The sequence below is a fragment of the Camellia sinensis genome, chromosome 10 (assembly GCF_055761805.1).
Source record: "Camellia sinensis isolate YWXY chromosome 10, ASM5576180v1, whole genome shotgun sequence".
Taxonomy (NCBI): domain Eukaryota; kingdom Viridiplantae; phylum Streptophyta; class Magnoliopsida; order Ericales; family Theaceae; genus Camellia; species Camellia sinensis.
Window position 1 is genome coordinate 155510867 of NC_138970.1, and position 72089 is coordinate 155582955.

General features: G+C 34.6%; 2 protein-coding genes and 1 pseudogene across 4 annotated transcripts; 2 read left to right on the forward strand and 1 right to left on the reverse strand.

The window, feature by feature from the left end:
* Positions 1 to 14894: 14894 nt before the first annotated feature.
* Positions 14895 to 28872, reverse strand: LOC114270100 (uncharacterized). Of its 2 annotated transcripts, none has more exons than XM_082892647.1 (5): positions 28432 to 28872; positions 24159 to 24228; positions 23545 to 23622; positions 16124 to 16181; positions 14895 to 15325 (listed from the first exon to the last, which is right to left on the reverse strand). In XM_082892647.1, the coding sequence occupies exons 1-3, from the start codon at positions 28807 to 28809 to the stop codon at positions 23588 to 23590; spliced, it is 483 nt and encodes a 160-aa protein (XP_082748773.1). In that variant the 5' UTR covers positions 28810 to 28872; the 3' UTR covers positions 14895 to 15325; positions 16124 to 16181; positions 23545 to 23587. The 2 variants fall into 2 exon arrangements, with proteins under 2 accessions (XP_082748773.1, XP_082748772.1); XM_082892646.1 differs by having other exon boundaries at positions 15869 to 16181; positions 24140 to 24228.
* LOC114273475 (large ribosomal subunit protein eL32z-like) lies at positions 18091 to 21409 on the forward strand (annotated as a pseudogene). The gene is made up of 5 exons (XR_014342782.1): positions 18091 to 18261; positions 18452 to 18604; positions 19677 to 19771; positions 20693 to 20875; positions 21045 to 21409. The product of XR_014342782.1 is annotated as a large ribosomal subunit protein eL32z-like (transcript).
* Positions 28873 to 62488: 33616 nt separating the features above from the next.
* On the forward strand, positions 62489 to 64264 carry LOC114309581 (putative acetyltransferase At3g50280). The gene is made up of 2 exons (XM_082892648.1): positions 62489 to 63677; positions 63883 to 64264. The coding sequence occupies exons 1-2, from the start codon at positions 62571 to 62573 to the stop codon at positions 64135 to 64137; spliced, it is 1362 nt and encodes a 453-aa protein (XP_082748774.1). The 5' UTR covers positions 62489 to 62570; the 3' UTR covers positions 64138 to 64264.
* Positions 64265 to 72089: the final 7825 nt, after the last annotated feature.

A 72089-nucleotide genomic window follows, 5' to 3' on the forward strand; every position in this document is an offset into this window, starting at 1 on the left:
AGCCAGAACTCTCATGTGTTTTCGAAATTTCACTTTGTGGTCTACAATGTGAGTTTTCCAAACTCTATTGAGTTCTGTATAAATTTCTCTGGATATACCAGGGTTGAAAAAATCTTTTATCTCAGATTCATCTGGTTTAGATGTCTGAATATTAGTTGGAACTGGGTTAGTTCTCATTTGATTCCTTTGATAAATAGGCATAGCTGGTGCACTGTAAAAAGCTTTTTTAGCTTTGGTCATGCTATCATATGCTTCAAAGCTTGCTCCTGAGTATCCACAAACTTGTGTTTTGCAATCATTCCATTCTGTGTAAATTCCAGGTTGTCTTCCTGCAAACACAACATAAACTTTTTCTTCTCTGGGGATTGTTTTTTTAGCAATTGTCACTCAATCTCCTTGAGCGGGTTGTTTACCCTTATCTATTGTTTCCTCTTGGTCTAGAGGTCTTCTGCAAAAATTAAATTTACTTGTTTAGCAATTTAATTTTCTGAAACAATTTCTGCTAAGAAAATCTGTAAGAAAATTGTTAGTACCTTTAAAATGTTCTACTTCAAAAGTATATTTAGAGATTTTATTATACCAGGCTAATCCTCTTCCTTACTCAATAGGTTTTCTATTGATTAAAAAATCTCTTACTGCCTTATTATCAGTGCGCACAATAAAATTTTCTGGGGCTAAATAAATATGAAAACTCTTTATTGCTAATTTTATTGCAAGTAATTCTTTTTCGAAAATAATATATTTCTGTTCATTTGGTTTAAATGTTCCAGAATTATATCTGCAAATTAACTCTTCTTTTTGAAATTTTATGGGTATTGGATTTTTTCTTGGTCTAATCCCATTTTCTGATAAAGGTATCTCTTTATCATACCATAAATTACTTGGTATTGCTTTAAGAACACATCCCCAACATGCTTTTTGAGGCATCTATTTCTAAAATTAATATATCACCTGTTTTAGGGAGATAAACTTCTGGTGAAGTTTTAACATATTCTTTAATTTGTTTAATTAAAGCAACATCTTCTGTTGTCCATTCAAAAATAACATTTTTCCTTAATTTGGTTAACCAAGGAATTTCTATTTTTGAAAGATTTTTGAAAAAATTTCATCCATAATTTAAAATGCCTAATAAACTCTGTAATTGTGTTATATTTTCGAGAGTATCTGGAAAATCTCGTACTTTGGACAAAATATGTTCTTGTAATTTTAAACCTTTCTGATCTAAAATTATTCCCAAAAATTCAATTGATTCTTTTTCTAGTTCAATCTTTTTTGGAGACAAAATAATTCCATGTTTTTGGAATTTTTCACAAAGTAATTTTAAATATTTCTTATGTTCCTCCTCGGTTTTAGAGAAGATAAGTATATCATCAATATAAACTACACAACAATCTTTAAGATCTTTAAAAATTGTATCCATCCACCGTTGAAATACCTGTGGTGCAATATTTAACCCGAAAGGCATAACATTCCAGTGGTAATGTCCTCTAGGTGTACTGAAAGCTGTCAATTTTTTTGACTCTTCAGTCAATTAAATTTGCCGAAATCCACTTTTACAATCAAATTTGCTAAAGATTTTTGATCCTTTGGTTAAGTTAATCAAAACATTTTTTGTGGAATAAAATATCCATCAAATTCTAAATTTTCATTTAGCCGTTTATAGTTGACTACCATTCGGGCTTTTCCTCTTTTAATTTTAGCATGGTTTCTTACCATAAAAGCTGGACTAGAGTGAGGGCTTTAGTTTATTCAATTAACTTTCTGTCTAAAAGTTTCTGGAGTTGAATATCAAATTCATCTATATCTTGTCTAGTATAGATCATTGGTCTTACTCTAATGATAACATTAGGGTCTTTCAATTTTAAACTACAATAACGTGGACTACATTGCCATAGTTTTAATGGATGTTCACTAAAATTTTCTTCTAAAATTTTATAAATCCAATGTGATTCATCAATAGTTTTGATGATGAGAGTTAAATCACCACGCGGCACGGGCGCAAACTCTTTATCACAAATATATTTATGTTGTTCTAACAAGGGAATATGAATTAAGACATTATTTATGCTTAATGAAATATCTTTTCCTGTATTTGCATTGGAAGGTAATTTATATATAAAATTATTGCCAAGAAGGAAATCTCCATGCATATACGGAAAACATAAAATTTTTGGTATAATGAACTTGCTATCATTTAATCAAATAGCTATATTTTTAGCCTTGAATTGTATGGAAGTATGGTTACCATCAATTCCAGTAACCAAAATGGGATGCTTCATTAGTGTTCATTTTTCTTTTGGTATAGCATTCCATTTACATGAGCTGACTGTAGCTCCTGTATCTATGAGAACACTGAGGCTATAGGGTTTATAACCGGCAAAATTAAATGTTCCCAATACATACGTGTACCTTCTTTTTCCTTGGCTAGGAGAAAAAATAATATCATCATTTTTTGTTTGAAAATGATACATATATGCAGACTTAATATGTTCAAGTTTTCTTGTTCCTGAAAAAATAGGAATCTGAACATTGTTTGAAGTGATAGATTCTTGATTAGAATTATTACTTGATTCTCCAATGCTTAGCTTTGAAAATGATTTGTTAGGAAAATCTTTTTCGAATACAGAAGTTGATCTTTTAATTTTTGGAACTGTATTTTCAATATATAAATTTTTTTCTGATGCCTGCATTTGTAATTGTGCAGGTTTTTTTGTTTTAGAAGATTCTCCTTGTCCCACTAGGTCTTGGATTAACCATTATCGAGGGACTTCTAAATCGCTCCAATTCATTAGACGAGGTTGTATTACCGTGTCAAATGGTCTTGGTTCAAAGATTTCAACGATTTTATTATCGTTTGATCTTGTTTTTGTTTCAGGAAATTTGGTTAATTCATGAATTGTTTTCCAACGAATAGCCAAATCATGAGAATTTGATTTCATTCCTAATCCTTGTGTTTTAATTCTTATTCTGACTGTATCTTCAAGATTAGGATCATTATGGAAATAAAGAAATTTGGTCTGACATTAAACCAAACTACTCCATTAGCCAAATTAGACTGAATTCCTCCAATGATTGCTTTCATTGGGTCGGAAAATCTTTTATCAAAAATTACTGCCAAAATAGGAGTATCTATCCTTTGGCGAAATAAGGCTGTTATGGTTACTTGGATTAATCCAATATGAATATATTGAAGTTCAGGATATTTCTTTTTCCATCTTGCAACCTTTTTCTTATCAAAAAAGGAATATCAATATTTCATTCTTCTGACCATTTTGCTTGAGTGTTACCACTGTATTGTTCAAACACTCTTGCTGAAAAGAAGTTGAATTTTGAAAGTTTGTAAATTTCTAGAACAGTAACTTCTTGCATATTTTCGAATTTTGCTAATTCTTCGTCAGTATAAGTTTTTTCTTCTCCGATTACATCTCCGAGTCGAATTGCCTGTAATTCTTCTTGAGATATATTATCTACTTCTTGAGATATTTCTTGACTATTATTAGTCATCATGAAGATTAGTTCTTCATCTAAACTTTCTTCATCACTAGAAATTTCATATAAGATTTCTTCTTCATCAAGAATTTCTTCTCCATATATTATTTCAAAATCTTATTCTTCAAGGACTTTGATCATTTTCTTTGCACTTTTTCCCCTTTTTGGGCATTCGGGTGCATAGTGACCTTCTTCGTTACAAATGTAACATTTACAAGTGTTCTTTTTTGAAACACTTGTTGGTTTCTTTTTTCGAATATACTTTTTCTTTTTTGAAAAAGTTTTGTTCTTTTTCCAAGGTTTCCATTTATATTTTCTACGTTTTTTGGAAAATCCTTTTCTTTTAGGAAATGTATTACAACCAATTTTTCAATTTTCTTTTAAAATTTTATCACAACATTTTTTACCGTATTTTGAGTTGGAAATTTGATTTTTTATTTGTTTTTTTGCCTTTGCTTCTAGACACCGATCTACTATCATTCTTAGAACATAATTAATGTGAAAACCAAGATTAATAAAATTAATCATCAATTAATAAAGAGTTTGTCAACCCTGTTGGTTGGCGAGAACGAGAACATTTTTTTCCAACCATACCAAATTTGGTATCTTAAAGAAACTGAAGATTTTGAATTTGAAGATGATTATTTAGATGAAGATCACTGGAGAGAGCGATTGGAAAATATCCAAAAACTTTCTTTGACAGAATATTGGATAGACAGTCTAATATCTGTTTCACAAGCAGCGTCCAACATCCATGGCTCAGCAAAATTGCCATTCATGGTTACATATGGTAGAATATTATTTGTAACCCATTTTTCCATAACATATCAAAAGTCTCCTACACAAATTAATGAGACTCTTGACATGTTAATAAATCTCAAAAAGAGAAATAATTTGGATCTTCCGTTGGAACTAGCCATGACCGTGGATGATGTAGAACATTTCCGGAATGAGCAATACAGCCAAGATTCGGATTCCCTTCCATCAGAGACTGATGAAGAATATCACAATCTCATCAATAGGATGGAAACATAGTGGACCCCACTATCAAATGCAGTTGTCTCCTGATCGACTCCAACCTTATCCAGGACACGTGGAGCAACCTGCATTATTAGGCAGAAAGTGATCAGCCAAATCTTTTCAGCCGACACTACACGACAAATCAGCTCAACCAAAGCTTATCTACAATAGTCTATCTCCACTACAACAAAAACATACTTTAGTGGCACTACACTAGTGGCATATTTTTAGAAAATGCCACAAAAAATAATATTTAGTGGCACGTTTTTTAAAAATGCCACAAAATGACAAATATAAAAGGCTCTAGTGACATTTCAATGAACAAGTGTCACAAAACTACAACAAAAACATACTTTAGTGACACTACACTAGTAGCATATTTTTAGAAAATGCCACAAAAATGATATTTAGTGGCACATTTTTTAAAAATGCCACAAAACGACAAACATAAAAGGCTCTAGTGACATTTTAATGAACAAGTGTCACAACACTACAACAAAAACATATTTTAGTGACACCATACTAATGGCATGTTCTTAAAAAATGTTACAAAAATAATATTTGGTGGCACTTTTTAGAAAAATGTCATAGAGCCACAAACATACAAGGCTCTAGTGGCATTTCAATTAAAAAAAGTGTCACTTCACTACAACAAAAATCTCACTACAACAAATTTACGCTTTAGTGACACTACACTAGTAGCATGTTTTTAGAAAATGCCACAAAAATAAAAATTGGCATTAAATGTTTTAGAAAAATACCATAGAACCACAAAACATATAAGGCTCTAGTGACATTTCAATAAAGAAATGTCACATCAATTTTATGACATTTTATAAAATAATGACACAAAATTATGTTCGTGACATTTATCAACAGATGCCACTAAACTTTAGTTGCAATGGCATTTTTAAAAAAATGTTAGGACACTAGGTAGGTGCAAATTACTTTTTATGGCACTTAGGTGAAAAGTGTCATAAACAAATATTTTATAGCATTTTGAGAAATGCCACTAAGCCAAAGACTTTCCAAGCTTATAATGACATTTTTGAAAAAACAAAAAATGCCAATAAATTTTCTAAATTTTTAAAATGCAGTAAATGATTTAAAATAAATGAATTAAACTTAATATACACTACAGGAAAAAGCATATTCGGCGACTAAATTTCCTGACCAAAAAAATTTGGTCGCTGAAAGTATAGCTTTCAGCGACCAAAACAGCATTAGTTGCCAAAAATAAAGCTTTTTGGCGACTAAACAATTTTAGTAGCCAAAAGTCTACAATTGGTGACTAAAACTAAGTTTGGTCGCTGATTATATGGGTTTTAGTGACTAAAAAATTTTTAGTAGCCCAAAGTAAAGCTTTTTGGCGACTAAAAAAATTTAGTAGCCAAAAGTCTACAATTGGCGACTAAAAATAAGTTTGGTCGTTGATTATATGGGTTTTACCGACTAAAAAAATTTTAGTAGCCAAAAGTAAAGCTTTTTGGTGCCAAAAAAAATTTTAGTAGCCAAAAATCTACAATTGGCGACTAAAAAATAAGTTTAGTCGCCAAAAGTGGTCATTTTTAGCGCGGGAGAACTAAAATCCTAAGGCGGGAATAAAATTTTTGGTGACCAAAATTTGGGTAGCTGAAAGTGCATCTTCGGCGACCAAATCCGATTTTGGTTGACAAAAGTTAAGTTTTTTAGCAACTAAAAAATAATTAGTAGCCAAAAGTATAGAATTGGCGGCTAAAAAATATTTTTAGTTGCCAAAAGTGGTCTTTTTTTTATTTTGGTAGTAAATAGTTTATTTTACATAAATTATGTTCAATAAAATAATTTGTTAGGTTTTATTTCTTGGCAATCCCGTTTGACAAAACTCCTTTCAGTTGTATTTCTTTTCGCACTTTTATTTCAGTGAGGCTATGAGTGTTTAGATGCGAATCCAACCCGTATTGTGCTTTTCAGAGAAGTTTGTGATGCTAATGCTTTCAAGATTGCCACTTCGCTGATTATGACGGGGATCGAGCTGCCCGGTCAGCTCGCGGGGGTCCAGGGGGCAGCGCCCCTTGGCGGGTCCGGGGTAGCGCCACGGCGGGGTTGAGGGGCAGCGCCCCCGAAGCAAAATGCAAAAATGCATTCAAAATTGCCTGTCCGATCATGTTATATTTTTCCAGTTTTTCCATTTTTTGGCCTTCCCGCTCGAGCGGGGAAACGGGCGCTCGAGCGGAGATTGGAAGCTCTCAGCATCTCTGCAGTCGCCTGTAAAAATACTGGAAGGTGTGATTTTACGCTCGAGCGGATGCTCCTACGCTCGAGCGCATCTCAGTTTGTTCGCACGCAGTTTTTGGTCAGTCCGCTCGAGCGGGCTGTGTTGAGCTCGAGCGGAGATCGCGGGACAGATTCTATAAATTCGCGTATTGGGTCAGATTTTGATTGAAACTTCTCCAGATCTTCTTTTTGGTTTCTAGGGTTTATATCTGGGGATACTTTGGGAGTTTTCTTTGATGTTTTTATTGAGTATTCAACTCATGATCTAAAGAGAGTACATCAAAGGTTTGTTTGTTATACACAAAAGAGAGAGTTATTCTTCAGTTGTGGATTCTGAAGAATTCGAGCCTGAAGCTTTGGTGGAATCCGGAGTGGCTCATCAGAAAGACAATTCCGTGGTGAAGATGGGGTTGGAAGAGGCACATAAAGGTTGGTTCAATTAGGCGTTGTGGATTCGCTAGGTAATTGAGAGTATACCTGTGTAATTCCTTTAATTCTTCTTAGTGGATTGTCTTGTGGCTGTTGCCCGTGGTTTTTTTATCACAGTTGGAGGTGTCCAATTGTGGTTTTTTCCACGTTAAATCGCTGTGTCTCTTTGTCTTGATTGTTTGATTGTTTGATTGGGATTGTTATATTCTGCTTAAAAATTGATACATAATCACAAATCAACATCTAGGGGATTTCTAGATTTTTCAATTATGTTTATACATATACTTTTATATTAATATGGATATATGTACTATATAAATAATATATGTTGAATATATAATCATGTGGTGGTATAGAGGTGTAGTGGGAAGAGTGTGGTGTATAAGGTTTATGGTGCGGAAGGTTGGCGGTTCGAGTCTCCGCAAGAGCGGATCAAATTGTTCTACAACGAATTATCGTCATGAATGGCACTTGATAGCGTCACGAATAGTGCCTACCATGACATTAAAGTATCACTGAAAGGTTTTAGTCTTGATGGTGTAATGACACTTACAAGTGTCACTAACTCTTTTTTTAATGGTGCTTGATAGTGCCACAAAGAATATCTACCATGACATTAAAATGTCATTGAAAGTTTTCAGCCATGATGGTGCAGTGGCACTTGCAAGTATCTACCGTGGCACTTGTATCTACCGTGGCACCGATAGAAGTGGCACTTGTTCAAAATGCCACAAGACCAAAAAATGTCATTAGAAGAATAGTTTTGTGGCACTTTCAAATGTCACTAAACAAAGAAAATGTTGTAGTGCTCTTTGAAAACTGGGGAGGGTAGACAGTGTGTATCAGTGTGTATATAATTGTAAAAACTATAGCACAGAGTAAATAATTGTATCAGTGTGTATATAATTGTAAAAACTGTAGCACAGAGCAAATAATTGTAGTTTTTCCTTTAACTATTTTGTCTCTTTGTATTTACTTTTTTGAAGACTTTTCATAAAGCCTATGACTAGGCTTGCCTAAGGTGTTAGAAATTTTACAACTTTTGGCCGTAAAGTCTTGCCAAGTTAGATATGTTAGATATGCATTAAGTTATATTTTTGTTTGTATTCACCCTCTTGTAGTCTATATATTGGCCTTTATGCCAACATAATGAAGCATGTAAATTCTCTCCATATTCTCTCCATCTTTGTGCTTCCTCTTTTGTCTCTAATTTCTCTATCATAATTCAATAACTCCACCATAATTCCATAATAAAAATAGTAAAAGCTCCTTTCCATTTTTGTTTTGTAATTGTTATCAGAGCTTGGTGAAGAGCTTTTGAAAGCAAGATCAAGCTATGTAAGTATTTCTATCTATGTATAAATTTTTGATATATATATATATATATATATATATATATATATATAAGTTTGTATGGTGTGTTTTATGTTATAAAAAAAAAATTCCGTCTAAGTTTTTTGTTTATCTTTTGTATTTTATATCTTCATAATTATTTGTTTCATTTATAGTTGTTGTAAAGCCTATATGCTTAGTGTATGTCAAAGCCCATATACTCGTTAAGATCTTTTGACTATTGGCCATAATTAAGTCTTTAAGATCATAAAGAGAGGTTTTAGGCACCAGATAATACACTAGGAGGGTCTTAGGTACCAACAACAATCTAAAATGGCAATTAATTCTAACGATATAATATGCTTTGGAAATACAAAAAATAATGTTAATAATAAATATGATCATAGTTTGCATATTACTAAAGAGTCTGCAAATATAAATAGTGTGTGTTCTAGTTTAAATAATATTACTGATATTATGTGTTCTTGGTTTTCCAAATTAGATAAAAATCAAAAAATAAATCAAAATTATCTAGAGACTAAAGTTGAGTCTATAGAATCTAAAATAGACAATTTGGGTTCTATAATAAATATTGACTTAAATAAAGAAGCAAAAAATCAAATAAACAATTTGGTGACAAAATTAGAAACTATATCCTTCATAAACAATGATGGAATGAATAGTCCAGGAGATAGTGACATCCCTAGGCTATTTTATGGTACAGAAGATATTATGGTACTTCAAACCAATACCTATAATAGAACTGAATATGAAAATGTTGTTGAAATATTGGATTATTGGAGAAAATTATATAAAGACCCAGATTTAAGTATTGATAAAAGAAATAGGCTACTAGATCAGATAAGAGAAACTTATCTAAAAATTGAAACGCTTTTACAATACTTTAATTATGATATTAATATGTCAACTAATGATGATGACAGCCAATCATCCTCATCTGAAGAAACAATATATCAAGATATTTCATCAGAAATAAATAAAGGGAAAAGAAAGGCAGAAGAGCCAATTGATCCCGAATTATTTGACACATGGGGAGATGAAGAAAATTTTGACTTTATTCAAACAAATGAAGTTAAAAATGATACTAACATTGAAAGTACCTCCAATCCTACACCTGAGCCAGTAATATCCAGAAAAGATAATAATCATAAGTATCCAATAGCTCAAAATGGTACTTATTTAGACTTGTCTCATGTTCCATTTAAGGATTAACCACAACCAATAGATGATTGGGCACAATCCTTGTCCATCATTATTACCAATTATAAAAATAGTTGGTCAAAGGGAAAATTCCTTGATTATATTGCAACAACTCTCTAGGGAGATGTGTTGCAATGATTAAGACAGTGGGAAAAGTCTGAAATTGGAAAAAGTCAAAAAACGGCTTTCTTAACAAATTTTCTCACACTTGACACAATTTTAGCTGAATTTGCAAAAATCATAAAAGAAAATTTATGTGGTTTTGCAAGAGATACTAATTTGCAAACAGATGCAAATTATATTTTGACTAAATTAGAATTATGTAATATTTGTCTTTTTGAAGACTATGTTCAAACTTCTAAAAAATATTATTATCTTATTGATCCACCAGCAAATCAACCCTGGTTAGATCAATTTTTTCATAAACTTCTTAATCCATGGGATGAGTTATGTATTAAAACATATCCTGATTTTCTCAAAAAAATGGGTAAGGAAGAATATGATAATCTTGGTTTTCGCATTAATTATGTTCTAAGACTGATAACAGATCGGTGTCTAGAAGCAAAGGCAAAAAAATAAATAAAAAATGAAATTTTCAACTCAAAATACAATAAAAAATGTTGTGATAAAATTTTAAAAGAAAATTGAAAAATTGGTTGTAATACATTTCCTAAAAGAAAAGGATTTTCCAAAAAACGTAGAAAATATAAATGGAAACCTTGGAAAAAGAACAAAACTTTTTCAAAAAAAAAAAAAGTATATTCGAAAAAAGAAACCAACAAGTGTTTCAAAAAAGAAAACTTGTAAATGTTACATTTGTAACGAAGAAGGTCACTATGCACCCGAATGTCCAAAAAGGGGAAAAAGTGCAAAGAAAATGATTAAAGTCCTTGAAGAATAAGATTTTGAAATAATATATGGAGAAGAAATTTCTGATGAAGAAGAAATCTTATATGAAATTTCTAGTGATGAAGAAAGTTCAGATGAAGAACTAATCTTCATGATGACTAATAATAGTCAAGAAATATCTCAAGAAGTAGATAATATATCTCAAGAAGAATTACAGGCAATTCGACTCGGAGATGTAATCGGAGAAGAAAAAACTTTTACCAGCGAAGAATTAGCAAAATTCGAAAAAATGCAAGAAGTTGCTGTTTCAGAAATTTACAAACTTTCAAAATTCAACTTCTTTTCAGCAAGAGTGTTTGAACAATACAGTGGTAACACTCAAGCAAAATGGTCAGAAGAATGAAATATTGATATTCCTTTTTTTGATAAGAAAAAGGTTGCAAGATGGAAAAAGAAAATATCCTGAAATTCAATATATTCATATTGGATTAATCCAAGTAACCATAACAGCCTTATTTCGCCAAAGGGATAGATACTCCTATTTTGGCAGTAATTTTTGATAAAAGATTTTTCGACCCAATGAACGCAATCATTGGAGGAATTCAGTCTAATTTAACTAATGGAGTAGTTTGGTTTAATGTCAGACCAAATTTCTTTATTTCCATAAATGATCCTAATCTTGAAGATACAATCAGAATAAGAATTAAAACACAAGGATTAGGAATGAAATCAAATTCTCATGATTTGGCTATTCGTTGGAAAACAATTCATGAATTAACCAAATTTTCTGAAACAAAAACAAGATCAAACGATAATAAAATCGTTGAAATCTTTGAACCAAGACCATTTGACACGGTAATACAATCTCGTCTAATGAATTGGAGCAATTTAGAAGTCCCTCGACAATGGTTAATCCAAGACCTAGTGGGACAAGGAGAATCTTCTAAAACAAAAAACCTTGCACAATTACAAATGCAGGCATCGGGAAAAAAATTATATATTGAAAATACAGTTCCAAAAATTAAAAGATCAACTTCTGTATTCGAAAAAGATTTTCCTAGCAAATCATTTTCAAAGTTAAGCATTGGAGAATCAAGTAATAATTCTAATCAAGAATCTATTACTTCAAACAATGTTCAGATTCCTATTTTTCCAGGAACAAGAAAACTTGAACATATTAAGTCTACATATATGTATCATTTTCAAACAAAAAATGATGATATTATTTTTTCTCCTAGCCAAGGAAAAAGAAGGTACACGTATGTATTGGGAACATTTAATTTTGCAGGTTATAAACCCTATAGCCTCAGTGTTCTCATAGATACAGGAGCTACAGTCAGCTCATGTAAATGGAATGCTATATCAAAAGAAAAATGGACACTAATGAAGCATCCAATTTTGGTTACTGGAATTGATGGCAACTATACTTCCATACAATTCAAAGCTAAAAATATAGCTATTTGGTTAAATGATAGCAAGTTCATTATACCAAAAAATTTATGTTTTCCGTATATGCATGGAGATTTCCTTCTTGGCAATAATTTTATATATAAATAACTTCCAATGCAAATACAGGAAAAAGCTATTTCATTAAGCATAAATAATGTCTTAATTCATTTTCCCTTGTTAGAACAACATAAATATATTTGTGATAAAAAGTTTGCGCCCGTGCCGCGTGGTGATTTAACTCCCATCATCAAAACTATTGATGAATCACATTCGATTTATAAAATTTTAGAAGAAAATTTTATTGAACATCCATTAAAACTATGGCAACGTAGTCCACATTATTGTAGTTTAAAATTGAAAGACCCTAATGTTATCATCAGAGTAAGACCAATGATCTATACTAGACAAGATATAGATGAATTTGATATTCAACTCCAGGAACTTTTAAACAAAAAGTTAATTAAAGAAACTAAAAGCCCTCACTCTAGTCCAGCTTTTATGGTAAGAAACCATGCTGAAATTAAAAGAGGAAAAGCCCGAATGGTAGTCAACTATAAACGGCTAAATGAAAATTTAGAATTTGATGGATATTTTATTCCACGAAAACATGTTTTGATTAACTTAACCAAATGATCAAAAATCTTTAGCAAATTTGATTGTAAAAGTGGATTTTGGCAAATTCAATTCGCTGAAGAGTCAAAAAAAATTGACAGCTTTCAGTACACCTAGAGGACATTACCACTGGAATGTTATGCCTTTTGGGTTAAATATTGCACCACAGGTATTTCAACGGTGGATGGACACAATTTTTAATGATCTTAAAGATTGTTGTGTAGTTTATATTGATGATATACTTATCTTCTCTAAAACTAAGGAGAAACATAAGAAACATTTAAAATTACTTTGTGAAAAATTTCAAAAACATGGAATTATTTTGTCTCCAAAAAAGATTAAACTAGAAAAAGAATCAATTGAATTTTTGGGAATAATTTTAGATCAGAAATGTTTAAAATTACAAGAACATATTTTGTCCAAAGTACGAGATTTTCTAGATACTCTCGAAAATATAACACAATTACAGAGTTTATTAGGCATTTTAAATTATGGACGAAATTTTATCAAAATTTTTTCAAAAATAGAAATTCCTTGGTTAACCAAATTAAGGAAAAATGTTATTTTTGAATGGACAACAGAATATGTTGCTTTAATTAAACAAATTAAAAAAAATGTTAAAACTTTACCAGATGTTTATCTTCCTAAAACAGGTGATAAATTAATTTTAGAAACAGATGCCTCAGAAGCATGCTGGGGATGTGTTCTTAAAGCAATACCAAGTAATTTATGGTATGATAAAGAGATACCTTTATCAGAAAATGGGATTAGACCAAGAAAAAATCCAATACCCATAAAATTACAAAAAGAAGAGTTAATTTGCGGATATAATTCTGGAACATTTAAACCAAATGAACAGAAATATATTATTTTCGAAAAAGAATTACTTGCAATAAAATTAGCAATAAAGAGTTTTCATATTTATTTAGCCCCAGAAAATTTTATTGTGCGCACTGATAATAAGGCAGTAAGAGATTTTTTAATCAATAAAAAACCTATTGAGCAAAGAAGAAGATTAGCCTGGTATAATAAAATTTCTAAATATACTTTTGAAGTAGAACATCTTAAAGGTACTAACAATTTTCTTGCAGATTTTTTTAGCAGAAATTGTTTCAGAAAATTAAATTGCTAAACAAGTAAATTTAATTTTTGCAGAAGACCTCTAGACCAAGAGAAAACAATGGATAAGGGTAAACAACCCGCTCAAGGAGATTGGGTGACAATTGCTAAAAAAGCAATCCCCAGAGAAGAAAAAGTTTATGTTGTGTTTGCAGGAAGACAATCTGGAATTTATACAGAATGGAATGATTGCAAAACACAAGTTTGTGGATACTCAGGAGCAAGCTTTAAAGCATATGATAGCATGACCAAAGCTAAAAAAGCTTTTTACAGTGCACCAGCTATGCCTATTTATCAAAGGAATCAAATGAGAACTAATCCAGTTCCAACTAATATTCAGACATCTAAACCAGATGAATCTGAGATAAAAGATTTTTTCAACCCTAGTATATCCAAAGAAATTTATACAGAACTCAATGGAGTTTGGAAAACTGACATTGTAGACCACAAAGTGAAATTTCAAAAACACATGGGAGTTCTGGCTAACAAATTAGCTGAGCAAACAGTTAAATTAAAAGATTTGAAAAATCTTTGTTTCAATATTCTTAAACAAATGAATTGGAAAGAAGATTTTAATTTTGAAAAAATAAACAATTTTCTTCAACTATCAGACCTCATATCAGATGAGTTTTTCTGATCCAGTTTTTGAACAAATAAAAAGAATTTGTCTTTTTGAAAAAGCAAGAACTTTGCTTCCCAAAGAAATTTTTATGTTAATCAAAAATCAGGTTGAAGATCATCATGATAAGATTAGACAAATCTTAGAATGATCTTATGATCAATTAAACTTGAAAGATGGAATTCCCAAAATAACCATTATGACAAACCATGACATGTGGTTTTTTGAGGATATAGATTGGGGAATAACTAATCAAGTTATTTTCCAAATTTTAGATCTAATCCAATGGATAGATTATCCAATGATTATCAAAGCAATGCTCTCATGGATAGTAAAAGGCTTTCGATGGAGCAAATATTTTACTTTCTGGATCTCCAGCACTGTTGGTTGGCGAGAACAAGAACATTTTTTCCAACCATACCAGATTTGGTATCTTAAAGAAACTGAAGATTTTGAATTTGAAGATGATTATTTAGATGAAGATCACCGGAGAGAGCGATTGGAAAATATCCAAAAACTTTCTTTGACAGAATATTGGATAGACAGTCTAATATCTGTTTCACAAGCAACGTCCAACATCCATGGCTCAGCAAAATTGCCATTTATGGTTACAGATGGTAGAATATTATTTGTAACCCATTTTCCCATAACATATCAAAGGTCTCCTACACAAATTAATGAGGCTCTTGACATGTTAATAAATCTCAAAAAGAGAAATAATTTGGATCTTCCGTTGGAACTAGCCATGACCGCGGATGATGTAGAACATTTCCGGAATGAGCAATACAGCCAAGATCCGGATTCCCCTCCATCAGAGACTGATGAAGAATATCACAATCTCATCAACAGGATAGAAGTATAGTGGACCCCACTATCAAATGCAGTTGTCTCCTGATCGACTCCAACCTTATCCAGGACACGTGGAGCAACCTGCATTATTAGGCGGAAAGTGATCAGCCAAATCTTTTCAGCCGACACTACACGACAAATCAGCTCAACCAAAGTTTTTCTACAACAGTCTATCTCTTTGAAAATCGGGGAGGGTAGACAGTGTGTATCAGTGTGTATATAATTGTAAAATTGTATAAGTGCTCTAGAATTCATTCATCAAACAATCTCTAATTGTTTAGAACTTCTACATTAATACAATCTCATCTCACGATGAATTCTACTCAATGTATAATATTGTTGTAGTGTTTAACTAGGTCTGGACCATCGTCTTACGTATTACAATCCACAATTGTGTCACGTGGCAATGTATGAACTCACATAATTATTGTGGTAATTTTTATTTCCTCTCATATCATATTGAAGTTCAATGAATTATAATTATAATAATAAAAATAATATACAATGCATAATTAGTGTAAAAAAATTTCAATGTAGGAGAGAAAAACATCAATAAATACATGAATATTGTATATATAAATTTTTGAAATAAAAATCTTATATGTGAATAACATAAATGATAACCTTAGGGTGTTTGGCAACTTGGTAAAGGTCTGGGGGTTAAGATCCCAAGTCTCAAGTTTGAAACCCTTTAGGCCAATCTCCTGAGTGTAGCGTAATTGGTTAGGAGGTTAGTCTCAAGTTGTTGCTACCACAACACTTGGTGTAAGTCCAATGTTCCCTCGCTACGTGAGTCCTGATTTTAATGGAGGTTGTCTTGGGAGATTAGGGCAAATTCTCAAGTTATAGTCTCCTAACTCAGAACGGACTACAGCACACCTTGGTGATCTCTGTAAGGGGCGCTGCTCTAGACCTGTGGGAAAGTGGGAGGATTTTCCTGTAACAAAAAAACAAAAAACAAAAAAAAAATAACATAAATGATATGTATTGAAATTTCTTGTAACGTGCAAATAAAATTACCTAAATTTCATTGGCGGATGATTGCCTTCAGTTCAAAATTTGGACTAGAAGGGGCTATTTGAGCCCATAGGACCTACCATAAGCCCCTCTTCGATGATCCGAATCATTTATTTTATTGACCACTTCATATATTTCATTTATAAAAAAAAAAAAATTGGATTGATCCAATTAATGTAACTTTTTCAATTATTTGCATTAAAAAAATAAATGATAATTGTGTTTTTAAAAAATGAACCATACAATTTTTTAATAACAAAGATAATAAATTGAATAAGTTACAATTATCGGATAGACGTAATTTTTTTTATGAATGAAATATACAAAATATCTAACAAAATAAACGATTTGAATCATCAAAACAAAACTCGTAGTAATCCACACGGGCCCAAACAACCCCCAGTCCAAAGACTGGAGGGAATCGCACTACAACAAAACTAACTATTTACGGCATTATGTTTACAGCATGCGTTAAATGCATGTTGTAGTTAGTACATTCTACGACATTTTTTTTTTTGCAAGCCATTAATGTTTTGTCAATAACAACATATATACCATGTAAGTTGTTAATTCATATATTTATGACATGCAAAAGTATGTCATAAAAAATGCATATTTTTACGACTTACAAAAATATGTCGTACAATATTCGCACTTAAGACGACATACATTTCATGTTATAAAATATTATAACTTTACATGACATGCTAATGAATGTCGTGAAAACCTCTACAAAAAAAAAAAAAAAAAAAAAAAAAAAAAATTCAATCCGATTTTTTTATGACATGCAAAAGTATGCCATAAAAATTATATATTTTCACGACATACAAAAATATGTTATAAAATAGTTGCACTTAAGACAACATAAATGTCGTAAAATATTAAATTTTATATTTTTTTGAATTTAGTGATTTTTTAAAAAATTAAAAAAATATTTTCCATTTAAGTATATGTAAATTATTTGAATTTAAAAAGTTCAAAAAAAAATTATTTAAAAACTTACACTCACTCTCAATCTAGATCCATACATGTGTTGGTCCCAAACCCTCTCATTCTCTAGATAAATTATATTTTAATTATAAATAATAATAAAAAATTCTAGATGATCTTAAATATTTATAAATTTCTAGTAGATATGAGAAATTTTTAATTTTTTTCCCAATAAACTAGATATTCTATTTATAATCTAGATTTTTTTAATACAAAATAATTTATAACCTTATACTTGAATCTTTTTGTCTAAAATTTTCTACTACTATTTTTTTAATTATTAATATTATTAAAATTATACATTCTTTGCATTCCAAAATTTTTATTTATTAATATTGTCATTTGTTTGCATCCCACAGGACATATGCTAATTCTCATTTGAGGTATACGAAATAAAGTTAATCACTGTTTAACATTAAATAAAAAAATAAAAAATACTTATTATATGATAAAAATATATTATTACATTAAAATTTATGTTCATATTAGAGAGGTTAGTTAAACAATATTAATAATTTTAATTATTAAATATACTGCATAATTTAAGATCTATGTATGAGTTTCACTCCCATACTATTTGGTATAATATTTAATAATTTATTTAGAGTTTTTGACATTTTTTATATAAGTTATATATAATAAAATATTTTTATATTATGTGATTAATGTATCATTTTTGTCTAATTTTAAATATAAATTAATTTTAAAAATAAATTATGAAAAACTTAAAATTTGATACACCCTTCCATGTTTTTACCTATTGTTTCCTGATTTAATTTCAATTATACCCAAAAACACAAATTAATTATTTATTATTATCTTTATAGTCATCTCTATCTCTCTCCTAAATTCTCCAAAATTCAGCGAAAGCTCCAAAGCTTCTGCTTACTAAAACCAGACTCACACTTTCACAACCAAATTCGCAAACATTTTCAGAGGGACAAAGCTCATCGACGATCGTCTTTTCATCTCAGACTCTCTCTGTCACTGCTATTTCACCTCTCTATTCGGTAATTTCACTCTTGATTCTGTGTTTTTTTCGTTGTTTTGATCTCAATCTCTACTTATTCTCACAAGTATAAATTGATTAGGTCGTTTTTTTCAATATCAGCATTGTCTTCAATTCTTGATTCCTTCAATTCCATCTCCAATTTTTATTTCAATGTTCTTAATTCTCTCTCTCTCTCTCTCTCTCTCTAGAGGCACACAGAAACACGCACTCTCTCTCGCTCCCTCATAATCGAGAATTGATTCCAAGCCACAGTGATGTTGGTTACACGAGCACCAATCGATTGATTCCGAGCTTGGCGTTTGATTCTGATTCTGAGCCCCTTCCATGCATTTGATTTCTTTGTGAGTTTCTAACTTATTCAGTTTCCTTTCATTCTAGAAGCGTTCGTATTTGATGCAATTGGTGTGTTAGGTTAAATGATGGTGAAATGATTGTCAATGATGGATTGGAATTAATTATGTGATTTTTTTGTGATGTTTCTCTGTCATTTGATTAGATTAATTTTGAAAGCAAGTGTCTTCATTCAATGTTTGTTAACCATTTCTGATCTGAGGTTTGTCTTCATTTTGGTTCTCCAGAGAAATTTAGAGTATGAATTGTGACTTATTGATTTCCTCATGAAAATCAAACTTGCATTCATCTTTGTAATTTCAGATGGTACTCTTTCCTTATCATTTGACAATCATTTGTCGACATTGTGAAAAACTTCCATTCATTTTGAAAGTAAATGTTGCTCTATTTCGGCTTCAAATGGCAAGCATATTACTTAAAAAAGGCTAAGCAAAATGTGGCTTATTGTTTCCTGCATCGCATAACTAGTTCAGTCTAGGTTCACCCAAGGTTGGAGCACAAAATGTTGGTACATATCATTGAGTTAGCTTGAAAACCTTGTCTTTTGTTTAGTGATATGGATAGTCTGCAGGGGATAAAACAATTTCTGGATATAAGAGAAGCTGGGATTTTGGTTCTCAATTGGACTTTTTGTATGTGGATTTTGGTTCTCAATTGTATGTGGATTCTCTGGAAATGCTAGTTAGGCTTTTTTTTTTTTTTTTTTTTTTTTTTTTTGGAATTATTCAATCTGTTTCTCAGAGAATATATATATGCTTTGTAATTCCTAACCATGAAATAGCTTAGATTTAGAAAACATGTTCATTCTCTTCTAGGGTTATATTTTGTATGCTGCTATGGAACACTGTTCCATATGTGATGGATTTAACTGATTTTGAAGTTAGTTTTCATTGAGATAAACATTCTTTATTACGTCAATTATTTCCTTTGAAGTTAGGTTTTCTGTGATATTCTACATTTCTTTCTTTGTTTTTTGTTTTGTTGTTGCTTTTACATTCTTATTATTGTGTCAATTATTTCGTATTCAGCATATAATGTTTGTTTTTGCTATATATGGTATAGAAACAATGGCAGTTCCTTTGATTACCAAGAAGATTGTGAAGAAGCATGTGATGCAGTTCAAGAGGACCCTAAATGACTGGAAGATCTTTGTGAAGGTATACGTTTTGTTTGCACTGTTTTATTATTGGCAGATAAAGAACTGCTACTCTGTTTGCATTGAATGTAACTGCTGGTTGAGTTTCATTAGAATGCAGAATATTCCTGTATATGCATGCACACATTTGATTGCTTCATTCTTCATATCTATTGTGCAGCTAATATTATATTCTGAAGTTTTGTTGGATGTCTTGAGAATGAGAATTGCTTATAGCATGCTTATTTTTGTGTAGGACTATGTGTTTCGCGTTGTATTGATTGTACCAAATGTAGTCCTTTCAGAGATAATTTGGCAAGTTCAAGGGTTGAACTATTTCTGCTATAATTATTATTGATGTTTATTGGTTGGTTTAAGTTTTCAGAATATTGTTCATTCCTTGTTGAGTGCCTGATCAACCAAGAGTATGCTATACATATACATTTACAATGTCTATCTGAATGCATGAGAAAAGGTAGAATTGATTTTATTTTTGAGTGGGGGGAGAATCTTTGCGGTTAGTGATTGTTGTTTGAGTGTTGGAGCATTTGGGGTCAAGTGGATGAAGTATATTTTTCGTTCTGGTGTAAATAAATTTCATCTTCACACAAATTGGAATTTGGAAGCATATTTTATTTCCTTCCTGGAAAGACATTTGCAATTAAGAATGTGGCGAGTTTCAATTTACTCAGGGTTTCTTGTTTAAGGATGTTGCATATATATTTTTATTTATGCCAATATTTTATTTGGTTTCATGGATGTTTGCATATGCTCATGTGCATTTCAACCTTGGACCGTTTTGTTGGCTCTGCTATTCGAGTTCTGTTAACTGGTTGAAGAAAATGCTTGCGTTTCTTTGGTTTGTCTTTTTTAATGGTTAATGTTTTGTTCGCTAACGCATGATTTTTTGGTTTTGTTTGATGCGTGTAATTATGTATGACAGCCAAGCTGGCGCAGGCCTAAGGGTATTGATTTCCCGGGTGAGGAGGAAGTTCAAAGTATGCGTTCTCATGCCTAACATCAGTTATGGTTCAGACAAGAAGACTCGCCATTATCTTCCTAATGGGTACAAGAAATTCCTTGTCCACAATGTCAAGGAGCTGGAAATTTTGATGATGCACAACAGGTGACGTGTTTTTTCTTGAAAAAATTGCATCATAATAAATAATATTCGTCTTTCTACCATGCCCGCCCAATCCTGTAGAGCCCTGACTCCTAAAATATATTTTATTTCAATATAATAATGACCTGAATTTGTCACTCATCATCACACCTTATGATAGTTGTAATTTCAGGACTTACTGTGCTGAAAATAGCACACAATGTGTCAACTCAGAAAAGGAAGGAGATTGTTGAGCGTACAGCACAGCTGGATATTGTTGTTACCAGCAAATTGGCCAGGTTGCGCAGCTAGGATGATGAATGATCATTGGCGGGATATTAGATATGTATTTGCCTTGGATTACTCACTTTGCATTAGGTGTATCACAACTTTGGATCATTCAGCTTTTGTGGGAATTTTTGTTTTAAATTTTATGGTTTTGTTGCTAAATCTGTTGCTACACTTAGCTGGTTACAACGTTCGTTGCTTATGTCTTGTTTAATGATTAAGCCGTGACATTTCATGTTTTTGAAATATATCTGGTATTTGTGGTGATAATTTTATGCTTGTTATATAGCAGATGCTTTGCAAGGCTTCACTGATTTGCTCAAGAAAATTCTCATTCAAGTTTTATGCTTTCTAGCTGGTGCATTAGGACAACTGAGCCTGCCTGTCTGCCTTTTTTTTTTTTTTAATTTTTATGTTGGTAGTTACATTGTGATTATTGTTTTTAGTGTTAAAAGTCATTGTGGTGTTGGTCAAATTACACTTGCCTTTGTTTTTAGTATTAAAAGTCATTACGATTGTTGTTTCTACGGCATACAAAATTATGTTATAAAAAGTATAATGATTTATGACATGTAAGAAAATGTCGTAAAAGATTATATACGGCATACAAAGTATGTCATAAATATATTAAAAATGGCCTTATGAAGCATACAAAATTATATCGTGAAAAGTGTGATGATTTTTGACATGCAAAAAAATGTCGTAAAATATTATTTCCATAAATATATTCAAAATAATCTTCTATGGCATGCAAAATTATGCCATGAAAGGTATGATGATTTATGGCATGACAAAAATGTCATAAAAAATTATATACGACATACAAAGTATGTCATTAATGTTTAATTTATTACGGGAGACTTATTTATAAGTCCTTTTTCAGACACTTATGGCAGGCTAAGTCCTGTGTATTTTCTTATAGAGTCTCAAGTCTTATTTAGATAGGAATGTATTCCACAAAATCCTACATAAATGTAACGTGACATGACACTTACATAAACGTAACGTAACGTGACACTTACATAAACGTAACATAATGTAACACCTACATAAACGTAACGTAACGTGTCACGTTTCGTTTCGCAAACTTAATGAGTTTTTATTTTTTAAATTGAATGTGAAAATGTTGCTGGTTTATGTTGGTGTCACGTTACGTTTCATATAAATATGATCTATGGTAACATTCAATTTCCTATATAGAAAATTGAATGTTGTCATAAATCATAGGTGTCACGTTACGTTTTTATAGGTGTCATGTTATTGCATGTTACCATAGATCATAGGTGTCACGTTACGTTTATATAGATATGATTTATGATAACATTCAATTTCCTATATATGATTTTACTATTATTTATGATATTAACAAATAATATTTAGGGTAAATGTGTCAACAAACTTCCCACAAGACTTATGGGAACATAAGAGTCTCCCTAATAAGACTTATAGATAATTTTCCTTACTTTTTACAACTTTACTTGCATGTCGTAAATGATGCTCAACTTTTCACGGCATGTCATATAACGGCATTTGTGTGCATGCCGTGAAAAAAATTTTATGGCATGCATTGCAAGCCGTAAAAATTCAATTTATGTGGTAAAGAATTTTTCATTTTCGATAATCGATGAAATCTTTCAAATATCTTATATATATATATATACTAGCGTATGCCCGTGCCTAAAGGCACGGTGTAAATAATATTAAGATTAAAATGCAGTTATAAAAATATTTTTAACAGACTGTACTCTACAATTCCAAACAAATCAAATATAAAAAAAATTAATATATCAAATAATGCACACCAGTCATTGCTCTGCAATTTAAAAGAAATTAAAACTTAAATGCACACCAGTTAGTGCTACTGCTGGTAATAAAATTATAACTACATAAGAACCAAGTTTGACTGACAAAAAATAAAAATAAAATAAAATAAAATAAAATCCCAATCAACAAATCCAATTGTATAATTGCATTGTGTCATGATTTAGAACCAAGTTTGACTCAAAGGCAACACCGCACCTCATTACCAAACTCTGAATACTAATCTTAAAATGCAAGCTCCCATAGAGAGAGAGAGAGAGAGAATATTTTACAAACATCAGGGGCATATTTATAATTGACCATTTTTTAAGATTTTGTGAAAATTTGATAATGGAGACTTAGAGGGCTGCAATCCATCACATTCTTGCAGTATATTGGCATAGTTTTTAAATTTCTTTTGTCTGAAAATCGACCAATAACAATAGACGAAAAGATAATCAAGTGGTTTACTATTAAATCTAGGATTACATTTCTTTTTAAGACAGGTCCCCAGGTAATCAATGAATTTCAATCAAAGAATATTGAGAAACAATTGTTGGATATGAGTATCCTAACAATTGTTAAATGCAAAGCAAAGCACTAACCAACAAACTCAACTTCAGAGAAAGTTTCGGATGTGTAATGACTTCACATCAACCATCTCCTCATCCTTAAATTCCTCCCTGAAATATATTGAAAGCATTCCATCAATTAACCATAAAATAATAATAATAATAATAAATAAATAAATAAAAACTGTATACAATAAATGTTAATGGTGTAGACAAATGCATAGTAATTGAAGGGGAACACTAACACACTGGGTATAATAACAGTTGGTAGAGACCCAGCCTTTCAAAGCAAGGGTCATGGGCTTGAAGCTCTATTCATGGGGCTATGGCAGTGTAAAAATGAGCTGGTGCACGGAGCAATATGCTATACTATTCAATTCACTTAATTCAATTCAAAGAAACACATAAATATCCCATAAATACATAAGTAACTTGACTTTCAATATATTAAGAAGTTTTAACGTTCAATATATTAAGAATTTTTAACGTTATCCCTCTGTTAAATGCATTCACACAAACCTAACTATCTTGGCTTTGTTAAGCGTTTTAGGACATCAAAATAACAATGGAAAGAGTCTAAATAACATCAATATCAACTGCACAAAGAGGAAACACTGGATTACTCAACTGTAAGGAAGATGGCTTACCAGGAACAACAGTACCAAAAATGCTCGATTGAAACTTTGCAGAATTCAGATTGCGATTGAAAGACGACACCTGAAACGAAATAAAACAATAATAACAACAACAATGAGAGCAATTTCCATGTCGCACATTGCAATTCATGAGTAGTGAAAACTAAATGACGGAAACAAAATTAGAACAAAAATAAAAAAATAAATAAAAATAAAAAATACACATACAACAGAATTAGGTCAAATTTTTATTTTTGACAGTTGTTTTGATGTTAAAAAACAAATTCACTCTAGATTGAATGCAAGGCAACAAACCAGAGATCGGTGGGGAAGTCAATTTTCAAATATAAATGAGTGGTCTTCTAGAAATGATAAGATGGAATTTTTAAATGATGCCAACTTCTTTCAGATCCGTCAGCATATGCAGAAGCAAAAGCCCCATCGACGAAAAAACAGTTCCCATCATCTACCACCACCACAGAATTATGGTATATGCCAGCATATCAATACAGAGCACTATCAAACCACAAATGGGCGGTTCAATTTTCAAATTCAAATGAGACAGTTTTCTGAAAATGATATTTGGGTTCAATTTTGAAAGGATGCCAACTCTGGTCAAGCCGCTAGTAATGAAAACACAGTGATAACAAAATATCTGGAAGAAACAACTACACACAGTCACAACACAAACAAAAATATAGGGTAGGAATTACTGGACAGATCGTAGGCCAACAAACTTCTTCATGTGGCAATTCATCTCAACACACGTCACGGTATTTGAGCAATATAAATGTAGAGAGAAGTGACCTTTGATTTTTTATAAAGATAGAAATTTTTTTCCATGCAGAAGTTAGTTCAGTTGTAGTCTAATTCAGTGCATTTTTCAATATTATTGTCTGTCTACCATCTTAAATATCAACACATCATGAGATGATACTCACCTAATGGTCTTAAATGCAAATCTATAAGAAACATGCACACAACAGTGCCAATGAAAATCATGTCAACATTATTACTACATCATAATTAAGACGAATGGTAAGCCTAGCATATGTTCTTCTTTGGGATATGTTTAACTTCAAACCTAACTTCTCTCAAAGTTAAATGCATATAAAGAAAGGGGGGGAAGGGCCTTTCCAGAAACATAATTATGGTTAGCGCAGAGACTATAACAGAGCAACAAAAATATTTCATCACATTATTTGAACCTCCAGAAAGCAACAAAAAGTTGGAGCTTTTCAGTAAACAGAACCAAATAACCACCAAACATGAACTTTGTCAAATAAAACTACACGACAGACAATTCATGTTACAATTAGCTGAAAAACACCCGAGAGCTATAAGATCAAATAAATCTTCAAGACTTACTCTTTCAGATTATAAACCATTTGAATCTAGATGAAGGAAAAAAAGCACACCCAGAGGCATGAAGTAAACCAAAGATTGAACGCATAATTATATCTCCAAGAGGCATGAAGTAAATTATTTCAATTTCCTATAAAAACATATAAAATGCAAAAAATTGTAATGAGCAGATATATAGATTCCAACAATCCATGACAGAAATTAATTAGAAACCCAACATCCAAAACTAAGCCACTATTTAGCACCTTCTACAGAAAGAACCAGACAGGAGTTTCTTTTTAAGTGGGAAGAAGTACTAATTAAGGCAATCAAAAAAAGGGGGGCAATCCTGCCACATTGTTGCTCTACTCGATGAAGGAATAAACTAGCAAAGGGCACCAAAAGAGTCAAGTTTACAAAGGAGTCACTAAGGCAAGTGCAATTTCAATTTTGTCGAATATAGTAGTTACAATGTACTCTTTGCCTAATTTTTTTTCCTAGCACAAATAATGCAACTTTTAACTCAAAAATTACAAGGTCTTTTATATTGCAGGAAATAGATTGAAGAAGCATCAAAACATATGTCTATAAGTGTTTCACTATGTGGTTAGAACTTAGAAGTCAGAACATAGCAAGTGTTTCACTATGTGGAAAGATGGATATGCTACATGTTTTGGGTGTCTTGAATTCAAATTGATTTATGTTTAAAAACCCATTGGTGGCCTGTGCAGTGGTTATTTTTGGGTTCTAGTTCTTGTTTTTTGGGTCATGAAAGTTTCTGCAAAGAGCAACTCATTGTATTTTACACTTTCATAGTGAAATTTCTCTGTCATTCTTCACCTGTGGACATGGACTTTAAGATGTTTGAGGTAATTGTTTTTCTTCATTGTTTCTTGATTTCTAATTTTGCCATATTACATGGGTGTAAGTAACATAGGGGTACACAGATAAATTGCTGATCATAGGATTTATTATCAGTTGTTATACATCATAATAAATTTTAACTATCATTTCATCTAGAAGCTTAAATCATAGATAGAGAGATGAGTAACTTTATTATTTGTATTATCAACACATACCTGGAGAAGAGTGTCCTCCTCGATAGGGAGAAAAGTAGCAAAATTGCAAGATTGAGCTTGATCAGTGTTGCTAATGAAGTGGGCTGCAAATTGTGTTAGCTGTTGTGGCTCACTCTTGTTTATGAACTCTATTTGTCCCTCATTCAACAGTTTGAGCACACACTCAGAAGCCACTAAATCTAATGTTATGCCCTTTAAGTTTCCTAGTAAACCTAGAAGCTATCAACAACAAAATAATATATATACATATATATAATGATTATTAGTAATACCCAACAAACTCAAAGTTACAACACTAAAATAAAATTCATAACATTGTATCATGTTGTGAAGTTAGGATATTCAATTCTTTCTGTTGGCAGGGACAAAAAAGGGGTTGTAAATTTGAAGTTTCTTGGAAATTTGGCCAACAATGACTAAAGTATGAACCTTTATATATATCATAAGGATATGCAGAGCCAAGTTTAGATCTCCTGTCTCCATCTCTCCTATTTGATTAATGATAGAATCACAAAAATTTTATACCAAATTGTCATATAATCCCACTTCTTTTGTGTCATTATGCATTGTACCAATACTGTATGACACATTAGAGCATCTTCAATGTTGTGCCATTGGTTATGGCAAAGCCAAACAATGGCTTGGCTTTACAAAATTAGTGGGGGACTTATTTATCAAAATACCCACAAATCTGAAATCCATCTATAAATACCATATTTATAACTTGAGAAATACGAAATCCATCTATAAATACCAAATCCATCTGAAATCCATCGATTAGTAGTAAACTTGAGAAATCTAACCATATTTATAACATCTAATAAACAAATCTGAAACCTAACCAAATATGAAATCCATGTATTGACTAATTCATGAAAACATAACAAACGCAAAAAGCAATTTTGGCAAAACATAACCAGGAAACCGTAAATCAATCTGTAAAATTCAATACAAAACATGTAATTAATAACTATTCAATACAAAACATGAAAATCTAACCCACTGCTGCCACCTCCTCCCCTCCCCAAGGCATTGGATAGTTATTATTGCTTTTGTAATAACTCACAGCTCTCACAATAACAGTAGCCTCAGAAATATAAGGCCTAATGTTAGTTTAATTTGTTTTCATAAACCCAAAAATAATGATTCACCAATCAGTTGTAGGAACTTATGACCTAGAACTTTATTTATTAATCGTGCAGATTTCAAAGGGTATTGATTGCCACCCTGACACATACAGACAAAAAAGAAATTAAAAAATACAATAAAAGGCAACATGTGGAGAATAAATTAAATGATGTGTGGTGACACAGTTTTTGCAGCTCAAACTCAGAGCAGATTCCCATTTTCAAACCAAAAAAAGAAAAGAAAAAGGGGCAGTTGCCAACAAAATGTTCTTGTGCATATTTGTGTGTCTATGTGAGGGAGAGAGAGAGCTCTGAAATGGATCAAACAATAATGTTAATCCATTTAGGTTGGGGAAATTTTCAAGTCCCAAACAGCTCGAGAATAGCAACCAGAAAGTGGCCCTTGCAATAGAACTCTTCTAATTTTAAGTTGGGATGACAAATTCCCCCAACCAACCAACCAAAAAAAAAACAAAAAAAAAAAAGAAGGAAAAAGACCACACACAAATGGCGGATCTGATTCAAACCGGCCGAGTGGATCGTCAAACCGGCAACTCAGCTTCTCAAACTAAGACTGTATCCTGGGCATGCACTGTATGCGGTAAGTTCAAAATTTGGGAGCTATATATACAATACACCAATTTATTAGTAACCCAAATAAACTCCAAATTCAGAAAAATCGAAATCAAAACAGACAAAAATAACAACCGAAATCAAAACATACAAAAATTGTACCTGCAAAGAGGGTTTCGACGAGATCTGTTGTGAGGAGGAGAGGACTGAAGTGATAAAGGGGGATGAGGGAGAGGCTATCGTGATGGCGGTGGTCGAGGGATCTGTTGAAGAAGGAGAAACAGAGAGGGTCCTGCGAGGGAGAAGAGAGGTGGTCGCGATGGCGGTGGCCGAGAGGGTTTTGTTGAAGAATAAACAGAGAGGGAGAGAGAGATAAAGACGGAAGGAAGAGACGTGGGTGAGAGTAGAGAGGGAGAGAGAGATAAAAGGGAATAAGGAGGAGCGTGGGTAGGTGAGAAGGTTAAAGGAAGAGAAGTGTTTGGACGGGAGATCACTATTGATCTGAACCATTAATATAAGCTTGGGATTAATCTCAGTCATTAAATTAAAATGTATCTCACATACATTTTATACATTTTCAAAAACTTTCCTCCCTTATTATATAGATTTTATATGATAAATGTAATCCAATTATATGAATTTCATTGTTCAATAAACTTAATAAACTATTTCATTAGATACTCTTTTCAGTAGATTTTACAGAATAAAATATTTGTATCATTCAATCTGGATGGTAGAATGAGGAGCTCAACCCAATTTCATTTTTTGTCTTTTGTTTATCAGAAATGATAAAAATTGAGGGAGATCACATCAAGTGCTTTGTGACAAACAAAGAGAAGAACGATCAAAACGGCGAGACCGGCCAAGACGCCTACTGTTATGGCTACTGTTTTTTCAACCTCGTCCTTGTTGCAGAATCTACACACAAACACACAATCACCAAAAGCTTTTAAAAAAAAGGAATTGGAATAAGTACTCACCACTTAATCATATAGAAATTGGACAGAACTTTTGAGTATAGAAAATAAAAAGCACATCCATCTATCTATTCTATTATTAAAACCAATAATCATATAGAAACAAATGCAAAATACATGCAAAATAGTGAAGATGTTCAAAACTAACCAAATAAAAAAGGGAAGATGACACACACACTACAACTGCAAAAACCGTTCCTATGTATAGCATCCAAAACAAAACTACATGATGCAAAGGAGGATAAGGCCATGATTGGGCTGCTGGAAAGTCATCCCAGTGAGCGATCTCCTTCCATATATGTTACTGTTTGATATACAACACTTAGTTTTGATCCTTTGTCAAGTTTTTTCTTTTTAAATGGCCATATTAATATGGTACCACTCTAATACTATTTTTAAATTCAACACTTTAGTTTTGATGCTTTGTCTAGAATACCTACACATAACATAACATGTGAAATTGAAATCGGATAGAACCAAATACAAAAGAGAACTTGCCAAATACGGATAACTTTCAAAAGAGAACTTACCAAATAGAGTGAAGATGGACAGAACTTTTGAATGAAATCGAAACAAATGGAAAATGCAACGAAGATGTTCGGCACTTTTTGGAAGATGTTGAACCTGATTTGGAACACGTGGGGTAGTGGAAGGGTGGAGGGAGAGGGGGAGAGGCAGAGATCGGGTGAAGGGGGAGAGGCAGCGAGTGAGAGGGTGGGGGGAGAGGGGGAAAGGCAGAGATCGGGTGAGAGGTTAGTGGACAACTAACTAAAATTGTGTTTCAAGTCTTGTACAGTGGTTAGTGGACAAAATGTTAAGATTCAAAATTTAATCTCTTTCCTTCCTACATTCCCTCCAAAAATAGCTTTGGAGTCCAATATGCTCCGTAAAAACAAAGCAAACAAATAATTAAACCAGTTAAGCATTGAATTTGAAACCTAGAAAGTTTGGCAAAGCATACCATCACACAATTTACAAATGCACATATATATTTATATCTATATATATTACCAAATCTTATTGAGCTAATCCAGATGTTCATGTTAGTCTCTCTCTTCTAATTGATAAATATTTCAATATTTATGGTAACTAATATCCAAAATCAACACATGAACAATTTTACACAGGACACAAACCAGAATACTAACAATTACGGCATTGTGAGAGAGAGAGAGAGAGAGAGAGAGAGTGGCTCTCAATGGAAACCTTGGATTTATCATCCAGCTCCAGCTTTACCCGATGATGATGATGATGATGATGATGAGGAGGAGGAGGCACTTCGTGTAGCCCTGCCAATTTCGATTCCGAAGCCAATTAATCAAATTTATATGATATTAAATTATAACCTGATATTAGAAATAATTATTATAAAATTAAAAGTGATTCTAATTATTTAAGAAATTTAATATAATTAATATTATAAATAAGAATTTTGATAAAAGGTTATATTGAAATGGCATTTTAATAATAAAATTTAAAAAAAAAAAAAAGAAGAGATGGGCCACATAAGAGAAAGAAAAATTGACAATAAACACTACTTTTAATAATCATATATATATATGATGATAACGTTTTTATTTAAACAATGCCACGTAATATTTTGCAACTGTGCCCATCATTTAGACTGTTGAAAATAGAGGCGATAACGATTCATATAGAAAGCATATGAATTCAGGTGTGTATCAATGTACATTCATATATACGGGATGCATACATCTATCTATACTATTATAAAGTGAACACCTTTGGTAGCATCATGAAGCCTTCTCTCCTTATGCTCCCAAGTGTCAATTTTTCTATTTAAAACAAAAACATTAGATAGATGGGAGGAGTGGGACTCGAACCTTGGGCCTTGGGTCTAATGAAGAACACTCTTTACCACTTGAGTGGTACACAATATATAGTAAATATTTTCTTTTATTTTTACATGAATTTCACATGCATCGCGTGTGCCAACCACAAGTTTTTATTTAACAAAGGCCATTCATTTATTTCATCACCCTGGATTTGTACAACAGATCAACTAATTTATTTCCTTGGATATGTCACCTTACACGTTAAGTAAAGCAAACCAACAAAGGCAGTAATAAAAATAATATCCAGAGAAAAAAAATTGTCCAAAATTGTAATCAGATCTTGAAATTATCCAAATCCAAAAAAAAATCTTCAAACTATAAGTTTGGCTTTGGCTTTGTGTCCTTCATTCAAATTTGCAATCTCCAAATACAGCAATCCAGATTGTAGCATCTATCTATCTATCTGTTATAATATGCAAAGACCTGAGTTGATGTTTAACACTTTTAATTTAAGAATTATTAAGGTCATTGCAACAAAAAAAAACTAATTAAATTTATCAATGAGTCAATTACTTTCATGGTTTTACAAAACAATTCACAACTGTCATTGAAACATGCATAGTTAAATTCATTAATTAGTTCTAAATAATACACTCAACATCAATTTTTTACATTCATTGTTCATCGCTAGAAATCCAGATCTAGGGTTTCGAAATGCAGAAACAGAAAGAGACAGAGAAGTAAAGGGAGAAAGTGATCGAATTAGAGAGAGATTACCTTTGCCAGTTGGGTCGCCTGATTTCTTTTCAGCAGCAAGATCTGAATTTTCTGTTACAAACCCAAAAAACTTAATCGGTTATAGAGAGAGTTATATAATATGATAATCCAATCCACAAAACAGAGAGGGAGAGAGGTTTTACTTTCGGGTATGGCGAGGGTTTTGGAGAGAGAGAGCTTCTCGTCTAGGGTTGGGACCAAACTTTTCTCACCGTTGAATTAGCTTCCGATTCAACTTTCTTGCTTGCTGGGACTCTGTTGCTGCTGCTCTCTCTCTCTCTTTCACCTATCGTTGAGGAGGAAGAAGGTCTGTTAAAGCAGAAGAACAAAGAGTGAGAGAGAGATAAGAGGGACAGTTGCGAGAGACAGAGACAGAGGGAGTTATAGAGACGTGTTTGGCAGACGTGGGAGAGAGAGCAGAGAGTGTTTGAGCGGGAAAAAAACTGATCTCAACCATTGATATAAACTTGGGATTAATCTCAGCCATTGGATCAAAATGTATCTCACATACATTTTATACATTTTTAAAAACTTTCTTCCCTTATTATATAGATATATATACATATATGAAAAATGTTAGAAATCTCAAATATTTTACTAAATGTTTTATATAATTGTGAGATCCACAGTCTCATGTGGATTCCATACCCATGTGAGATTTTTGATAGAATATTTGTAAAATATTTGAGGTCCTCAGCATTACTATATATATATAATCTTGCACCAAAAAAGTCACGTGATGATTGGTTTCTTTTACATCTACAAGAATATAATAAAGGTGATTCTATTTACATACTATTAATATTTTCAGTACACACAATTATTTAGTACACACGTAAAATAATTTTTTGGGTTTAAAAATATCTTATTTCACACCTTAACTTTCTATTATTAACCCTATATTAACACACCACTAACTATTTGAATACACATCATTACACACATCAAAAACTCTTCATCTTTACCATTACACACAACAAAAACCCTGCAATCTTCAGAACAAATACCATCTTCGTCAGTCTTGATGTTCATCGCCGATGGAGGTTTCATTCGGCCTCCATTTTCGCTGGTGTTGATCTCTATAGTTGACGTTGAACTTTTGTCGTGTCTCATCTCATTGTTTCGTCGTTTCAAATAGCTGGCAAAACATTTCATTCGGCTCCATTTTCACCTGTGTTGATCTTCAATGTATTGAACTCTCGTCTCTCGTCGTCATTTCAAATTGTCATTCTCACTCTTGATTCATGAATGTATGTTAATGGTGAAGATGATGAAACATGAACATACCTCTTTAGTAACAAATTCACTTTTTTAGTCAATAACACAATCAGTTTTAACATTACTACATTTGGGTGGGTATACAATTATATAAAAAATTTAACGAATTCATCAAATTAGTAATATTCAAGAATACAGAGTTGGAATAAACTTTTAATGTGTTCAAAAATTTATATTTGAATAACGAATAAAAATTTAATTTATTTTAACCAAACTAATTTAAAATGTTCAATTTTTTATGTATGAATTTAATATGTGATCAATCTTAATAATTTAAACAAAATTGTTTTGTTCAAAATTGTGTAAAAGTTCAATTCTGATTATCTGAACACGATGAATAAATTCATCATCCCAACATTCGAACGAGACAAATAAAAAACTAAAAAGCTATGTCATAAACTAAGTTTTTCAATATTCAAATTAACATTTTCAATGATTATATCGAAACCAAACATCTCAATGTCATCTATGGTGTGCAAATCTTCAAAAGTAATTGATTTCAATGTTCTTAAACCCTAAGTCTTCAAAGGTAATAATGTTTTGAGTTTGAAAAATAAGTATGATGGAGAAGAGAATGAGGTGAGCTAATTGATAATAAATGACATTATGAGTGTCTGTTAATGGTGAAGATGACGAAGAAATACAATGTTTATATGTTAAAACCCTAAACCTTATAGGGATGATGGTGTGTGAAAAGTATTTTTTGTTTTTAAATATGAAATTTTTGAATGAGTAGAATACACATTTTATTGAAATATAAATTTAATTTACTAATGGTTAGTGGTGTTTAAATAGAATCACCCATATAATAATGATGTTTGGGGTGAACTGAGACTTTGTTTATTTCGATGTAAAATATTTTACATAAAAAATATTTTTTTATAAATTGATTTTACATAAAAAAAAAATTTTGACTTTTAATTGACACTTAAAATAAAAATATTTTATTATTTAAAAGAGAAATTTTGATTCAATAAAGTATCATTTTTAATTTTTTAGTGAGTTACGATACTTATTTGAAAAATAAATGTGTGTAAAAAGGTAGTGAGAAAGAGTTAACTTTATAAAAATTGAATTATGAAATTTTTTAAAATAAGTCATTTTTAAAAAAATGATGTAAAATATTTGCCTTAAAAAATGTTTCACTTACCTTTTGTTGAAAATGAGTAATACACCAAAACAAGCGAAACCTAAATAACATATTTTTTTAATTTTTAATTTTTTTTAGTGATTTATTTTTTTAAAATTATGTTATTTATTTATTTTTTACTTTTTTAGTCCCTCTTGTATAAAAGATTCTAAAAGTTAAAAAAAATTAAAAATTCAAAAAATAATTAAAAAATAAAATAATTCATTATTTTTTTTATTTTTTTTTGAATTTTCCAATTCATCTAATAAGGCACATGGGCGGAAGATGATAGGGTGAAGAAAGTGTAGATAAAAACATAAAATAGAGGAAAATGATAAGAACGGTATTTTGGCCTTGCTAGAAGTTTTCAATGCGGAAAATTATTCAATGCCTCATGTCGCATCATCCCAAGACAATTATAACTACAACAAAAACATACTTTAGTGGCACTACACTAGTGGCATATTTTTAGAAAATGCCATAAAAAATGATATTTAGTGGCACGTTTTTGAAAAATGCCATAAAACGACAAACATAAAAGGCTCTAGTGACATTTCATTGAACAAGTGTCACAAAACTATAACAAAAACATATATTAGTGGCCCTACACTAGTGGCATATTTTTAGAAAATGACACAAAAATGATATTTAGTGGCACGTTTTTGAAAAATGCCACAAAACGACAAACATAAAAGGCTCTAGTGACATTTCAATGAACAAGTGTCACAACACTACAACAAAAACATATTTTAGTGACACCATACTAGTGGCATGTTCCTAAAAAATGTCACAAAAAGAATATTTGGTGGCATTTTTTAGAAAAATGTCATAGAGCCACAAACATACAAAGCTCTAGTGGCATTTCAATTAAAAAAAGTGTCACTTCACTACAACAAAAATGTCACTACCAAATTTTTTTATGAATATTTGTAATGGCATTTTTTAAAAAATGTTAGGACACTAGTTAGGTGTAAATTACTTTTTATGGCACTTAGGTGAAAAGTGTCATAAACAAATATTTTATAGCATTTTGAGAAATGCCACTAAGCCAAAAACTTTCCAAGCTTATAATGACATTTTTGAAAAAACAAAAAATGCCAATATATTTTCTAAATTTTTAAAATGCAGTAAATGATTAAAAATAAATGAATTAAACTCAATATACACTACAGGAAAAAGTATATTTGGCGACAAAATTTCCTGATCAAAAAAATTTGGTCGCTGAAAGTGTAGCTTTCAGCGACCAAAACAGCATTGGTTGCCAAAAGTAAAACTTTTTGGCGACTAAACAATTTTAGTAAAAGTCTACAATTGGCGACTAAAACTAAGTTTGGTCGCTGATTATATGGGTTTTAATGACTAAAAAAATTTTAGTAGTCCACAGTAAAGATTTTTGGCGACTAAAAAAATTTAGTAGCCAAAAGTCTACAATTGACGACTAAAAATAAGTTTGGTCGCTGATTATATGGGTTTTACCGACTAAAAAATTTTAGTAGCCAAAAGTAAAGATTTTTGGTGCCAAAAAAAATTTTAGTAGCCCAAAGTCTACAATTGGCGACTAAAAAATAAGTTTAGTCGCCAAAAGTGGTCATTTTTAGCGCGGGAGAACTAAAATCCTAAGGCGGGAATAAAATTTTTTGGTGACCAAAATTTTGATAGCTGAAAGTGCATCTTCGGCGACCAAATCTGATTTTGGTCGACAAAAGTTAAGTTTTTTAGCAACTAAAAAACAATTAGTAGCCAAAAGTATAGAATTGGCGACTAAAAAATATATTTAGTTGCCAAAAGTGATTTTTTTTATTTTGGTAGTAAATAATTTATTTTACATAAATTATGTTCAATAAAATAATTATGTTTATACATATACTTTTATATTAATATGGATGTATGTACTATATAAATAATATATGTTGCATATATAATCATGTGGTGCTATAGAGGTGTAGTGGGAAGAGTGTGGTGTATAAGGTTTATGGTGCGGAAGGTTGGCGGTTCGAGTCTCCGCAAGAGCGGATCAAATTATTCTACAACGAATTATCGTCATGAATGGCACTTGATAGCGTCACGAATAGTGCCTACCATGACATTAAAGTGTCACTGAAAGGTTTTAGTCTTGATGGTGCAATGACACTTACAAGTGTCACTAACTCTTTTTTTAATGGCGCTTGATAGTGCCACAAATAATATCTACCATGACATTAAAATGTCATTGAAAGTTTTCAGCCACGATGGTGCAATGGCACTTGCAAGTATCTATCGTGGCACTCGTATCTACCGTGGCACCGATAGAAGTGGCACTTGTTCAAAATGCCACAATACCAAAAAATATCATTAGAAGAATAGTTTTATGACACTTTCAAATGTCACTAAACTAAGAAAATGTTATAGTGTATTTTGCGTGGAATTCACGTGGTTTCGTACAAAATAGTTAGGTCCCATACAAAAGAAGTATTTGAATTGATTTGGTGCATTACCACACAAAAGAAAGATTTGAATTGATTTGGTGCATTACCACGTCACTGCCCAATGCCAATGAATAATTGCTCCTTTAATGTAACATTAATGACGTTTTCAACCTTTTATATTGAGTACAGATTTTTGTAAAATATTTGATATCTTTAGCATTTTTATTTTATATTAACAGAGTTTGTTAATCTCATATACCGCCGTTTTAACAAATTCTTATAATCTTATTAATATTTTTTGATCATATTAGGTGTGTACCATATGTAAGTGTGGGAAACTATTTTGTGAAAGACATCAAGTAGCTAACGTGGCGCTGAGATGCTAGCCAAGGTGCCATGTGAAATGGTCATATTTGTCGAAGTGATCATGGCATTACCGAGATGATCTGCGATAATGCCCGAATACTGAGATATTCAGATACAGGACAAGAGTCATAGGTAAAAGCGGACACTTAGTCTGGATAAGGATAAGACTCTTAAAGAGTTGACCCATATCCTGCTGAGTTCGAGATGAAGCATTGTGCTTAAGTTCTATGAAGTGAGACTTCTAGGAGATTTTGGCACTGTTGACTATAAATGTGAGGCACCCCTATGGGTCTCAGGTATGCTTTTTTTGGGCGTTGAGTACTTATTTGATATCTTTGAGAGATAAGTTGAATGACTTGATCGTTAAAGTGCCCCCCTGGTGGACGAACCGTCGCGATATTCACATTACCTTGTTGGCAGGTTATTAGTTCAATCTATTCTACCGGTGCTCTCCAACTAAGTTCCATGTTTGGTTATATGGTCGAAAATCAACACCCACAATTTAACGCCGTCTATGGAAACTTAGTAAGGATAAATGGCCAATAACAAACATAAAGTGAGAATTGGGAATGACATCCACAGTGAGAAGGAACATATGGGTCCTAATATTGAAGAAGAGAACAATAACGAAGAAGGACAAGGGGTCGATCCCGGGCCCAACAATGCCAGCAAGGGCCAAGGCGTAAACAAGAAGGGTAGCCGAGATGAATACTACAATGAAAGCGATGTCCAGGTATAGAAGGATAGATGTCTGAGAATGGATGAGAAAATGAAGAACATGGCGAACAAGTTGACAGGCCTGCAGACAATGGTCAACTTCATGATGCAAAACAACGTGATGCAACCATTTTTCCCATTGCAGGACGCGTCGGCACCAGCAACCAAAACTGATGCCCTGAAAAGAGGACAGAAGACAATCCCACAATATGGCAAGGGACAGGGAAACTCACATCGACCATCACGGGATGTTGGGTGAACAGAGTCAGTACAAGGCAAGTCATAAAAGACACCCCGGACCAAGGAAACCTATGTCAGGGGATCTCGGCAGATCCAAGGGCAAGGCCTCTGTTTTGACAATGCAGTGGACGAATGGAAGTCCAAGAGAATGCATAATTACACCGGAAGCAGCGTACTGAAAAGCCTTAAGTCTATTGATAGTTGAGCCCCCAGACGAATGAAGGAGGACCTGAGAGATTACCTCCAGAGAAAGAGGCATAATGCCGAGATCACATCCAACGCCTAGCTGAAGATGCCATTCTCAGTGGAGTTGGATGCGTTTAAGGTGGCGAAGCGGTTTAACATGCTGAGGTTTCTAGTTTATGATAGTAAGTCCGGCCCGAACTTTTGTGCCGGCTTATATTTAAATTCAATGGCTTTGTAGAGTGAGAACGAGCAACTATTGTGCAAAGTATTTCCTTCGTTATTCGAGGAAATAATAACAGATTGGTTCCATAAATTGCCAAAGAGAGTATAAAGAGTTGGAAAGGCCTGACTGAGATGTTTGTAGCCAATTGTTACTAACAAGTCGTAGCCACTAAAGGTGGACTCCTTATTGGCTTTAAATATTAACGATGGCGAAGGCCACAGGGCTTACGCCAAGAGATACTATAAGGTTTACAACTGGATCTCGGCTTGTAACTAGGAGCTGGCGGTCGTTTCTTTCAAGGATGGCCTTGATGATGATTGCCCACTTCGGAAATCACTTGCAAAAACCCTACCGAAGAGCATAGAAGAGCTCATGACGCAGATTGAGAAGTATGCCAGAGCAGAGGAATACACGAAATGGAAGAATACCCCAAAACAAGAAAGGAGAAATGGCTCACCGAAGCAAGACCGAGGGAATACTGGCGTTGACAGGCTAGAAATAGAAATGAGGGCTATATAGGTTGTCAGCACGGTATTCAGGATTCCAATCTATAAGATTTTGGAGAGGATCAGGAACTAGTCATACTACAGAGCATCGAAGAAGGTCCCTGGCGAGTACATGGGCAGGAGCATTGGGAAACATTATGCTTACCATGACAAGAATGGGCACATGACTCAAGGATGTAGGGCTCTGAAGTTACACTTGGAGGATCTGGTTAGATAGGGGCACTTGAGAAACCTAGTAGACGAGGTGAAGTCAAGGGAAGAACACGCGAGATTGCCCTAGGCACCAGCAACACTACCTCCACCACCCTTACCGCAGCAGGCAGATGGACCTCGGGTAATCAATGTGATTCACTCGAAGGTCAACGAGAACGAAGTACAAGGGAAGACTCAGAGGGTAAGGTATCTACAACATGTCTATCAGGCCCAACAGAAGAAACCCAAGATACATGGATATCAGGGGCCAATGATATCCTTCACTAACGAGGACTTAGACATGGTACAACATCCGCACAATGATGCTTTGGTGGTAACTTTGAGGATTGGAGACTGCCAAGTGAGGCGCATCCTAATTGATCAGGGCAGCTCTTGTGACATCATGTATGTCAGATGTTACAATGAGCTTGGCCTCCATCAGGATCATCTAGGGTAATCCGACAGCTTAATGGTTAGATCCAATGGGACCTCCACATGGCCACTAGGAACCACGAGTTTGGAGGTGTAGGCAGAAACCAAGAAGGTGAGTACCGAGTTTATTGTAATAGACACCCCCTTCCCATACAATGTCATTCTACGAAGACCTTGGTTGTATGCGATGAATGTTGTTCCCTCAATGTTGCACCAACTATTGCGATTTCCAACCAAACAAGGGATTGAAGAGATACGAAGGGACCAAGTGCAGGCGAAAAGTTGCTTCATGGTAGCAATGAAGTATACTTGCAATATAAGGGAAATATAGATAACAGAGATTGAAGACGAAGGCCGAGAGGTCTTGGATGATGTTGGCAAAAAACCTGCTAAGAAGAGCGAAGAACCTTTGAAAAAAGTTCTGGTGCAAGAAGACAATGATGAACGATTCTTTCTTCTCGGATCTGGCTTAGCCGAGGAAGAAGAAAGAGAACTGAAGGCTTTTTTAAGAGAGAACATAGAGGTGTTTGCCTAGACACTTTATGAGATGTTAGGGATCGACCCCGAGGTCACCTATCACAGACTTAACGTGGACAGGTTAGCCAAACCTGTCATTCGGAGAGCAAGAAAGCCGACATTAATACATGTGTAGGCAGTTGAGGAGGAAGTGGACAAATTACTTGAAGCACAGGCAATCCGAGAAGTAAACTACCTTACGTGGTTGTCCAATATGGTGGTGGTAAAGAAGAAGAATGGCAAGTGAAGAATCTGCGTGGGCTTCATAAGCCTGAACAAGGCTTGCCCCAAGGACATCTTTCCTCTACCGAAGATTCACCAGCAGGTGGATGCCACATCAGGGCATGAGAGGATGAGTTTTCTAGATACATACAAAGGATATCCCCATATAGCAATGTATGCCCCAGACGAACAAAAGACAATATTCATCACCTCCAAAGGACTCTATTGCTACAAAGTAATGCCCTATGGGCTGAAGAATGCATGAGCGACATACCAAAGATTGGTTACCAAGATGTTTAAGCATCTAATTAGGAGGACAATGGAAGTCTACATTGACGATATGGTTGTTAAAATGAAAGAACCTGGGAATCATCTGGCTGACCTGAAAGAGGTCTTTGACATATTGAAAACATATTGGCTTCGACTCAATGCTTCAAAGTGTGCATTTGGAGTTGGATTCGGTAAGTTCCTCGAGTACTTGGTAACCAATAGGAGAATTGAAGCAAGCCCAGATTAGATTAAGACCATTCTTGACCTGAAAAGCCCGACAACAGTAAAACAAGTCTAGATTTTGACCGATAAGGCAATAACCCTGAACAGGTTTATTAGCCGAAGTTCGGATAAATGCAAACCATTTTTCCAATTGTTGAAGAAAGCCATAGACTTTCTGTGGAAAGAATAATGCGAATTTGCCCTAACCGACTTGAAGAAGTACCTGACAAACGCCACTAGTGTTGTCAAACCCGGTACCAGGAGAAGAATTGTTTTTGTACCTGACAGTTTCAGACCAAGCCATGAGTGTCGTGGTCATCCGAGAAGAAGAAGGTGAGCAAAAGACAATGTACTATGTGAGCAAGACCTTGGCAAATGTAGAAACCAGGTACCTGCCTCTGGAGAAGTTAACACTAGCTCTAGTAATGGCTTCGAAAAAGCTAAACCATTATTTTCAAACTCACAGAATTGTGATACTAACAGAACATCCCCTAAAGTCTCTACTGCAACATGGAGACTTGACACACAGAGTAGCTCGATGGGCTGTAGTTCTAGGTCAGTATGATATTGAATTCAAGTCGCGAATAACAATCAAGGGTTAGGTTCTGGTCGACTTTGTAGCAAAGTTTACTCTATGCGCGATCTCAATATGGGAACCGGTGAGCCGCGGCTTGGGATGTCCAGGAAAGCAAGAGGAAAATCAACTGGGGCCATAGAACCCCATGCCAACAGAATAGAAGAAAGGGGGAAAAAAAATCTAAAATCGTGCAATATTTACATTGACGACTCATTCGTCTCTTTGTCGATGGCAGTTCAAACCGACAAGAAGCGGGGGCAGGAGTGGTTTTGGTGTCGCTAGATGGGTGAATGACAGAACAATCCACCCGTTTGAGGTTCAAGGCCTCAAACAACGAAGTAGATTACGAAGCATTGGTTGCTGGACTGAAACTAGTAGCAACTATGGAAGTCGATGAAGTGGTAGTCTTCTATGACTTGCAACTCATTGTAAATCAAGTGATGGGTGAGTACACAACCCGAGATGAAAGGATGATAGCCTATGTTAGGGAGGTTGTCAAGTTCCTAACACAGTTTCAAAGCTGTCGGCTACAGCAACTTAGCTGAGATGATAATAGCCACGCCGACGTCCTAGCAAACCTTGCTAGTGCTATAAAGTCAGTCGAGCCGAGAACAATAATGGTGGATTACCTATTAGGCCCTAGTATAGAGCCTCTAATAACAGAGTATGAAGTAATAAGCGTGGAGATGGGTTAAAGTTGAATGAACAGCATAGTTGTGTTCCTCAGAGATAGCAGGCTACCAGCAGATAGAAAGGAAGCACACAAGATGTGACGACCCCACCACATATAATAATTAGCACTTAATTAATTAAGGATATTTGAATTTTAATTGCCCATTATTCTAATTTAACCTGGGATTTATGAAAATTATGAAGACTGACTCGTATATGATTTTATTGAGTATTTATTTGGAATTCGAAATTGAAAGCCTAAATGGCTTAAGAGAGTATGATTGGTGGATTGAATTATTTTAATTTTGAGTATCAGACCATATGAGAGTTTAATTAAATATTCGATTCGGTTTGGTAAAATTGAGATTTTATTCATTGAGCCCGAATTGGAGTTAATTAAATTGTAAGGATTGGGAACTATAATTATTATGGATTAAATTGACTCATGATGTGTCCAATTTAAATATATAATTTATTAACGAAAATTTTGAGATTGATTTGAACTTGAAGACTTTAGTGATGTGAGAAACCAAAATTGAGGATGAAAATAAATTTAATTCAATTTTTGGAGCCTTTTGGAAATTTGATTAAAAATCTGATTCCAATTGATAAATTTAAATATAATTAATTAGGCTCTAATGAAAATCAAATTAGACAAATTAAATTATGTCGGATTTGTAAGTAGTTATAATTAATTTAATTATATGTCAATCAAGATTCATTAAGATTAAGTGTTGCTTAATTAAATTACTCTTAATCATAAATTGTTGAGAGTGTATGTGGGTGTGGGTGTACTAAAAAATGTGTGTGTGTGTAGAGAAATCTATATATGTGTGGGTGCATGTGAGTGTTGTGTTGGGAGACAATGTGCACGTGTGCATGTAGTGTCAACAAGTATAGGGGTGTGTGTGTATTTGTTTCCTTTATGCTGGAGCATTATTGGTGTGAGATTGAAGTCAAAACCGAGAGAGAGAGAGAGAGAGAGAGAGAGAGAGTTGCTAGAACAAAGAAAACAAAAGAGGAGAAGAAAAATTGAAAAGAAAGCTTATGTTTTTGAAGAAACTCAAGAATAATTAGAAGGGATTTAACTAAATATTCTGAAATTAAAACTCAAGGTGTGAAATTTATGTTTAATTTGTGTAGAATCTTTACATTACACTTGAAATTAGAGATGAAATTGGAATCAATGTCATGTAATCAAAAGGAATTAGCAACAAGATGAAGAAAATTGATAAACATATAAAATTAGTTAATTTTAATGTCAAAATTCATACATGCAAATGATTTTCTAAGGATTTTACGACTTGATTTCATGTTTGAAAGAAAATGGAAAAGGGTTTGAAATCAATTTTATGTGATTAAAAAAGAAATTGACAAGAAAATGAAGAATTTAAGCTAAGATCAAGTTTATGAAGTTTAATTAGAAATTAATTATTTTGGGTTTAATTTGAAAAGTTATTGTTAAATTAAGCTTCATAAATTACATGCAACAAAGATTTATTGAAAATTGATTATGGCTCATAATTATTTTCATATTTTGATGAAATTTTGCATGAGTTTTGAACATGAAATTGGGTTTTAAAAGCTTAATTTATGTTTTAGAATTTATGAGTTTGAAATTGGGTTTGATATGAAGAAAATGAACTAAATCTAAAATTGGACAAATTAAGAAATAAGTTATAATTTGAATTTGACAATCAAGAATTAGTTTGATCTTAATTTGAATTTCACATATGTAGATATTTTTCTAAGAGCCTTATAGCCTTAATTTCATATTTTGTAAGAAAAAGGAAGAAAAGTTTTGAATTATTATATTCATGAAGTTATAGCTTTGATCTTGACAAATTAAGGAGGTTTTTGCATTAAGAATTGGAAATTAAAAAACAAATAGAAATAACTGAATGAACAAGTACCGAATGAACTGAATAGGTTTAAGAACCGACCAAATGAATTGAACATGTTTTGAGATATTGTGCTTGAATGTGTTTGTGTAGGTTAGACACCACAGTGTGATCACGTGTTTCAAAGAGCCAACAGTGAGTAACACTGTTGTAAAGCTATGTTCCATTATAATTATTTTCTGATTGATAAAAACGTATTGTTTTACTGAAATGATAATGTTTATTGATGAATGATTGTCTTATTTTCTAAACTGTACTCGTGGTATCCATAGCATATTATTATTGCTATTGTTATTATTATTGTTACAGAGATCTCTGTCAGTTCCAATTCTTGGAACTATTGACTATTGTTTGATGGCCATCAATTGATTGTTCGGTCTTTAAGACCAATTGTATTGTTGGTATTAGATGTACCACGAATGACTTTGTAGACACCCCATTTTTGACCGCCCTTAAGACTTGGGCATTACTGATGGTTTACTTGGTGGTAAAAGATGTGCAGGGCAAAGGTTCAATCTCTTCGGCAAGGAGAGAGCCAAATCCCAACTTCACACCCCTTTTGGATCAAAACTATTTTGAATGGTTTTTAGACCTTAAAACCCTCTCTTTCAAAACATTTTCGAAATAAAGTTTCTGCGATGTTCCGAGGCTCGCATTTTGTCAAACGTTGCGCTTTTCGGTAAACCGAGCGGGGACGAAGTGGAAATGAATGAAAGAGAGATGAAATCTTTAAAAAATCTTTCAAAACAATTTGTTTAGGGGTTTGGAGTTGAAGAAGAGAGGAAAGGAGAGGAGAAAACTAGTTTGGGAAAAGTTCGGCATGAATCCGGGTAAAAACGAGTCGAACAGCCCTCGCTGAATCGGGCTTATCTATCTGTACACTTGGAGTTTAGCTATGGGACCACCACCGTCGGAAATCTTACTTCCGGGGCATCATTTTGCACTCAAGAATCTCTTAAAGCCAAGTCCGGGTGGGGGAGATATGATTGGTTGAAGTTGGGTATCATCCCGGTTGGATCGAATCTGCGCGGCTTCACCAAAATGGGCATAACTTTTTCCACAGGAGGAATTTTAATGCAAGGTTTGCGCCATTGGAAATCTAACTTCCGGGGCTTCAATTTGGACACCCACAGGCCATTTTTTGACCTTGGCAGCACCTATTGGAAATCTATTTATCCGGCCGGCAATTTATTGTGCCGACCGGCACTTTATTGTGCTGACCGGCCATTTTTGCTAGCCGACGACCTTCCGGAGCATTCTGCAGATTGAGTGTATGCCAGCTGTGCCAGCTGGAGGGCACAGACTGGATCCTCCATACACGTGTATGGAGGATATGCACCCTTGTTTATCTTCCTCAAGAAGCTTTACACTTTGTTTTGCCTATAAAAGAAGCTCTCCTCTTCCTTATACTAGGTTAGAAGAAAAAAACCAGCTGGAACAATAGATACAATCCTCCATATATCTATCCAAGCCTCCCAAACCCAAGAATCCTTGCTCCATTTGCACTACAACCCATAGCACAAGGCTTCCATCCTTCATTCCAGCAGCTATAGGCTGTTCTTCAGAGCTTAGGAGCACCTAAACTTGGTCCAAGAGGTGCTGGTTTGCTGGTCTTCAAGGGTGAGTCCTCCTCTTCCCTTTTCTAGTCTTTTCTTGCTTCATATCTAAGCCATAGTTGCTTGCATTTTTGGGCTCCGACCCAAACTGTAAATCATCATATTTTGAGGTCCTCTTCATGTTTGATTGAGGACCTCTTGCTGTTTGAGGACAGTAGCTAGCACTTCCTTCTTTATCTCTCCTTTAGGCCCTAATCTTGCATGTTATTTTTGGCCTATGTGTAATCTGTTTTGGGGCATGTCATAAACTGTAGATAGGCTTATTTTGAGCCCTTATTCAACATTGAAGAATGGCTCATCACTGTTTGGGACCTCCATGTTATACTTGCCTTTATATTCTCTTTTTGGTCCCATTTTTGCATGCCTTGGCAGCCCCTGATGTTGCTGTTTTTGGGCTGAGGTCTGAACTCAAAACAGCCTCATTTTGACCCATTCTTCATGTTTCATTAGGGGTCTTTGGCTGTTTGTTGAATATTTTGTATACTTTGTGTTATAGCCTCTTTTGAGCCTCATCTTGCATGACATTTTGAGTGTATTTATATACTGTTTTTGGGGCTGCCATAAACTGTAAATAGTCATATTCTTGGCCCCTATTCAGTGTTTTAGAAGAGTCTTTTTCTTTTTGGGCTTTGCATCTACCACTTGCTTCTTTGTCCATTTTTCGGTCCAATTCTTGCATAAGAGCTTAGCCATACCTATGTTTGTCTTTGGGGTTTTTACAGATCTGTAAAATGTCATATTTTGGGCCCCTCTTCAATGTTGTTGAAGGGCCCTAACCTGTTTGGGGTCAGCAGCTGTGAGTTGCTTCTTTATCTCACATTTAGGGTCATTTTTGCATGCTAGTTTTGCCCTATTTTTGTTTGCTGTTTGGCCTTGTTTAAAACTGAAAAAATGCTTTTTTTGGGGCTTCCTTGAATCTGTCTTCACATGTCATGATCAAATAATGTATGCTTTGTATAGCTGTAGGCCATTGCGTGGGCCTAGTTTTGCATTTCGGTTTCATTTCATGCATCGAGTGCTATTCTGCCGTGATTCGGGGCTGTTTTATACCACATTTCAGTGCTGAAATTACATGCTTGTATGCCATATTTCATGCCTCGCCATGCCTTGTTAGAGTTTCATATTATGCCTTAGGTTTGGTCCTCGGTTTGCGTGCATGCATGCACGCGTTTCGAGAGTCTCATTTTCGTTTAATGGCCACTGATTTTGACATGCTTGCGAGCTATCCATGTTAGTTTAAGTCCATCATCGCATGTTGTTGCATGCCATGTTTGCTTACATGTTTAGGTTGCGCGCCTAGTATACATCGCTCATTTGCATGTTCATGTTGCATACTTAGCCTCCATGCCTAGGTTGCATTTCATTGAGCATGCATCCCTTGCCTCTTGATCAATCATGACAGGGGTTGGGGCCCTTTGATGTGTTTTGTGCTTGCATTTCATTTGATATCAAAGTTGCAAAACTTGGCCTCTTAGGCCATCATGCATAATTGATGGCCCGAGGGTCGAGGGTCATGCTCCCTTGAGTCCCTTGCATGATAGGGAGTGTGCACGTGCATACATGTGCTTGAAATTCTATCCCATGCACTGTTTGTCCTTGTTGCTGTCAAAAACTAGCTTCTGCAGGAAGTTTCTGCCGACCGGCACTGAAGAATGCCGATCGGCAAAGGATATGAGGCTGATGGACTTAAAAGCAGCCGATGGAAATTTCCCATGGCCGGTGGTCATTTCACTTAGCCGGTGGTGTTATGCAGCTCTCATTGAAGATACCCTGAGACTTTGGCAATTTTCAGAGGAACAGGGCAGCATTAACAGAGGCAGCAGTGGCATGGTATGGGTTTCCGGGCAAAATGGACCGAGCATGCATCATTCGCGCATTCCGAGGCATGGCTGCGGCCACCTTCTGTCTACATTTATTTTGTTAATTAATTAAGGATCTGTAATAATTAATTAGCTAGGATAGTTGATTTGTTATTCGGACTGTATTATTCTTTCGGTCCCTCCGAGTGAGGGCAATTGTGTAAATAAGTGTGCGTGAGTGTGTGTGTGTATGTCTTCCAACCCCACGTCTTTCTTCCCTTTTATTTACCCGCTTATAATGGTAAATTAGGGCATATTTAAATTAGCATACCTTATGCTATGCATGCGTGTATTCATACATTTGTCTTGCATGCACCGGGCTCGGTACATCATGCTAACTGCATTTGTACTTCAATTCTAAATTGAATACATGTATCAATTGACTGCATTTCACATGCCATGCTTAGGTTAGCCGAGCCTATTTTAAGTGCATCTTGAATGTGTTGCATTAGGCAATTTGACATGAACTAGGACCATGCATGTTAGCTAACTAGTTTGTTGTTTTGGCACAGAGTACGATGTAAGTATTTATGCTTTAGCATCTTGCATGTGTGTGAATGCTATCATGGCAGCATATTTACCATGTGGCTAGATGCTTATGTGATAAACTGTTTGAATGCCTGTGGGTGAAGGTTGGATTGTTTGAGTTGGAAAAACTCATTGAAATCCGTGTTTTAGCCTACTTGCGAGTAGCAAATTCCAAAGTATTTTCAAAACAAACGGATATGCAATGTTTGTTTCCAATTTAGGCAATCTAGTCTATACTTGTTTGTTGTGCGCATAACATAGTAATTCTAGGCTAATAAATGGAATAAGAACACATAACGTTTTCAAAACTGGATATCACGGTTAGTAGAGGCCGGTCTTCGGACCGGGCGAGAGGGGGTGCTCATAGCTGACCTTCCCCAATCGTACCCAAGTTCCCGAGCCGAGGCAACTTTGGTGATGACGGACATGTGGCCTTTTGGCACTGAGTCAGGGTTTCCTAAATTCCCCCATTTTAAAATATTTAGGTGGCGACTCTGTATCTGGCAAAGTAGTCCATGTTTGGCACTTCTTTTCAAAAAATCTGTTTTCTCAAACGATTTGCCAGATTTGGACTCTTTGGTTCAGATTTAGAACCGTGACACAAAATCGATTCCGAACTGTAGTAGCGAGGGCCCCCACGCGGGCGCGTCTACAGACTTATATGAATCTGAATGATTGTTAAATTGAACGATTGAATGATTGATTGACACAAGATATTAATTGAGAAAATGTTCTATTGATAATCGATTGTTTCAAATATTGTGAGGACATCATTCACAACCTCTTTACGCAGATGTTATTCACTAGGGTCTAACTCATTGTTTATTATATATGTAGGTGATTGGGCACCGGATCAGAGTTAGCGGCATCAACCCGAATCCTATTTTTGTCAAGCTAACTATTGTGTCTCACTGCGAGGTTTCGAACCATTGCATGTCAAGGCTTATTGGGTGATTCAAATTCACCCTTTTGACATTGTATTTATGAGATAAGAATGTTTATTGAGTTTTGTTAACTGTTGTTGGCAATGGGATTTAATTCCCTAGCTTATGTTTTGTTTTGTACACATGTATGTTATGGACTTAAGTGCTTGTGTATATAACTATGTATATGAAAGTTTATTTCCATTCAGGTCCTCACAACTCATTGGATGATTATGTTATTATTGATTGGCTTCCGCCAGCCCCTTTATATTAGATTATTGTCATTATTGTAAATAAGACTTCTGTAATCACGGATTACTGGCTGGTTACGACCCTAAATCTATAGGGGCGGGTTTGGGTCGTGACATAAGACCAGATTGAAATCGGCCAGAATTTTCCTATCGGTAGAAGGCCATCTATACATGAGATTTTTCATTGGACCTCTACTATGATGTGTGCACCCATCTCAGGTAAAGGACTTTTTATATGAGATTCACGAGGGAGTGTGTGGAAGCCACGCGGGGGGGCAGATCACTTTCCCATAGGGCCATATCTTAGGGTAACTGGTGGCCCTATATGCAGAAGGATGCTAAAGCCTAAATAAGGAAATGCGAGAAGTATTAAAGGTTTGCACCTTTGATACACCAGCCAGTTGCAGATCTGAATCTAGTGTCCAATCCCTAGCTATTTGCCTAGTGGGGTATGGATCTTGTTAGGCAACTGCCTCAGTCGACTGGGCAGAGGAAGTTCTTACTGATAACAACTGACTATTTCACGAAATGGTTAGAGGATGAACCCTTAGCCAAAATTCGAGATGTGAACGTGAAGAACTTTATTTGGAAGAACATCATCACCAGGTTTGGAATCCCAAGAGCTATTGTGGCAGACAATGGCACCCAGTTTGACAGTAAGCTGATCAAAAACTTCTGTGCAAAGTACAAGATTAAGAATTACTATTATACTCCTAGCGTCCCCCAGAGTAATGGTTAAGTCGAGGCATCCAATAAGACCATCTTGGATGGAATCAAAAAAATGCTGGAAGCTGCCAAGGGCAAGTGGATGAAGGAATTGTCCAATGTCCTATTGGCATATCGGACAACGTCGAGAAGATCTACTGGGGAATCACCTTTTGCCATATCATATAGCACTGAATCATTCATCCCACTAGAGATCGTCATCCTTGGAATCAGAACCTAGGAAGTGGAGAATGAAACAAATGAGGCATTCCTTGCCTGAGATCTTGACCTAATTGAAGATAGAAGAGAGAGCATCAATTTAGCTGGGGGCATACTAGCAGCTTGCTAGGGCATACGATAAAAAAGTCAATCCAAAGGAGTTTCAGATTGCCGACCTCATCCTAAGAAAGGTTGTTGGTAATAAGAAAGATCCAAGGGAGGGCAAACTTGGCCCAAACTGAGAAAGATCATATCGCATCATCTCGGTCGTAGGCAATGGCGCTTATCAGCTTGAGGACATTGATGGCAAGGGGTTGCCAAGAACCTAGAACACCAACAATTTGAAGTTTTTCTACCATTAATCTCTGTTTTTCAAGTTTTTCTTTATGCAAAAGATTATTAGCCGAAGTATTAATAAAATACTAGCTCAATTTTGTTTTACAAAATGTTATTAAAAATTATGCGATAAGACTGCAAAGTCTTAAGGCGATGTTCCGATGATGAACATGATGATTAACTTAGACTTACCCTGATGGTAGAGTTGAACTAAGTCAGCGATATTTCAGAATGAAACAAGGAGAAACTGGCCATGACTTGGTCAGTTTTTAAGAAAAGCCGAGGAGGATAGTATTCTCGGTGCACTAAGGTTAAGCCTTAAATGCTTCGTTTGGGTGAGCCAAACATGATGAACTCCGTCAAGAATGTCTAGGTAAAACTAAGGTGAGAACCAGACGATGCATCCTTAATGTGAACATAAGTGGTACTTAGGTTCACATTGGGGACAGGAAGTAGGAATGAGCATAATACTTGTGAAAATTTGGAAAAAAAAATTACAGGTTAAAGTTATCCGAGATAATTGAATTAAGAAATAAAAGAGGTATTTTTACCAGAGATAACCAACCAGGTTGTTAGACTTAGAAGGGTGAAGTCTTGCCAGAAGACAGTAAGTACAAGTGAAGAAACAACACTTGTAAAAATGTTTTGAGAAATTTTTATAAGTGAAATTCAACCAAGATAATTAACAAAAACTATTATCCGAGATATATCAACCCAAGATAATTAATACCCAAGGTAACTATCCGAAGTGTGCTAATCCGAAGTGATTATACAAGTAAGTTGTACTTAGAAGTATTTCAAAAGAGAATCGAAAGTGTGGAAACATACAGGACAGAGAGAGATACACAAGGCATAAAGTTAAGAAACATGCAACACTTAGAAGAAAGAAGAAAAGCTTGCATTAAGGAGAGAAACTTGTTTAATTACAAAAGAAGATACTTTGGCCCGATAAAAGCAAAAGCGTTACAACTGTTCAATGAAAGAAGAAACAAAGTACAATCAAAGGAAAAAGAAAAACTCCTAAGCATCAACATGATCCTCAAATTGTGCAACCTCGGCAGTTGGGGTTGTTTCGGCCTCAGCAGACAGCTGGGCAAAATTCTTGACCGCAATTTCGACGTTGATTTCCAGAAGAGTATGGTCCAAGCTCCTTGCAGCAGCAGTGATCTCAATCTCAAAAGTGTTGGCCTTCTTTGGTGAGGTGCTCTTGGAGACCTCACCCCCATCATCCTCAATCAAGTCCAGGACTTGATCATTTAGAGTAGGGAACTTGGCCCCAACTGCAACCTCGGCCTCCTCATTAGCCTCCTTGGTATCGGCCTCTTCTTTTTCATTGGCTTCATCCTCGGACTAATTAGGAAAGGGAGAGAAAGGCACGTCGAGCTGGCCGATGTCACAGAAGGACGAGTCCTCGGGGACATACAGTCAAGATAGTAGCCTTTGTTGTAGACCAAGTTGACTTATTTTTTGTACGCATCCTGCACATCGGTCTGCCTCTCCGCATAGGCCTTTTCATCAGTCTCCTTAATCTCGGCCTCTTTGGTCTCCAAGGCCTCATTTAGCTCTGCCTCGACTTTAACCGTCTTAGCCTCAGCTTCCTTGGGCTCAGCCTTGGTTACCTCGGCCACGGCTTCCGCATCCCTGGCTCTCTCATCAGCCTGGTTTTGGGTGGTCTGAGCAGTTTTAGCCTTGTCTATCAAACTGTCGATACGAGTCTCGACCTTGTTAAATGAAGAGAGGAAACAAACAGTTTCTTGAGTTTTTTTTGTCAAGTCCTTCTTCATTGACTTGGTCTTGACCGTATGAGAGTGCGCATGCTGGATGGCCTAGAAGACAAGAAACAAACAAGTTAGAAAATTTTATTAAGTGTAAGCGACTGAAATAATAGTTGAAAGAGAATATACAAGTATTGGAGACTTACCAAGACTGAATGCTGCAGCATTAAGGCGAAGTTCTCATACTCATTGAGCTCGACCACACGGTTCATGTCATTTGGCAAAAGCACAACCATAGAGAAAGCGGCGCCGACTTCCACGCTTTCGATCCCGCTATTAGCGACCTTTAGAGGTCGGTCTCCAACAGTGACCTCGGGGGCCCAGGTCTTATCGCAGGGGAAACTGCCCGCACCCTCTGGACATTCCGACGTTGGCTTCTTGGATGGTGGGGCATCCAACGATGCGGCCTCGGCTAACCTCTTCTTGGCATCGGCTAATTTGGATATGGAAATGGAGTCCTCAGGGTCTTTCTCATAATCAGAAGGAATTTGAGTCACTGCGGCCTTGGCCTTTTTCACTCGTTTTGGTTTTGGCTTGGGTTGGGATTGAGAAGGGGAAGACTGGACCGTCACGACACCAGGAATGTTGAAAAGGAGATCCTTGGCAACAGTTGGTTTCCGATCCATCTCCTCGGCGGTTACAACAACGGTAACTCTAGTACCGAAGTTTATGGCAGGTAGAGCAATGAGAGAATTCGTTGGCTTGTAAACAGATGCTTTCAAACCGCAGCGCTTGAGACTTCAGGTCTTGCTTCTTAGAGTGTTCGGAGGACAACGACGGCGTTGGCGTTGAGATAGAAGAATCAGTTGGGGGGCAGATGTGGATGGTTGGTCCACAGGATCGGAGGTGGATGCCTGATCTGGCCTTGGCAAAGAAGTGGTTAGTGGAGTTGACGCAGATGACGGAGTTTTGCTTCTTTTGGGTACATCGGGAAACGGTGATTTGTATGTCGGTATGTAGTTTAAGAGGACTGAGGCCTTGTGCATCTTAACCAGTAAGCCGAAAAGACGAGTCAAATCTTGGCCTGGTATATATGATTGGCGAAAACTCTCTGAAGGCTGAGGAAGAGCTGTAAGAATAACAAGAAGCAAACATCAAAACAGATAATAGAAATAAATTACTACGTGTTAACAGAGATAGAACAATGGGATGACTAAGTTCTTACCTTCGTCTTCCCTAAAGACTCCTTGGCACAAAGAGTAAAGATGAAGATCGTCATTTGTTGTGAACTCCTAATTTCCCGAGACAATCAAGTAATCATCTCCAGCGCCTTTGTTGGAGTTAGGGAGGTCGGCTACTAGTTTGTACTTTGTGGACCTGGACTTGAGGTAGTAAGTGTAGCCGCTCTTGGATTTGAGGCCACACATGGTGTAGCAATACTAAAGGTCGGACTTTTTTTATCCTAGCGTTTTGTTGGCGTGCTAACTCGGCAACACCGTTGATGACACTAAAGGCGTTGACTACTTGCTACATGGGGTTAAGTTTGTAAAAATAGATAACTTCCCTAAAAAAGATATCGAAAGGGAATTTGACTCCATCCTCAATGATAGACACTACGGAAAAAGGCATAAAGGTCTCTCCAGGTATCATAGGGTCCTTTTTGCCAGCCAACCGAAGTTGGACGTCGATTGGAATAGAGAACTCCTGACGAAAATATTTTAGTTTGGTCGGTGAATCTACCCTCCATCTGAACATTCCCATGATCTCGGTTAAGGTGATTTGGGTACTATTTTCTGTGGAAAAGGGTTTAATATGGGTTTAGGACCTCGACAGAACCCTAGAGAGCTCTAGGGTGAGGGTTTTGGAGATCTAAAGGAGGTTTTGTTTCAATTTCCCTAAGTGTATGGTTTCTAACAAATCCCAATCCTAATTCCATGCACAAATTACCAAAATCAACAAGATGTAAGGGCAAGAATCCGAAAACAAGAAAGAAAAGTAGAATAGAAACATGATTCAGAAAGAGACAAAAAAAAACAACAATGTGACAAGTGCAGTGGTGTGAAACGATGATTCAAGAACACAGGGGCAAACTCAGAGCATTGATAGATTCAGAATGCAAGGAAAGAGAGTGAGCTAGTGTGCAAAGGTGTGAATAAGACACGAAGAAAATTCAAACAAAAACAGAACAAAAAATCAAGAACATGAGGAACATTGAATGAATCGATGCATAAACATATAAAACAACAAAAATTTGAATGCAGATACAGTGTGCAATGTGTAACAATACAGTAGAAAAGTGCATTCAAGAACAGTAAGAAACCAAAAATGAAAAGGAGGAAATAGAGGACTTTCAGTGTAGAATCGAAGAAATGAACGCCGGGATGAAGTTCACTAGAGTCAAATGATGTAGATGACCGGAATCAAATGATGGAAAGCTCATCGGAGCTGATGAACGGACGACTGTAGAAAGCTTGAAAGAACGACAATGATGGTTTGAAAGTTCAAGAGAGAGAAAATCTGAGACGAGAGAGAATTTGGAATTGTGAAAGTGAAAAGACGAAGTAAGAGAGGGAAAGCTTTGTCAAAAACTGAAAATGTGGCAAAACGTAATAAAGTTGCCTTGGATGACGTGCCTGTCAGGCGGTGTGGGCAGTCTCAATGTGACTTGATGACACATGACAAGTACGAGCCAATAAAAAAAGGGACATGCAAACAAAATGGTTAAGATAATGGTGCGTGACAGCTTATGCGTAGTTGAAACTCTTGAAATTCTTGAAATAATGAGGCAATAACCTCGGCTAGAGGAGCGATCTCGGTTGCGATGCTTAAAGAACTTGGTTCTTGGTTCTTGGTTCTTGATTCTTGATGAAGTGGGCAACTGAGTCCTAGCTACTTGAAGCCAACAAAGCATGATCTCGGACGGAGTGGTGCCTGCGTTTTAGCCGACATGTTAGGTGGTCAAATGATGTAAGTTCCATCACCTCAGATTGCCGAGGTAATAGAACCTAGGAGTAGTTGTGGGGAAGTATTTTGTGAAAGACACCATGTGGCTAAGATGGCACCAAGATGCCAGCCGAGGTACCACGTGGACTGGTCATGTTTGCTGAGGTGATCACGACATTACTGAGATGTTTTGCGATAATGTCGGAATCCCAAGATAATCTGATAGAGGACAAGAGTCCTAGGTAAAAGAGGGCACTTAGATAAAGATAAGACTCTTAAAGAGTTTACTCTGATCCTGTTGAGAGTCCGAGATAAAGCATTGTGCTTAAGTCCTATGAAATGAGACTTCTAAGGGATTATGGCACTGTTGTCTATAAAGGTGAGGCATCCCCATGAATCTCAAGTATGTTTTTCTTGGGCGTTGAGTACTTATTTGATATCTTTAAGAGATAAGTTAACTAACTTGATCGTCGGAGTGCCCCCAGGTAGACGAACCACCGCGATATTCATATTGTCTTGTTGGCAGGTTGTTGGTTCAATCTATTATGTCGGTGCTCTTCAGCAAAGTTCCCTGTTTGGTTGTATGGTCGGAAATCAATACCCACAGTAAGTTATAACATTTGTGGTACTATAAATATTATAATTAAATCATTTTTAGTCTTAACTTTAAAAAAAATATAACTAAACACCACATATAATATAATTAAAGAAATTTTAGATGATAACAAAAATAATAATCATAATAAGTCATACCTAATATCACAATGAATCATAATTAGCACCGCGTCATAACTAAATCATATTGTAATTACTTGTTTGAAAATTGATTATTTTAATTGATTTTTCAAATTTTTTATAAAAAAAATATAAAAACAAAAATAATAATATGATAACTTATAATAATTTTTTGATTTTTATAAAAAGATTAAGGGGTTGTTTGAAATGTCTTAAATAAGTGTACTTTTTGATTTTTTATGAAACATGGGTTAGGTTTGAGTTGAATTTGAAGTGATGTGTTAGAGAGGTGATGTGATTTAAATAAGATGATATGAGTTAAATAAGATAGCCACTTTATAATTTTATAACTTTTTTTTTAAAGATGTCAAATCAGGACTTAATGTGATCTCAGCTAGACCCTACCTGAGATCTCAAGCCCCGTTTGTTTTAGGTTATAGAGAGGGTATTGGGACTAGCAATACCAAGGTATTACTAAGAGGTTACTTTAGCCATTATAGCCCCTCCCCAAACCAATTTTAGCAGCTTTTGATTTGGTAATAGCCTCTGAAAGTTAAAAAGTCACAACAAAAAAAAAGTCGAAAGGGATAATTATTTGCCTTCGTTAAGAAAGTGAGCTGGCTTTATATTATTATTTTTTTACTTTTTGACTATATTAATCTGAATTAAAAAACTTAGTTTTGGTTGAATTTTTTGATTTTTTTGATTTTTATGAGAAAAAAATAAAATGATCATGGTTTGAATGTAATATTTTATCTTTGTAACTTGTTAACTTATTTTATTTTTTGTGACTGTTTTAACCACAACCTCACATACTAAACATAGCCCTTATTTAGAAAGTTAGATTTAAGCTAAAATAGTCAATAAAAATAAAATAAGTTAAAATAATTAATAAGATAAAATATGATATGTAAATTATAATCATTTAATTTTTTTTTCATAACTATTAAATCAATTTTAAAAAAAAAATCAACTATCAAATATAATTTTTTTAATCAAATTAAAATAATTAAAAAAAATCAACAAAAATAATCTATTTCTAAAAGGGTCCTTATCTCGGTGCAAGCGTCTCTGGGAAGTTGTGATGGTTAAAATGGAAAAATTATGGTTCCGATTGGTAGCTCGAATAACACGGCTCGAAATCTGACTCGACACCAAAACGACGTCGTTTTGGTGTCGAGTTTTTTTTTTTTTTTTTCTTCCTTGGTTTTGTTGCAGAACGAAGAAGAAGAAGAAGAAGAAGAAGAAGGGAGAAGAAGAGAAGGGAGATGGAGGAGGAGGAGAAGGAGGAGGAGGGAGGGGGCCATAAAAATCGGTTGGAAGAGGAGGGGAGGCTGGGCAGACGATCGGGGCTGGCAGACGACGGTGGTGCTGCGACGTCGGCGGGGCTGGGCAGACGACCGGGGCTGGGCGAGGCGACGGTCTGTTGCGACGATCGGCGGCGGCGGTGGCGATGGCGAGGCTCTGCTTTTCCTCTGCTTCTTCCCTTCCTCCTTTCTTCTCTCCCTCTTTCTCCTCTGTTTCCTCTCTTCTCTCCCTCTTTCTCCATTTCGAGCCGTTCAAGCCTCTAAAAGTCAAGCTACGAGGCATTTTCTGAAAAATTATTAGTTTAGGAACATGTCACATTGACTAATTACAAACTTTTATATCTATATATTTTAATTACTTAGCCTCCGTTTAGAAAGTGGGTTTACTTTTTAATTTTTTTAATTATTTAATTTGGACTAGAAAATTTGATTTGAGAAGAGTTTTTTTGATTTTTTTAATTTTTTTTATAAAAAAATGTAATAATTATTAATTGAATGTGATATTTTATTTATTGTGACTAAAATAATATATATATATATTTTTTTTAACTAAAATAATCAAAAAAAAATCCTTGTCAAACGGAACCTTAATGTAAAATTATAATCTTATTTGTTTTACCGATCAAAAACACATGTAAGATCCCACAAGTCCAAGACCGATCAATTACTTCTCGGTAAAATGACCAACCACTGATTATTTTGAAATAAAAAAAATATATATATAATTTGAAATCCATGAGAACGTTGCTGGCACATGGCAGCTTTGAGGTGAGAACTTGACAAGTCTCCATCTTCTCTGCCTCAATGTCTCCGGTTATCAGCAGCAACCGACGCATCGTTCGGCTGGTTTTTTTTTCGCTATTTTAATTTAAAATTAAAATTTTTTGTTTGGAATAAAAAAAATTTTTTATTTGATTTTTATGAAATAAAAATAAAATAAAATAATTATGATTTAAATGTGACGTTTTATCTTATTAATTTTTTAATATATTTTATTTTTTTATGACTTAAATAACTAAAAATCAAAAAATTTGACATGCAACCAAAGGCTTTGTATGCTACCTTGTAAGATCTGCATGCTAGAATCCCCAAGGGCAAACAGGTAATTTAACAATTCTATATTACAGTATATAATTTCACATTTTTTTGTAAAATATTTTAAAAAAATAACAAATATTAGAGGTTGTTTGGCAATGACTTTTTTAGTTAACTTTTTAACTTTTTTGACTTTTTTAACCTGAGACTTTTTTATTTGTTTAGTTTTCTTAGTTGGCTTTTTGGACTTTTTGGTTTTGGAATGACAAATTTTTTTTTTTTTTGCCTTTTTATGATTTTTTGTCATTTTGTGATTTTTTGACTTTTTTTTGTCATTTTGTGATTTTTTAACCCCAAGAGAGAAACCAAACGAGCACTTAGGCCTCGTTTGGGAACAGGATTTTTTAGTAACTTTTTGAATTTTTTGCTAAAATGTGATGTAAAAAAAATTAGTATGTTTGGGATGACTTTTTGACTTTTTACAAAAAGATGTGAAAAAAATAGAGAAAAAAATGAATCTTTGTTTTTTTTGTATGGATTGTTGACTTTTTGATTTTTTTAATAACTTTTTGACTTTGTAACTAAAAAGGGCACTTGGCAAACGAGGCCAATAGCTCATGGTTGTTTGAATTAAAATAATCTAAATAGATATATTTTTAAAATTTTTATAAAAAAAGTATAAAAAAATAATGTAACTCAAATAAATATACTTATTTAAATAAATACATTTTATTCAAAAGATGTCAAACAAACTCTTTGGTCTTGTTTATTAATTATATATTTTAGTCAAAAAATTTAAAAGTTACTATAAATTATCACATCACTATCTCTACTTTTCTTCACATCTTTTTATAAAAACCTAAGGCTTGTTTGATTTATATCTCAAGATACAATTTTTGAGAAAAAAATTTAAAATTTTGTTTGGTTCAAAGTTTTGAAAAAAAAAAAAAAAAAATTAAAAATCACTTTCTCTCTCCTATACATCAATCAATCACTTTTTCTCTCTCATATCTCATTCTCAATCATTTTTCTCTTACACACATCTATTCAACTACAACAAAATATCAAATTATCTCAAACTCCCAAACTTCAAAATTATTTTCAAAATATACAATTAAATAAACCAAAAACAATTCTAACACATGTCTATCACGTTTCTGTTATATTGTGCTAGGGATAATAGCTGGAATAATAATATTTGGGAGCTCTAATTTGAGGAGAAATTATTCAATAATTCTGCAACACTACGTGGTCATACTCCAAACCAATCACCAATTACTTAGTCCCATGTTGTTCCCCTATGCCTAACATAAATCGTGGGCCCTACATCTCTCTACTAATCAAAACGTTATAGAACACCACATGTCCATACTGTCACGACCCGCTCCCCATATCCGAGGGTTAACCATCGTAATGGCCAGCAACTAAAGTTACTTCCAGCCAATTCTTAAACAAATTACTAAACGCGAGCGGAAGGTATCAAAATAATCATTGGAGTTTCTATTTAATTAAATTGTCAAATCTGAACTATGTCTACAAAATGCTTTGTGCCTACCTCACGCGCTGGCGCTAACATGTCACTTGAAAGTGGTAACCAACTATAAGTACATGGCAGAGTGAGAAATATTATACTAAGAGCATAAGGGCATAAAATTTACCATGGATAATTATTGGCTAAACAAAACTTGATATTAAAATACAGAGATCATTTGACATATAATATAAAAATCATATAAACAAAATAATCATAACCACGATACAGAATGGAACAGAATAGATGTATGGACTCAAGATGTGGCTCGTACGAACTCAAGAGGTGGCTCCTACCATAGTGTAGCACTTAATTCCGTATAACATTTTGCTTTACACTAGAAATCATAACCACGGTACATAACAGAACAGATGTATGGACTAAAGAGATGGCTTGTACGAACTCTAGAGGTGGCTCCCACAATAGTGTAGCACTTAACTCCGTACAACACTTTGTTCCACACCAGAAATCATGTCAGTGGATCCATGACAGACAGAGGGTCACAAAATGACCAATCAGAAGACCAATGGTTATTTAAGTCCTCTAAGGCATGAGACTTCCGTGGTGGTATTTATAAAATAGTTGCTCAAAAATATATTTAATAAATAATTATATCCATGGTTTTCCTTATTATATAAAATAAGGTTTATAAATTAAAAATGTTAATATAATTTATAAAATGTAAATTACGTAAAATAAATTATGGTAACTCAAACCATACGTAAACATATGATGGTGACTCAAATTATAATATAATTCACCTTAATATTAATTTTAACTTTTACCTTTTGCTACTCAATAAATTCAAAGTTTTATTTATATAAAAATATTAGAGAGAGAGAGAGAGATGGTGAGGATGAAATGGCGGCTAGACATAGGCGAGGCGACAAAACGGGGAGCAAGAAGGGCACGCTTTCTTTTTTTGGTACATAAAATGTTATGTTTTAGTGTATTTTAGTCTAAAAAAATATTAAAAAAAATATAATAAAAATATTATAATATTTAGAAAATAATTTTGAATAATAATATAAAATTTAAAGAATAATTTAAATTTTTAAGTTGTTACACATATTTCAGGTATATTGAATAATCACCCATAATTTGAAAGCTCTAATAGAGTTCTAAGGTTTCGTTTGAGAAGTGGGTTGACTTTTTGATTTTTTAACTTTTTTTTTTGCTATTTTAGCTTAGGGTTAAAAAGTTTAGTTTGAGAAGGACTTTTGGTTTTTTTATTTTTATTTTTTTGTTTTTTTATGAGAGAAAGAATGTAATAATTATGGGTTAAATGTGATATTTTATCTTATTAAACTAAAAAGCCTATTTTATTTTTTAAGACTATTTTAATCAAAAAAAAATCTTCAAACCCAACTTTCCAAACAGAAATTAATGGTGTAGAGGGTATCTACGTAATATGAAAGGCCACACTTCTCTCTCCGGTTATAATTGAGACCCCCAGTGAGGTTACCCCACGACCTCACTGGCACCCCATTGATCAACCCTTCCTTCTTTTATTTATTTTATTTTTATTTTTATTTTTTTTTTCAATCACCAACCCCGTGGGGGTGGGAGATTGTGGAGGTGGGGGAGAAAGGGATGTTTGGAGCATTTTCCCTTCTCTTCCTACCGCTCTATGTTATCGGGTAATACTAAAGATTACTAAAAGTGATACTCTAAGTAATTATTAATGATGTGACATTCATTTTTTTAATAAAAAAAAATAGACACAACAACATTGTGGCAGTAGATAGGATCCACTGCCACATCATTAGTGGTGACACTAATTAGTGCTCCCACTCATTTTTCCTATGTTATCTCATTAAAGATATTATTTAGTGTGTTTGGTTTGAGTTTTCTGGATTAAGGCCTCGTTTGGGAACAGACTAATTTGGTAACTTTTTGGCTATTTGGCTAAAAAAGTAAGTAAAAAAAACTTATATGTTTGGGATGACTTTTTGGCTAATTACGAAAAGATGTGCAAAAAGTAGAGAGAAAAGAGAATCTTTGACCTTTTGGTATGAGTTATTGGCTTTTTGGCTAAAAGGGTAACTTTTTGACTTTTTGGCAAAAAAAGTAAGTCCCCAAACGGGGCCTAAGTTTTTTAAAACTGTTTTTTGGTTTTCGTATTCTTTTATTTTTAGTGAATATTTTTTAAATTTTAAACATTTTTTTATATTTTTTTAGATGCACCTTAGTTAGATGTATATGAAAAATAAAAAATTTGTGAAAAAATATTTTAAAAAATTAATAAATACATAGAAATACAAAAAAAATGTACTGAATTCTTGTATTTTTTTTCTATTTAGTGAATTTTTAAAAGTTTTTTTACAATTTTTTTTTACTTTTTAGGTGTATTTATGTTAGGTGTGTCTAAAAATTAAAAAAAATTGCTTAAAATATTAAAAAAATTCAGTAAAAATACAAAAATACAAAAAATTAAAAAATAAAATTTTTTAAAAAGTATTTTCTGAAAATAAAAACAATAAAGCTGATTAAAATTATTATTTTAGAGTTGTGTATGACTAGTCTAACTGGAATCGTGTTTGCATTGCGCTTGTGGATGACAGCTGGAAATTGTCTAAGACATGTCTATCACGTATCTGTCATCTTGCTCACCAAGGATCCTCTAGAGTTTTTTTTTCCTAAAGTTTCCTAAAGTGGTGTGTTGTATGGTTGAGATTTAATGACAAGTCACATCAATTTTTTAGCATTAAATCTCACCCATACAACACACCACTCTAGGAAACTTTAGGAAAAAAAAACTCTAGAGGATCCTTGCTCAGATTTAATGCTAAAAAATTGATGTGACTTGTCATTAAATCTCAACCATACAACACACCACTCTAGGAAACTTTAGGAAAAAAAAACTCTAGAGGATCCTTGCTCCATGTTGCTAGCTTTTTCTATTTAACACTCACAAAAGGCTTCAATAAGTTGAGGATTGATAAAACATACAAGCGACAAAAAAAAATAGAAACGAATTGTAGAGAGAGAAACATGGCGGAAATTCGATTCATCTCCGATGATCTAGTCCTAGCGAGTAGTCCCCACCATGGTGAATCAACCCACCATAGGATTGAGTTGAATCCATGGGATCTCCAACTTCTCTTACTAGGCCCTATCCAAAAGGGTCTTCTCTTCCTCAAACCCACACCAACACCATCACAATCACAACAACAACAACTACCACTGCTAGCAAACACCATAGTTGATCATCTCAAGATCTCATTTTCTCGCACACTTGACTTCTTTCCTCTCCTCGCTGGCCGTCTCGGTACCATAAAAAATGACGACGACACCTCCTCGTTCTTCATAGACTGCAACAATGCCGGAGCGCAATTTGTTCATGCCATCGCCGACGATGTCACTGTCAGCGATATCCTCGGTCCCGTGCACGTACCTCGACTTGTCCACTCCTTTTTCCCATTAAATGGTTACCTTAACCATGAAGGCATTTCCAAATCATTGCTTGCGGTTCAAGTAACCGAGCTTGTCGACGGCTTTTTCATCGGCTGCACCATGAATCATGGTGTTGTTGACGGGTCGTGTTTCTGGCAATTCTTTAATTCTTGGTCAGAAATATCTCGAGGTTCTGACAAAATATCGCGACCTCCGGTTTTTAACCGTTGGTTTCCTAGTGATGTCGACTGCCCCATTCGAATCCCTTTTTCCTCCGAGCAAATTAGCGATACCTTCGTTTTACCAAAAGTAGAAGAAATGGTTTTTCATTTCACGAAAGAGAAAATTGCAAAACTTAAAGCCAAAGCCAATGCCGAGATGAACACCACCACTATCTCCTCTCTCCAAGCATTACTAGCTCATCTATGGCGATCTGTCGTACGTTGCCAAAACATCAATGACACTAACCAAGAGGTGAAGTACGTTTTACTAGTGAGTGCGAGGACAAGGCTTCGACCCCCGTTGCCAGAAGGGTATTTTGGGAATACAATTAATGATGAGATTTTACGTGCCGCGGCGGAGGAGGTGGTGGGGAAGGGACTTGGTTGGGTGGCTTGGCAAATGAATAAAGCGATTGCTTTGCAGACGAATGATGGGATTAGGAAGTTGTACGAGGATTGGGTAAAGAATCCGAAACTATTGACAATAAGGCCATGTTTGTTTGGGTGGATATGAACTTGGGATTGGACTAATAGTCCTATAAAATTATTAATTCGATATTTGGTTAAACAATTGAAGTACAGATTAATTATTTTAAACTTGACTATTAGTTAAGATAGGATACATAATCCAACGGATTGGTTGTCCTAGGACTATTAGTCATGGGAATGCTAATCCAGTCCGCCTAAACAAACATGACCTGAGTGTTATGACAAACAATACCTTGACGACTAGTAGTTCGCCTCGGTTTAATGTGTATGGAAATGACTTTGGTTGGGGAAAACCGGTGGCGGTGAGAAGTGGCAGCGCGAACAAGAGTGATGGGAAGATAACGGTTTTTCCCGGGGTGGAAGAAGGGAGTATTGACATCGAGGTATGCTTGTTGCCTGAGAAGTTGGTTGCTATGAGGGATGATGAAGAGTTCATGGAGGCTGTCACTATGTGATCCATCTATAATGTTTTTACTTGGTCCGTCAAGTTTGACCTCGTTTGAGGTTTGCTTTTTCAGTCATTTTTGTTGGATTTTTTTATTATTTATTTAATAATAAAAAAAAAGTTGATGCATTTAAGAATGATTGATTTTTTTTTTTTTAATTATGAATTGTGTTTTTGGAATTTTTAAAATTTTTAAATAATTTTTTAACTTGTCAAATGAGACCTTTATGAAAAACGACAATGGGAGCGATCACGAAAAATAAAATGAAAAAAATAAAATACAAATTTTGAATTTTCATGTTAGCATTTCTATACCAATAAATAATTATAGTTATCATAATATATGCTTGTCGAAAACCAATAAGCTTGTTTAGTTTTAGTTTTTAAAAAAACACTTTTTAAAAACATTTATTTTTTTATTTTTCATATTTTTTTTAAAATAATTTTTTAAAGTTTTAGAAACACTTAACATAAATATATTCAAAAAGTATATGATGTAGAACAAGTAGCCGAAAACTTCTTGAAACAATTGGACCGACAATAGGCAAGAAAAAAGATGTAGAACAAAATTCTATAATTTTTATATTTCTTAATTTTATTATTTAGAATTAGGTTTTTTACTAGGATTTTAAATAGCTTAGAATTTTTAATCTCTTAGGTTTCTTAGTTCTCTTAGGTTTCTTAATTTGTGTTGATTTAAGTTTCTTAATTTATTTTGGAATCACTTTTCCTACAAGTATTAGGTATAGTCTATTATAAATAAGCCTACAAGCATATGTAATTTTCATTCATTGAATAATATTTTTAAGAGCTTTTCTTCTATCTTCGTTGTGGATTCAAGGGTATTCTTGTAGATTCAAGAATTCTCGTCTATTAGAACGATATCTAGTCCCGTGTGATTTATTCCGCTGCGTTAGTATAATATTTGTGAATTTTTCTAAAAAAATTCACAAAATACGAAAAATATTAGAAAAAAAAAATTCAGTACAATTTTTATATTTTTGTATATTTATTAATTTTTTAAAATATTTTTTCACAAATATTTTACTATTTATCTAAAAAAGTAAAAAAAAATTACTTAAAATATTCACTAAAAATAAAAAATACGAAAAACAAAAAATTTAATTTTTAAAAACTGAAACCAAATATACTATCTCGTTTGGGAATAGGCTAATTTAGTAACTTTTTGACTATTTGGCTAAAATATGAGCTAAAAAAAAGTAGTATGTTTGAGATGACTTTTTGACTTTTTACGAAAAGATGCGCAAAAAGTAGAAAGAAAAGAGAATCTTTGACTTTTTGGTATGAGTTGTTGATTTTTTTGCTAATTTAATAACTTTTTGACTTTTTAACTAAAATGGAGAGTTTCCAAACGAGGCCTATCATTTTTGTCTTTCCGATGTACTTAAAGAAAAGAAAAAAAGAAAACCAATCTCATTTTTGTGTACACATAATCAAGCAAGATAAATAGTTACGATCGAAACCAGCACTCATGCCCAACAACACCTTCAAACTCACACTTTTTTATTTTTATTTTTTGATCAGCATAGAAGGTTCTTACTAAAAATAAAATCTCATACTTAATTATTGTGGTATGAAGTTGAATTTGATACTCTTTGTGGTAGTAGTTTATTTGCGCTTAGGCTTGGACTTGGGCTTGGGCTTGGTGAGCTTAGTATATTAGTTGTATTAGATTTTATTGACTTTCTAACTATTCTGAGCTAATAGTTTGTTTGAAAATGTTTATATTTATAATTACTCTCTTATTGATTGATAAAATAAAAAAAATAAAAAAAAATCATCTTTACTAAGGCTCCGTTTAGGAATTGACTATTTTATTTTAAATTTCACTTTGAGTTTTTTTAGTTTTATACATAGCTTTTTTTTTTTTTTTTTTTTTGTAGAAGCGGACACACAAGGGGGGCACTGCCTGTAAACATTTCAGAATTGTTAACTATTCTATAATTTATAGAGAATTGGCCCCCTCAAAGGTTTTTTATTTTTATTTCTTTAAAGTCCCAATTTGTTTGAAGGTTTAGCTAAGGTGATGCTGCTGCAATACACATGTATATTATATACAAGTTATGATTTAAATTGATATTACATACCACTATATTGGTGGCGTTAGAAAATTATCAAATCAAAATTTGTTACATTCCATTATGATATTTAATTATTTTTTTAAGTGATGTTGGTTATGAGTTATTCTATTAACTTTGGCATTATCTATGAAGTACAGATACTTCGAAATGGTCCCCGTCTGCGTATCAGATACGCATCGGATACGGATATACGCCCTATACGATGGGATACATATTAGATGCGGCAAAAGGATTATCCTATTTTTTTTTTAATTTCGGATACGTTTGAGATACGCGACGATACTTCAAAGATACGGTCGGGATACTTTTGGGATACAGCGGGGCAACAAAATAATTTTAAAAACTTATAATGGGGTCAAACTATAAAATAACAAAATAAGGTAAAATAAAAACAAAAAAATAAATCAACCAAACCCTACATAAGTCGCAACAGCAACAGCAAAGGAGGAGAGGAGTCGTCGTCGTCTCAATCAATCAACCAACAAGGAGTCATCGATCAAGTTCGTCCCTCTCTCTCTCTCTCTCTCTCTCTCTCTCTCTCTTTCTCCCTCTCCCTCTCCCTCTCGCTCTCGCTCGATCTCTCTAGTCTGGATGGACAGATCTCGCTCGATCTCACTCTCACTCTCTCTCTCTCTCGGTCAATCTCTCCATCTCCCTTTATCGTCTCTTGCTCTTCCTTTCGATCTCTCTTCCGGACACATTTTTTTTAGTTTTTTTTTTTTTATTATAGGTATACTTTGTTGTAGACTGTAACCTGTTTTGGCTCATTTGATATACAATTTTTTTTGTTTTTTTTCTTTGTAAGTATACTCTTTGTAACCTGTTTTGGCCCCATTTGATATCAATGTATCATATATATATATATATATATATATATATATTAGCTTTTATATTTATAAAAAAATTATTATTAGTTTAAAAGAATTAAAATAAGTTGTAAATGTGTTTGGTTATGAAAAAAGTTGAACCTATTTGGCTAAATAAATTGTCACATTTTTTTTTTTGTGTAAAAAATATCAAAAATGTCCTAAAAATTATAACTAAAATAAATATATGTCACTTTATTTGTTCATACATATTTATTTTTATGTATGCTACATTACTGAAAATTGTAAAAATAATATTTTTTTATGAACGTATCCCTGCCGTACCGGTATCTTAATTTTTTAAATTTTGTCGTATCGCCGTATCCGTATCGTATCGTATCGTATCGTACCCGTATTCCGCATCCGTATCCATCCTTCCTTGGGTATTATAGAAGACAATGAAGAAGATAATGAAGCATTATTTGATCGGTGATAGTGAAGGTATGTGGTTGATGTTTGTTCAAATGGTATTGTTTGCCTGGTGGAGTTTTGTTGTGTCTTCGAATATAGAAGACAACCAAGGGAAATTATTGACATTTAAAGTCTTAAATCATGTAATGTGAGATCAACATATTTTAGCAAAAGTGCAAACATATGGCTAACGTTTAACCGAAATGTATAATAATTTAGAAAATAAGAAAACTATAGTGAGATTTCTACAATTATTTTTTAAAAAAATCAGTGTAATTTATCAAATAATAAATTGTTTAGGACAATAATATTGTCTCTGTCTTGGATAGATTTTTAAATTCTTTATTTATGTATATTTCAAGATCTTCTATTAAGACATAAAAGTTAACTAAAAATGAAAAAAAAGAACAAAAAGAAAAAAGAGAAATCAACAATAAAAAAAAAATTCTTTTTTTGACTTTTTTAAGAAGAAAAAAACATGATTATAGTTTGAATGTGATATTTTGTCTTATTGACTTCTTAACCTATTTTATTTTTCTGTGACTATTTTAACACCAACCTCACATACCAAAGTTAGATTTAGTCAAAAAAAAATAAAATAAATTAAAATAGTTGATAAGATAAAATGTGTGTGTGTTGTTTTCTGACCACACTGCCAAACAGGTACTTAGTTGGAGAACACCGGCAGAATAGATTGCGCCCAAACGACCTGCCACAGAAAAATGAAACTCCGGCGATAGTTCTTCCACCCGGGGGGACTCCGACGATCAAGTCAGTACTCAATTATCAATCAAAGATAGCAAACAGTACTTTAACTCACTAGCCAAGAAACAAAAAGCGTACCTTAGACCCACGAGGGTGCCTTACTTTTATAGCCTGCACTAACCTGATCCCTGTAGAAGCCTAACTCCAATAGACTCTAGCTCAATACTTATCATGGACTCTCAAATACATAGAGATAAACTCCTTAAGAGCTTTACCCTTATCCGGGCTGAGGTCCTCCCCCATCTAGGATTCTTATAGCTTTTCCGCTCGCCTCGGATTCCGGTATCTCCGCAGATAACATCGGCCTAGCCGAGATTACCTCGGCGCTATGACCAGGACACGTGGCACGTCGGTTGGCACTTCGGTGCAACCTTGGCCACGTGTTGTCATTCACAAAAATATGCCCCCACAATTGCCCCTAGGTTCTATTACCTCGGCATCTTGAGGTGATGGAACCTATATCTTTTGTCCACATATCACGTCGGTTAAAACTTACTCTACCATTTATTACCGGGTCGTCACACATCGGCTCCCATGTGACCAAGACTGCGATCTGTTTTACCAATGCCCAAAAACAAAAAACAAAAAATTTTGTTAAGTTCTTCAACCAAGATCGTCCCCCTAGCCGAGGTCTTTGCTTCATTAGATCAAGAACTCCAAGAGTTCTACATGCGTATACGCTGTCATGCATGACTTCTCAATCGTTTTTGCCACACGTCTTTTTCTTATTGATCCGTACCTGACACGCGCCATCAGGTCGTGTCGTTTCTGCGTGCGTCGCCTGACAGACACGTCGTCCTAGGCACACTAATTATGATTTTGCCGCCTTTTTGTGTTTTAATCAAAAACACCTCTCTCTCTCTCTCTCTCTCTTCGTCTCTTCACTTTTGCATCTGTGATTTCGCTCAAGTTTTCTCTCTCTAACACTTCTCTTCTAAATCCTCCATTTTCGTTCTCTCAAAGCTTTCTGCAACTGCTTCCATTCATCTCTTTCAGTGAAGCATTCATCGCTCCGCTTCATTCACCATCGTCGTCTGACTCCAGTGAACCTCACACCGACGCCATTTTCTTCAGTAAGTCGTTGTTCCCCTTCTTTTATTTTTTTGATTTACTTTAAACTTTGCTATGCTTGTATACTGCCATTTGCGAATCCATTCATGTTCTTGAATCTTCATCTGTGTTGTAAATTTCATCATTTTGAGTACCAAACACACTTTGTTTGGAATTTCTAGTTGTTCAATCTGCTTTTAGTTCATGGCCCTTATGCACACATATGCATTGTTTCACGTGTCTCGATGTTTTTGATAATTTATCACTGTTCTTGATTTTTAATCTGTGTTCTTGAATTTCTACTACCTTCTTGAGTCTGAATCATGCTCTTTGCACTGTTTTCTTGTTTGCATTTTCCAGATTCCTACCTTCAATTCTTGTTTCCATAGTCTTAGACTTGGGATTTGTTCTAAAACCTTGCTCTTTAGAAAAACCGAACCAAAAACCCTTTAGATTTTCAGAAAAATTTACCTCAGTACTTCCCTGAAACCCACACAAACCTCTTTCTTCCGAATTCTCTCACCTTGTCCCTCTGGCTAACGTCATGGGTATGTTTAGGTGGAGGGTAGATACACCAGAGAAGCTTGAATACTTTAGGCAAGAGTTCTCCATTCATCTTAGGTTGGCTAGAGAGGAAGAGTCCATCATGCCCAAAGACAATTCCATGCCCTTCCCAGTGGTAGCTTTCATCGAGTGTGGACTTAGGTTCCCTCTTGACATCCTCTTCCGCCAAGTCCTTCACTATTACAAACTAAACCCAATGTAGCTAGCCATTAACTCATACAGAGTCATCAACGGCATAATTGCCCTAGCTAGCCAAGAGAACGCTAGGATCACTCTAGCCGACATCCAATACTGCCATACCATGTGTGGCCTTAAGTTAAAAAAAGGCTACATCTATTACCTTAAGCTGAGGTCAACCGAATACAAACTAGTTGTCGACGTCCCAGACTCCAACAAAGATACTGGAGATGATTATTTCATCGTCAATGATGACCTCCATCTCTATCCTTTGAGCCGATCAATCTTTAAAGAGGGTAATGGTAAGAATAAAGTGTCACTTTACTTGCTTTCAAGTCTTTATTACTTTGATACTTTTGTATGTTTTAACATCTATTTATTACTTACAGTTCTTCCTCAGCCACCGAAAGACTTCCGCAAAACCTTCTACCCCAGTAAAGATTTCAAGAAACTGCTGGACTTGCCTGTTAATTAACGCAAGGCTTCTCTGCTACTGAACTACATCCCAACCTACAAATCCATCCTGCCCGACGTCCCAAAGAAGAGCAAGTCTCCACCTTCTGCGACAACTCCCCCAACTACTTCATCACCAAGGCATGATCAGGCCTCAACCTCTGACCCGGCAGAGCAGCCATCGACATCTGCTCCGCAACTAATCCCTCCAGCCCAATGTCAACACCGACATTGAGCTCCACTGCTTGCCCCCGTAGGCAAAACACGTAGCCGAAAACGCTAAAATACTGAGGCGTCGGCTTACGATCTAACAAACCCGCCTACTGCACTGCCAACAATTCGTACAGTCGCCGCCATTGCCGATGAAATGAGGCGCAACAAGGCCGTCGCCGAAGACCTTCTAGCCAACATCCTCGATGTTGTCACAGTCCAATCTTCACCATCGCAACCCCAACCAAAGGTCAAGCCAAAAATGGTGAAGAAGGCCAAAACCAAGGCAACAGTGATTCAGATCGACTCCGAGGACACCTTGTCTATATCCAAGCTGGCCGAGGTTGAGAAAAGCACTTCCGCCGCAGAGAAGAGGCCCGCCGAGGCTGACCCCTCTGAATCAACTAAGTCAAAGAAGCCGAGGTCGGACTCTGCAGTCACCTCGGGTTCTCTTAAATCTGATGACCCCTGGGCCCCCTCCATCATGATTGAGGACAAACCAATCAGAGCCGGTGACAGCGCCTCTGATATTGAGGTCGGCGTCGCCCTCTCCACTGCGCTGTTTCTTCCCAATGACCTCAACTGTATGGCCGAGGTCAGTGAATACGAAAATTTTGGTCTGACGGTTTAGCACTCAGTAATGGTAAACTTCTACACTCGGTACCCTCCATTCTCTGTTTTCATACTTAAAGAATTTACTAACTTTGTTCTTTGCATTTCTTTTAGGCGATCCAGCACGCCCACTCCTTTGCAATGCAACCAGAAGAAATGAAGAAGGAGCTGGTCCACAAGACCAAGGAGGCTATTGGTTTACTCAAATCTTTAAATAATGCCGAGGCCAAGATGAAAGCCTTGATAGATCAGGCCAAAGTAGCTAAGCAAGCTCAAGATGATGCCGAGGAAAAGGCAGGTGCTGCAAAGGCTGTTGCTGAGGTTCTCAAAGCTTAGAAAAAAGAGGCCGAAGCAAAAACTATCGAAGCCCAAGCCGAGCTTCAAGCGGCCTTGGCCACAAAAGACGCCGAGATCAAAGCAGCGGGCGAGAAAGCCTATCCCGAGGGGACAGCTGACGTCCGTGATGAGTACAACAAACAAGTCAAACGGGCATGCAACAAGGGTTACGCCCTTGGTTGGATGGCTGCTCTGAAGGAGTTGGCTATCCTCGAGGACTCTCCTCTCAAAGACGAAGGCCGACTTGTGTTGCCATTCCCTCCTGCTTAAAGCCAATCTGAGGCTAAGGATGAGGGGGAAGAAAAAGAAGAAGAAGATGGAGAGGAAAACGAAGACGAAGAGGCCGAGGTGGCAGCTGATGCTGAAGTTTCTACTAGGGTCAAGTCCCTAACTCTGAATGAGCAAGTCCTAGACTT

What these genes read in the sequence shown, in the direction of transcription:
- LOC114270100 (XM_082892646.1), bottom strand. Translation starts at nt 28,809, where the DNA reads ATGACTGAGATTAATCCCAAGCTTATATTAATGGTTCAGATCAATAGT. An exon ending in CGTCGAAACCCTCTTTGCAG is followed by an intron (nt 24,229 to 28,431) that starts GTACAATTTTTG and finishes ATTTCGTTTCAG; the next exon opens with GTGTCGTCTTTCAATCGCAA. An exon ending in GGTAAGCCATCTTCCTTACA is followed by an intron (nt 23,623 to 24,139) that starts GTTGAGTAATCC and finishes AATATATTTCAG; the next exon opens with GGAGGAATTTAAGGATGAGG.
- LOC114309581 (XM_082892648.1), top strand. Translation starts at nt 62,571, where the DNA reads ATGGCGGAAATTCGATTCATCTCCGATGATCTAGTCCTAGCGAGTAGT. An exon ending in AGAATCCGAAACTATTGACA is followed by an intron (nt 63,678 to 63,882) that starts ATAAGGCCATGT and finishes GTCCGCCTAAAC; the next exon opens with AAACATGACCTGAGTGTTAT.